The 72,089-nt window shown below is 35.1% G+C and overlaps 1 protein-coding gene and 2 non-coding genes across 3 annotated transcripts; all 3 read right to left on the reverse strand.

The window, feature by feature from the left end:
• Positions 1–4,417: 4,417 nt before the first annotated feature.
• Positions 4,418–4,524, reverse strand: LOC132180154 (small nucleolar RNA R71). Its single transcript, XR_009440048.2, has one exon. It is a non-coding gene; the product is annotated as a small nucleolar RNA R71 (small nucleolar RNA).
• A 19,373-nt stretch (positions 4,525–23,897) lies between these two features.
• LOC148586321 (small nucleolar RNA R71) lies at positions 23,898–24,004 on the reverse strand. Its single transcript, XR_015912024.1, has one exon. It is a non-coding gene; the product is annotated as a small nucleolar RNA R71 (small nucleolar RNA).
• Positions 24,005–25,187: 1,183 nt separating this feature from the next.
• On the reverse strand, positions 25,188–26,189 carry LOC148586322 (uncharacterized). Its single transcript, XM_088515563.1, has one exon. The coding sequence runs from the start codon at positions 26,187–26,189 to the stop codon at positions 25,188–25,190; it is 1,002 nt and encodes a 333-aa protein (XP_088371689.1).
• Positions 26,190–72,089: the final 45,900 nt, after the last annotated feature.

A 72,089-nucleotide genomic window follows, 5' to 3' on the forward strand; every position in this document is an offset into this window, starting at 1 on the left:
CTAATTGGGTCGTGTCTACCCGATTAGACCTGGTTATTTTAAACGGGTAAAACGGGTCGTGTCGGGTTACCCGGCTATTTTTGTGTCATAATCGTGTTAGACCCAATTACCCGTTTAACTAAATGGGTCGTGTCTGTGTATAGGCTAATCGTGTAATGGGTACCCGCGGGTCGTAATCGGGTCGTGTCAGGTACCCATTTTGCCACCCCTAATTTGGCAGTTGTATAACAGTCTACTAAAGAGCAGTTCTCTATGATCATTGTGTATGCTTTTGAACTTCTTTTTCTTCTTGTCACCTTTTTCTTAAACAAATGTTAACGCTCAAAGAACTTCTTCTGGGCATGACATAAATTAATTATCATATTGTAGGGAATTGTATTGAAGGGTGATGTTTTAGGAAAGAATAATTTTCATCCTAGTTCTATACTGATGCTAATTCAATTTTTTTAGGTCACAAATTTTGATGGTCTGAATTGGATGGTAAAAATGAGTAGCAAGCCAAGGCGGTGATACAAATGGACAACCCTATGGTAAAAATAGTAGTCCTACGTCCAGGCTAGGTAGGACTTACAGATTTCTGATGCAATCGTGTATACCTTGTCCTTGATCACAATGACAATATTGTTTCGGTACCTATAGTTGGTCGAGACTACATTTTGTAATTAAGTTTGAAACAAATAAATACTAGGTATTATTATTTTGCTCGTGATCAGCAATTTGGAAGGAGAAGAAAAAAGGAATATGATTTTTCTAATGTTATTTGCCAAAGTATATTTAATATGGATGTTAGATAAATTTGATATATACATATACATCTAAACGCAAACCACAAGGGGACATGGAGTCCATGCCTTTTACCAAGCAGGGACGGAGATAAAAATCTTATGGGTAGAGGCAAAGCATAAATGAAAAATATTTTAGGATATGAGGGTGAAAGTTTGAATGAGAAATATATTAAAATTGAGTGTTAAATTAATACAAAAAAAAAAAAAAAATAGTATCAATTCATTGCTAACAAAAAATTAAACAAAGGAAAAGATACAAGTAATTACTTCATAATATATTTCTAAATTCACTTTAAATACCTATCAAAATTGGACCCGTCATTGTCTTAGATCCTGAAAACCATGTGGCTAAATTTATACTAAATTTTGCAGTAATTTCTATTTTGATGTACAAAATCAAAGAATCAGTCAAAAACTAGTCTTTAATTTTATTATGAAGCTTAGTTTGGACAATATTCACGGCTGGAAATATTTGTTTTATAGTTGCAGTAGAAACAAGAAAAGTAATTACAAGTACAATAAATTAAAAACAAGTTCATATTCTCAACATATTATGGCAATATTTGCAATGGTATTCATTATTGTAAATATGCTGATTTTATGTTATCTTGTAACTATTGTATTTCCTTTCTTTTAGTGCCTTATTTAACTATAAATAGAAATTTTACTGTACAATTGAACATACATCAGAAATAAAAAATTTTTCACGACAACATAGAAAAATATTTTTTATCAAACATACTTTTTCTATTCTCCTCACAAATAATCAGTATTGTTTCAGCATATCTACCTCTTTATCGAAGTTTCACAGCAACTCCAAACCACTTCTAGTTTTTTTCTCTCAAAAATAGCTTTTCAATATAGCGAAATCTATAAACGAGTTGTCAAAATCCTCATAAAAATATCTTTTACACAAGTCCCTTCCTTTCTTTCTCTTCTTACTTGCTCTCTTTGTCACTTGCGGTAACATCTTAAATCTACTTTACATATATTGAAACTTATAAATAATGTGTTATTAGCATGCGAAAGCATGTCAAACATTCATAGTATAAGCTATATTAAATATCGTAAAATATTTGCTTGAAAATTTTATATTTGTTTCTCTAATTTAACATTTGTGAGAGATTTGTAAGTGGTTTTGTGGTACCTAGCGTTACTCATATAATAATATTCAAAGTAATCATCTAAACGTTAGAGAACTCATAAGAGAACAAGCAAACTATATGGCAAGATAGTTAAGGTTTTTCGAAGAATCCTTTACTTTTTGTTAAGTGTGGGAAGCAATTTTATGTGATTCCCGATATTGTCAATATTAGTTGCCTTTTAAAGCCATCCTTTTAAACACTAAATAACATATATTTATATATCGTGGTAGGTTCCTCTACTTCTTAAGAAACCGGGACAAATCCTATTGCAGCTACATGCCTCGATACCCACCTTGTTCCAGTTGTTCTTTCACAGATCAATTATGTTGTGGTCAAGGTACTCTCTCTCTCCTTCTTTCTCTCTCTCTCTCTCTCTCTCTCTCTCTCTCCTGCTCTCTCTGTGTCTCCCTCATATATTTTCCAACTATATTTAACTTATAAACCCCATTCGTGCGAACAAGGAACTACGAAGTGTTCTTTTTTGGCCGGAATTTAATGTTGTATCTAATGGTGCAAATCATATCCTCAGATAAATAAGTTGGTACATTATTCAAAAAATTTAAATGATATGATATCATCTATGTTGTTAGATGCAACAACATTAAATCATGACCTTATACTTAAAATTGGGAGAATTTTATTCCGATACATGGTTGACCATACACCTTTTTGTTCTAGATTTCCACTTTATATTGTCTTAAATAATCAATTTTTTTTTAAGACAAATGAGTGTTTTAAGAATATGTTTCAAGCTAATTTAAGTGAAAAAACGTTTCCTCTTGTGTTTATTTAAATTTGAGTGTACTTTTAAGTGGCATTATTTCAAGAACTAAAAAGGTGAGATAGAGTTGGAATAGATCTTTGGTTTTACATCTTGCAAAGAAAGAGAAAATGGAAAGAAAAGATATGGATGGTCAACAAATTAGTTATCGAAATCGCTACCAATTTGGATAGTTAATGTGAGAGAGTCGATATGAGATTTACTTGTCCAAAAACAATTTGGGACTTCGTCACCAATTCGGGTAGGTGAGTTCTATTTGGGCTCTCTCAATTTAGCTGCTAAAATTGCTGCAATTCGAAAAGTTAATTATTGTGAGTCCCAATTTAGAAGAAAAAAATGTGTTGACATTTGAAAAAGAAAAATGATATATTAAGGAAACATCTAATCATGCGCGTATGTAGATTTCTTAACTTCCATATACCAATTTAATTGTCATAAATACTATTTTTTTTCTTCTCATGTCAATCTCTCATCCAACTCCATCCACCCATACTAAATCCGTTGAGAAAGAAAAGAATTAGAGCAGACACCCATGCCTAATTCGTTGCTTAGGGAGATCAATAGCTTAAGGAGTATACACATGTCCTTAAGTTGGCAAACATTAAATATACTGGTATGATTGGTGCATTGGAATATTGTTATCTTAATTAGTCTGATTTGTGGTGGATATCGAATCCCTAATGCTTTCATTTATCTTTATCCCTTTTCATAATATCAATTTCGTGACAATTTTGGTATTTTAAATTTAGAAAATCAATTATAAGCAAAATCAACAATCCTCGTAAGAATGATCTCGTACTTGCAACCTATACTATTATTTTGATCTTGTGCACTTGCGAGTTAAAACGTTGCAAATATTATCGATTAATTTAGGTGGTATTTATCATTACAAGTTTTTGGCGCCGTTGCCGGGTATCGTTTGATTTTGTTTAGAATTTTTTTCCCTTAGTTAATTCTATTTTGTTTGAATTTTATTTTGTGTTAATTTTAATTTTGCTTTCTGTTTTCGTACGTGCAGTCTCGTTCTGCTGCGGTGCGATCGAGGGCACTACTGTAGGGCGTTGAAACTGCTGTGTTCTTTTCTGTTTTTCTTTATTTAGTTTATGTTTTTCTGTTCTGCACGAGTACGATTGAGCACACCTAGCCGTGTGCTCGATCGCATTCCCGCCAGTGCGCCTTTGTGCGCATGAGCACACCCACACACGTCTGCTTGAGTACGATCGAGTGCACTCAGTCAGTACACTTCGTGCTAGCGATAAGTAGTTCCTTTTATTTTTAGTTTTATTTTTGTTTTGTTATTTATTTTACTTTTTGTTTTAATCATGTTGAGAGACATACACCTCCGTTGTGAAGACCTATAAAAAATTCATTCAGTCCCAGATCCTCGACTAGCCATCATGCATTAATTTCTAGCCCATTGTGCAGAGCAGTTACAATTTATCTCTGCAGCTACTCAATACGGGTCCACACTAGAAAGGCACACCTACAGAGACCCATATCGGCATATTCGAGAATTCTATGATCTCTGCTGGACTCAAAATGTCCAGGGTTTAACTCCAGAAGGAATCAGGTTAATCCTATTTCCTTTTTCTTTAAAAGATAATGCTAAGATATGGTACAATTCTTTGGACACAGGTTCTATTCATAACTAGGATGAGATGGCCACAAAGTTCTTAAAGAAGTTTTTCCCAATCCAAAAGACAAGGCAATTGAGAAGGGAAATTCTGACTTTCCAACAAAAAGATGGAGACCTTTTCTTTGAGGCATGGGAGCACTTTAATGAGCTACTTCTTAGATGCCCACATCATAATTTATCTCAAGACGATTGGGTACTGGCATTCTATGAACGTTTACAAGATCCTAACAAGAGTCTTGTAGATTTAGCTCGTGGTGGCATGCTTATGGAGAAAAGCAACGAGGAAGCCATAGAACTCTTTGAGACCTTAAGTAAGAACTCCCAACAATTCCCATCTAAAGGGAGACAAGGACTCAAAGGAAAGGCATACATGAAGAGAGCACCAATGGTGGAGTTTAGGTTCGAATGGCTGCCATGGAGAAAAAGCTAGACATGCTTGTGAAAGCCATGACTAATCATAACATTGCTCCTGTTCAACAAGTTACACAAGTCGAGGTATGTGCCATATGTTCCCATATTGACCATACCATTGAGACTTGTCCCATGTCTTCAATTGCAGATAAGGAGTCGAAAGAGAATGAGCTTGAAAGTTCCGCGAGCTTGTTCTTAAAGGCACAACAATAGACAAATGCTCAAACTAGTCAAGCCATTCAAAGATTAGAGGCGCAATCGGGGCAAATGGCCAAAGAGTTGAGCGAAGGAGAGAGGGACGAATTTCCAGCACCTATTCCAAGAGTTCATGAACAACTAAAGGCTGTAACAACCCTCAGAAGTGTTCAGAGTGTTGATAGCAAGGTAGAGAATGATGAGACAATAAAAGAATCCCCAGCTCAAATTACAACTTCCAAGGATTATGAAAAAGTTCCTAGTTTCACAAGGCAAGACATTGAGCTAGGCTGTGAGGATGTTACTGAGGACATTGTTGAAACCGTGCACTTCTTTGAGGCGTCTTCAACACCAAGTCCTATTCCTGAATTACCAAGAGGCTAGGAGAATAGTCTGTTAGGGCTATTAAATGAGTAAATTGAGGACATCAAGATAGATAAACGTCCGGATGAGAAACTCTTTGAGAAGACCGAGAGGGCTCACCAGATCTGAAGACATTTTGAATCACCCTGCGGTACGAAAAATTCAGTCTCTTTGGTGCAAGAGAAGAAGAGACTGGTGCTTCAAGTTTAAACGGAGTACAACAGTCTAGATGAAGACATTAAACTTAGTGCTCATGGGAAGCACCCCATAGCATATCCTTTATATTTTTCCTTTTGTGTTTATTTTTAGTTCTTTTTGTTTTCCTTTTTAGTTGTTTTGGTGTTTTATTTTTTAGGCACAAGTGTGCTTGCGTTCAAGTTTAGGGGTTTGCTACGAGCCATAGCATTCCAGCCGATTTTTCCATCTCCCAGGTACAATCTTTTCATGTTATATACACATTTGGGACAATGTGTAATTTAAGTTTGGGGGTATGGAAGACACACATACACACATACACACACTTTGTGCCTATATTTATACTTTTGCTTAAAAAAAAAAAAAATTGCATGTTCATGTTTGTCTTAACAGTTTGGTAGATCTGAAAGAAATTGTGCTTTAATTTTCATTGGTAAGCTTAAAATTTTGAACACATGATCTGATGATAGAATTTTTAAGTTTGGTTACTTACTTTAGGCATCTCAGAATTCACCTGTTTGTATCTGACACAAGCACATTAACACATAATTTGTGGGGTATGACATGAGAGTCTGATGTGTATGTTTCTATGTCTTGGGTGAAACTGGATGACTTGTGGGATGGACACTTTGGCATATTACATATTGATGTGATATTTTTGTGTCCAAAAATATCAATTATAAAAATAACCACTCGTAATAGGAAGAATCTTTGTAGGATACGGCTATAGAGAGGGTGTCGAACCTCAAGGACTGCAGGAGTTTTATTATCAAAATTTGAAAGATTAAAATTAACTTAATTAAAAAGATATTTGATTTGATTTTCTTTAAAAATAAAGTGCATGAAAATAAAAGAGATAAAATAAGAGGGAGTGTAGGGTATTGACTTCACCTCTATCCGCACAACAATGGTTAATCATAATTAATCACAGAAATTCATTCTATGCATGTTATAAATAAACAAGAAACTACCTTATTAAAGAATAAGCATAATCTATCTTCGGTTGGCACGAATCGTCCACCTAACCACTAAGATGCGGTACGACCCGTCTTCCCTAGGTATAAATTATCAAATTCTTTAACAGGATACATATAATCAATGAATAAGTGTAACCCATCTTCGGTAAGCACGAATTGTCTACCTAAATTACACTAAACTAGGGTGTAGTACAATCCGTCTTCCTTAGGCATGGCCTATCAAATCCTATTGATCATATGTCAATTAAACCCATTGTATAACCATCATTCTCATAATCAGAGAAAACACGAATGATTTGAGATCAATAAAAGTAAAATACTTTCTAAGACAAGAGAAGAATTTCACAAATATTGATTTTGGAATTTAAGAACAATTGCATTTAATATGAAGAACAGAAATCAATTGTAGCAATCCTCACAGTTATACAATCAACATGCATAAATTGAAAACCTAGAAATTAAATACAATCAAACCATGTGCTTGGATAGGGTTACATCAACACCCCACGAAGGGGTTTAGCCGCTCATGATCTTCTAAGCTCCAAAGATAATTTTCTGATTTCTAGTTCTAGGAAGCGGTCTGTCTTTTTTTCTCAATACTTAGAGGCCTATTTATAGGGCTTATGAGAGTCCTAGAAGCCCTAGTAATCCTAGAAATTTTGGAAATTTAAGTCCAAGTCCAATTAGGATAAAGAAAACCTAAGTCCAAATCGGAATAGGATTCGCCTAGAATTGCGTTCCTATCTTGCGGGGATATTTTGGCATTGCGGCGCTTCGAATTAGGAAAATTCTATTTCACTATGATTTGTAGAAATTTGAGTTAGCTTTCCAACGCCGCTGGAATCACCTCAATTGGATATTTTAGCTGAAAGTTATGGCCAAAATACCGAGACATATGCAGAATCCAAATTTGAAACCAATCCGATTTTGACTCCAATTTGAGAAATTCCGAATTAATCCCTTCCTTTATTTGATTAAACTTAACCACAACATATAAGTCTTCTGTTATGATTGGCTACGCTTAATCATCTCAAAGTGTGCTTTTAAGCCCAAAATCAATGGAATTAATTGCATCTTTATTTATAACCTGAAAACTCAGAAACAAAACGAAATCAAACAAATAACAACGCTAAGGAATTAACATATGCAAATTAAGGGGCTTGAATGTGCAACATTGGGCGCTTATCACATATGATTAAGAAAATAAAATGCTCATTGATAAACTTTTCACTAAGTAATTGGACCTCTTGCCTCAGTGAGCAATGACTGTTTATGTCAAAAGGTGAAGAATTTTGATTTGATTAATGTCAAGGTTAGTTTGGTTTTGTAATCTTTTTGACTTGAGTTAGTATGTCCTTAGTTGTGTCTTTACACCTAATGCCCTAAAACCATATGGTTTGGGAGTCAATGACTTAACACTCGGTACATGGGTCAATTAGAAAGCTTAAGGGAACCAAACATTGCACAGGTTGACTGAAAAAAAAAAAAAAAAAAAGGAAAAAAAAAAAGTTATGCCATAGTTATTCATTCTGATGGGGATTGCAGTGAACTTTGAGATATTGAGACATTGCACATTGGAAATAATTGGAAACTTCATATTTACATGCTAGTTCACTATACACTATTTTGAACTTGTGATGCCTTAGCCTGTCTTTTCTAAGTGATTAGATTTTAAAATTCTAATTCATTGAGAAGATGGAGTTTAACTTTTTAAGCTTGCTAATGAATGAAAATCTTGATTTTGAGTGATACTTCAATTTTTGGATAGCATGAGCTATGCAATAATGTTTGTGGGTAACATTCCTGGAAACCCTCACGAGATTTCACTCGTCCTTTAGGGAATGCCTAGAGGTTTAAAAGGCTTGTTGCATACGCTAAATGCAATAGTACATCCCACAAAAGATGAATTTTTCTTTTTGTTTTATGTTTTTCATTTTGCTTTTAGTTTTGTATTGCTAAGGACTAGCGATATGTAAGTTTGGGGGTGTGATAAGAGCGATATGTTAGTTTGGGGGTGTGATAAGTGATAAAACATCCATATTTTAGCCCCTTAATTTATATTTGTTAATCCTTTAGTTTTGTTAGTTTGTGCAATTTTACTTCCTTTTTGTTTTTTTTTTGTCTTTTTATAGGATATTCTGAAACACCCCAATTTCTAAAGGTAGAGCGATTGAGAGCAATTGTAACATATTCTTAAAGTAAAAATCCTCCTATTATAAGATCACCATAGAAACATAACGTCACCAGAGTACTATAATCTCTCATCTATGCTTATCCAAAGTCGTCTAGTCTATAGAATAGACTCCCAAACACTGCTACTGCTACAGCTCCTGCTAGTTCATAACGTAGCAATAGGATCTTTAACAATTAAGAGGCCCACCAGTACCCATGTCCTCAGTACTACAATATATAGAGCAATCTGAAAAAGATGTATAGGGAGAAGGGGTGAGTTAGACAACTCAGTAAGTAGCCAAAACACCAAGATGCTATAAAACATGCTATGCAGATTTTTATATCAAAATCTCTGTCATACACAATAACAATTTATGCAGAATAACATAATTAACAAAATAAGCATGATAGTTGCAAAATGAGTAAGCACTTCCTTTTACTTTTCTTTCAAATAATTGTTTTACCATTTGACTCGACACTACAAATTTACCTTGAGCGATGCACGTTGGCTTGTCCCGAAGGACCTATATGCTCATCCTGTCGTCACAGGGGAGAGCTACCAGGTTGGGAGCTTCCTTTGGTGAAGGCCACCTGGCTGGTAGCACACACCTTCTCGTAACTGTCCTTCAGTGTTCTTGCCATGCTACCTTATGTGGTACCGATCGTGACTATAATCGTGCCTCGGGTTAAACATTTATAAACATAAATGCACATATAATATTTCATATGATCTGTAAGCACATTTGTAATTGTATACCATGCCATGAACTTTGAGAGCTATTTTCGTTCATAATTGCAATCATGCATAAATCACGAAATAAGGTAATTGTAACACGTAAAATTCTTAAACAATGACATATGAAAGAATAAAACTTGTGATTAAAATATGAAAGGAAGTGCAATTGAAAATCATGTGAATGATTTATAAAATCTCCAACATTTTTCAAAAGATTTATAATAAAATATGTTGGGGGTTTTTGGTGTTGTGTCCCCTTACCTGGCATTGCATGCCCTTATTTTGAATCCGCATCTAACTCACAATTCCTACAACAGAGGTAAAAAGTCTAACTAGCAATTCTAACTAGCAATTTCCATCATCTTTCACATTAAGTCTAACTCCATGTAAATTTTAATAAAATTGCAAATCCTCCTTATCCTTGATGTTAATATCACCTTTATTCTAAAGTATAAATTTTGGGGTATTACATATTCAATGTTGGAACTGGTGGCTCATATTAATATAAGGGAGATCAATAACTTAAGGAGAAGACACCCATGCTTTTAGGTTGGTAAACATTAAATATACCAGTATGATTGGTGCATTGACATACTGTTATCTTAATTAGTCTGATTAGTGGTGGATATCGAATCTCTAACGATATCATTTATCTTTATCTGTTTTCATAATATCAATTTCTTGACAATTTTGGTATTTCAAATTTAGAAAATCAATTCTAAGCAAAATCAACAATCCTCGTGAGAATGATCTTGTACTTGCACCCTATACTATTATTTCGATCTTGTGTACTTGCATGTTAAAACATAGCAAATATTATGGCAATATTTGTTATGGTATTTATTATTGTAAATATGCTGATTTTATGTGATTTTGTAATTATTGTATTTTTTTTTTCTTTTAGGGTCTTATTCAACTGTAAATAGGTCATTTTAATATACAATTGAACATACATTAGTAATACAAATTTTTTCTCTAAAATTATCTTACTTGTGTCTTTTTCTACAACATAGAAACATCAGTTTTATCTAACATACTTTTTCTATTTTCCACTCAAATAATAAGTATTGTTTCAACATATTTACCTATTTGTTGAAGTTTCACAGCAACTCAAAACCCCTTCTAGTTTTTTCTCTCAAAAATAGCTTTTCAAATATAGCAAAATCATAAATGAGTTGTCAAAATCCTCATATAAATATCGTTTACACAAGTCCTGTTCTTTCTCATTAATTTTCTTTCAAACACTCAAAAAGTACACTCAGTCATGAAGATTTTGTCCATTTTGGCCCTCTTTCTACTTGCTCTCTTTGTCACTTGTGGTAACTTCTTAAATCTACTTTACATATATTTAAATTTATAAATAATGTGTTATTGGCATACGAAACCATGCCCAACATTCAACGTACAAGTTATATTAAAGTTAGTTTCCCCATTTATATCATAAAATATTTGCTTGAAAAGTTTATATTTGTTTCTAAAATTTAACATCTTTAATACCTTGAATTTGTCTTGTTAATCAAACATTTGTAAGTGGTTTTGTGGTACCTAACGTTACTCATATAATTATATTCAAAGTAATCATCTAAACGTTAGAGAAAGCTAAGGAACCCATTGATAATTGATTGTCAATTAAATTGAAAGCAAAGGAGCCCATCTACTTAAGTATAAGAAAACTCATAAGAGAACATGCAAACTATATGGCAAGATAGTTATGGTTTTAGAAGAATCCTTTATTTTTTGTTAAGTGAGGGAAGCAATTTTATATGATTCCTTTTATTTAGAAGGAATAATGTCAATATTTGTTGGGTTTTAAAGTCATCCTTTTAAATGGTCAGTAACATATATTTATATATCATGGTAGGTTCCTCTACTTCTGAAGAAATCGGGACAAACCGTTATGTACCTACATGGCCTCGTTACCCACCTTGTGCCAGTGGTTCTTGCACAGATCGATTATGTTGTGCCCAAGGTACTCTCCCTCTCTCACTCTCTCTCTCCCCCTCTATGTGTCATAAATCATTTATTTTCCAGCTCTATTTAACTTACAAACTCCATCCGTGCAGATAAGGAACTTCCAAGAGTTATTTTTTGGCTGTAATTTAACGAAGTATCTAATGGTGTAAATGATTTCACCTGATAAATAAGTTAGCATGTTATTCAAAAGATTTAAAGGATATGATATCATCTATGTCGTGTTTTAAGAATGAGTATTTTAAGAATAAGTTTCAAGCTAATTTAAGTAAAAAATATTTCCTCTCATGTTTATTTAAATTTGAATGTACTTTTAAGTGTCATTATTTCAAGTACTAAAAAGGTGAGATGGTGTTCGAATAGATCTTTGGGTTTAAATCTTACAAAGAAATCGAAAATGAAAAGGAAAGATATAGATGTGCAATAATTTAGTTATTGAAATAGGTACCAATTTGGACAGTTAATGTGAGAGAGTCGATATGAGATTTACTCGTCCAAAAATAATTTGGGTCTAAGTCACAAACTTGGGTAGTTGAGTTCTATTTGGGCTCTCTCAATTTACCTGCTAAAATTACGGCAATTCGAAAAGTTAATTATTGTGAATCAAAATTTAGAAAAAAGCAAAAATGTGTCGACATTTGAAAAAGAAAAATGAAATCCTAAGAAAAAGATTTAATCATGCTCCTATTTAGATTTCTTACCTTCCAAATACCAATTTAATTGTCATAAATACTAATTTTATCTTCTCTAGTCAATCTCTCATCCAAGTCCATTCACATTTTTTGCAAATATACTATTAAATTTGTAGGACCCACTGTAGGTCCTACAGATCTAATGGTAGGCTAAAAACTAATTTGTACCTGAGATGGATAAGAGTTGGGGAAAATAGCAGCTCTCCTTGATTATTTCTTCATTTATTTTCCCTTCGTATGAGAATCTAAATAATGAAATGCTTGGTTATATTCCTCGTTTCCAATAGCGTAAGTCTAATTTAATTACTGTACTTGTTGTTATGCTTATTACGAGTAATGTCATTTAATTGATTGTTATACGACTGATATATAACTTGAAAACGTGGTAGTAAAAATCTTAACTTAAAAAAATATAAAAATTATCGACTAATTTTCAGTACCACATCATGCCAGATATTTGGTAGTTGTATAACAGTCTACTAAAGCTTATTTCTCTATGATCATTGTGTACGCATTTGAATTTCTTCTTCTTCTTCTTCTTCGTCTTAAAGAAATGTTACTGCTTAGTGAACTTCTTCTAAGAAAGATAGAAATTAATTATCATTTTGTAGGGAATTGTATCGAAGCGTGATGTTTTCGAAAAGAATAATTTTCATCCTAGTTCTATACTGATGCTAATTCAATTTTTGTAGGTCACAAATTTCGATGGCCTGAATTGGTTGGAAAGAATGAGCAGCAAGCCAAGGCGGTGATACAAAAGGATAACCCAATGGTAAAAGCAGTAGTCCTACCTCCAGGTTGGGTTGGACTTGCAGATTTCTGTTGCAATCGTGTATACCTTGTCCTTGATCGCAATCACAATATCGTTTCAGTACCTGTAGTTGGCTGAGACTACATTTTGTAATGAAGTTTGAAACAAATAAATACTAAGTATTATTATTTTGCTTTTATCTGCAATTTGAAAGGAGAAGCAAAAAGGTATATAATTTTTCTAATGTTATTTGCCAAAGTATATTTAATATGGACGTTGGATAAATTAGATATATACATATACTTATAAACGCAAAGCCATAAGGAGACATGGAGCCCATGCCTTTCACGAAGTAGGGACGAAGCCAGAAAGTCTTATGGGTAGAGGCAAATCATAAATGAAAAATATTTTAGGATATGAAGGTGAAAGTATGAATGAGAAATATATAAAATTGAAGGTTAAATTAATACAAAATAAAATTAGTATCAATTCATTGTTTTTTTAAAAATAAACAAAGGAAAAGATACAAATAATTACTTCATAATATATTTGAAAATTCACTTTAAATATCTATCAAAATAGGACCCATTGTTCTCTTAGATCCTGAAAATCATGTGGCAAAATTTATACTAAATTTTGCAGTAATTTCTCTTTTTATGGACGACATCAAAGAATCAGTCAAAAACTAATCTCCAATTTTATTATGAAGCTTAGTTTTGACAATGGTCAAGGCTGAAAATATTTATTATATAGTTGCAGAAGAAATAGTAAAAGTAGTAACAAGTACAATAAATTAAAAACAAGTTCATATTCTCAACATATTATGGCAATACTTGCTATGGTATTCATTATTGTAAATATGCTGATTTGTAATTGTTCGTATTTCCTTTCTTTAAGGGCCTTATTCAACTATAAATAGGTCATTTTATTGTATAATTGAACATGCATTAGTAATACAAATTTCTTCTCTAAAATTATCTTTCGTTTGTCTTTTTCTACAACATAGAAACATCAGTTTTATCTAACATACCTTTTCTATTTTCCACTAAAATAATCGGTATTGTTTCAACATATTTACCGATTTGTTGAAGTTTCACAACAACTCAAAACCCCTTCTAGTTTTTTCTTTCAAAAAAGGCTTTTCAAATATAGCAAAATCAATAAATGAGTTGTCAAAATCCTCATATAAATATCGTTTACACAAGTCGTATTCTTTCTTATTAATTTTCTTTCAAACACTCAAAAAGTACACTTAGTCATGAAGATCTTGTCCATTTTGGCCCTCTTTCTACTTGCTCTTTATGTCACTTGTGGTAACTTCTTAAATCTACTTTATATATATTTAAACTTACTAAAAATGTGTTATTGGCATGCAAACCCATGTCAAACACAAAACATGTAAGTTATATTAAAGTTTGTTTTCCCTTTTATATCATAAAATATTCGCTTGAAAAGTTTATATTTTTTTTTCTAAAATTTAACATCATTGTTACGTTGAATCTGTCTTGTTAATCAAACATTTGTGAGACATTTGTAAGTGCTTTTTGTGGTACCTAACGTTACTCATATAATAATATTTGAAGTAGTCATCTAAACCTTAGAGAAAGCTAAGGAACCCATTGATAATTGATTGTCAATTAAATTGAAAGCAAAGGAGCCTAGCTACTTAAGTATAAGGAAACTCATAAGAGAACATGCAAACTAAATGGTAAGGTAGTTGTGGTTTTAGAAGAATCCTTTATTTTTCGTTAAGTGAGGGAAGCAATTTTATATGATTCCATTTATTTAGAGGGAATGATGTCAATATTTGTTGCCTTTTAAAGTCATCCTGTTAAATGGTCAGTAACATATACTTATATATCATGGTAGGTTCTCTACATCTGAAGAAATCGGGACAAACCGTTAGGTACCAGCATGGCCTTGTTACCCACCTTGTGCCAGTGGTTCTTGCATAGATTGATTATGTTGTGCCCAAGGTACTCTCCCTCACTCTCTCTCTCTCTCCCTCTATGTATCATCCCTGATTTATTTTCCCGCTATATTTAACTTATAAACTCCATCCATGCGGACAAGGAAATACCAAGAATTATTTTTTGGCCGGAATTTAATGTTGCATCTAATGGTGTAAATGGTTTCACCTGATAAATATGTTAGCACGTTATTCAAAAAATTTAAACGATATGATATCATCTATGTCGTGTTTTAAGAATGAGTATTTTAAGAATATGTTCCAAGCTAATTTAAGTGAAAAAACATTTCCTCTTGTGTTTATTTAAACTTGAGTGTACTTTTTAGTGTCATTATTTCAAGTACTAAAAATGTGAGATGGAGTTGGAATCGATCTTTGGGTTTAAACCTTACAAAGAAAGAGAAAATGAAAAGAAAAGATATGGATGTGCAATAAATTAGTTATTGAAATCGCTACCAATTTAAACAGTTAATGTGAGAGAGTCGATATGAGATTTACTCGTCCAAAAAGAATTTCAGCCTTAGTCACAAACACGAGAAGGTGAGTTCTATTTGGGCTCTCTCAATTTAGAAGCTAAAATTGTGGCAAATTGAAAAGTTAATTATTGTGAATCCCAATTTGAAAATAAAAATAAAAATGTGTTGACATTTGAAAAAAAAAAAAATACTAAGAAAAAGATCTAATCATGCTCCTATTTAGATTTCCTAACTTCCAAGTACCAATTTAATTGTCATGAATACTATTTTTTATCTTCTTTTGTCAATCTCTCATTCAAGTCCATTCACTTGTTTTTTCAAATATACCATTAAATTTGTAGGACCCACATGTAGGTCCTACAGATCTAATGGCAAATTTAAAAATAAGTTGGACCCGAGATGGATAAGTGTTAAAAAAATAGCAGGTCTCCTTAATTATTTCCTCATTTATTTTTCCTTCTTATTAGAATCTAAATAACGAAATGCTAGGTCATATTCCTCGTTTCGTATAGCTTAAGTCTAATTTAATTATTGTAGTTATTGTTTTGTTTATTACGAGTAATGTTATTTAGTATATTGTTATACGACTGACATATAACTTGATAACATGGTAGTAAAAATCTTAACTTAAAAAAAAATGTAAAAATTAATGACTGATTTTCACTACCATATCATTCAGTTATTTGGCAGTTGTATAACAGTCTACTAAAGAGCAGTTCTCTATGATCATTATGTACGCTTTTGAACTTCTTTTTCTTCTTCTTCTTCTTGTCACCTTTTTCTTAAACAAATGTTAACACTCAAAGAAGTTCTTCTAGGCAAGACAGAAATTAATTATCATTTTGTAGGGAATTGTATTGAAGGATGATGTTTTAGGAAAGAATAATTTTCATCCTAGTTCTATACTGATGCAAATTCAATTTTTTTAGGTCACAAATTTTGATGGCCTGAATCGGTTGGTAAGATCCATTTCTACTATGTGCCTTTGTTTTCGTTCTACAGACCCATTTTGTTCGTGAGTGTGAGGGCATGCTAAACGATGATGGATGCCATGTGATGCAAAGAGAGGTCGGAGTTTTTGAAATTTGCCACCGCCATCGGTTTGAATGGATTTAATTTTACGGTCAAAAAGCCTTTCGACATAAGCCTGAAACTTAGGAAATATGGTGAAAACATCAGAGTTGCATTGGATGGGATATAACCAAGAAAATTTGCTAAAATGATCAACAAAAATAACATAATAATGAGCACCATTATTTGATAAAATAGGGGAAGGTCCCCAAACATCAGAAAAAATTAATTCTAGAGGAACATGTGATGGGTGATCAGACATAGAAAAAGGAAGCTGGTGACTTTTGCCACGGCGACAGGCTGGGCAAAGTGGTAGCTTCTTATTAGACGTGCTGGGTAGGTGAAATTGAGACACAATTTGACGAAGTATTTGATCAGTGGGATGACCGAGACGCGCGTGCCAATAGTGATGAGAAGCACGTTCATTGGAAAAAACACTAGGTGGTGCGGCTGACGTAGAGGGGGACCATTGATAAAGTCTATTGTGCAAATTTATTTAACTTGCAAGTGCACGAATCAATGTAGTTTAATGGATTGCAAGTGCGAGGTTGAACCCACAGAGAATTGTATTTTTGAAAGAGAAATTTAAATCTAAACTAATTAAATCCTAACCTAGTTCCAAAAGGGTTTTGAATTTTGGTTTTAAAAATTAAAAGATAAACATAAACTAAATAAAACAAAAGATAAAGACTAAGGTTTGGGAATCCACACTCATCGAATCAAAACAAAATACTCCATATCCATCAATATTTATCCGAAGTTCTCACAATTTAAATCTTATGTATGTTTTACTATGCTTCAAAGAATTAATCAAAACCATCCCATGTATCCATTCATTGCCCAAATCACAAAAGGAATCCAAATTCAATTGAAACACCAGATGTATCCGTAGAACAAATCACAAGGGATATCCAATTTTTATGAGTTAAAAACCAAGCAATCAATCATATGAAATTATCTTAAATCATCACATGTATCCTTGAATCACAAGAGATATCCAAGAATCACTCCACACATTGATTAGAAGTAAAACAATTGAAATATAGAATTCAATCAAATCGGATAAATAAAGGCTTACATAAAAGTGATGTCGTTCTTCATCTGTGAGGCTTCATCCCCAACCTTAGTTGGGAATTTAGCTCCACATAAAAATAAAATCTAAACCTAAACCTAAACCTAAAAAAAAACTAAACAAAAGAATTTTGCTCTCTAGGATTGTGTATCTTTTCTTGAATGCAAATAAGTCTATTTATAGGCTTAGGAAAGTCCTAAAAACCTTATTAAACCTAGATAATTCGAAGGTCTGTCTCCCAGTCAAAATAGAAGTCTGAAATCGGAATAGGATTCGTCCAGATTTGTATCCTTTAATTGTGGGGCGATTTTGGCATAGAAACGCTCCAAATTAGGAAAATCATATTTCACAACAAAGTTTAGTATTTTGAGTTAGCTTTCCAATTCCGTTTGAATCACTTCAATCCGATATTTGAACAAAAAGTTACGGTCAAAATACTGAGATGTATACAGAATCTGAATTTGAATCCGATCCGAAATCTTATCCACTCTGATCTTTTATCCAATTTAATCTGATTTAACCTTTCTCTTGGATTTGGTTAGACTTAACCACATCATCTAGGTCTTCTCAAAGTATGCTTTCTTTCAAACTTTGCATTTTTCCCTTTAAAGCTGTAGTTTTTCTTCAACGACCTACAAACACTAAAAACATAAAACTTACACAAAATATTAAATAACGACACAACTAAAGGATTAACTAATGTAAATAAAGGGGTCCAAATATGCAATATTTGGCACTTATCAAAGTCCATTCTTATTCGGGCCTTTGTGTAGAATCTTCCCGGAGATGCGATCCTTAACAAAAAAACAAGAAGGGTGAAATTCCATGAAAGCATTATTATCTAAAGTAAATTTTTGCACAGGTGATAAATTTTTTGTAATTTTTGGAACATGCAAAACATTACGTAAAATAAAATTAGCTTGAGAGAATAGAGAAGTGCCAATGTTTTTGATGGCTAAGCGGGTACCATTGCTCGCTTGAATTTGATCGGGGCCATCGTACTCTTCCGATTGAATATTCAATTGATTTGAATTAGAGGTGACGTGGTGAGAAGCACTAGTGTTGGGATACCAGTTGAGATCCCGAGATGACGTGGCCATTGCATTGTAAGCTGTCCGATTTGGGCCAGGGGCTTGATAAGCTTGATTAAATTTGTTGTAACAGGTGAGGGCCGAATGGCCCAATTTGCCACAGACTTGGCATGTGGGTCTGGACCTTGAGGAGCCCATTTGGTGATGTGGGCTATATTGAAAGGGAGAGGGACCTGAAGGTCCTCCCTGACCTCTGGACGCAGAAGAGTGAAGTTGATGAGGGTGCCCCCGTGATCGTTGTCCTTGGCCGGAGGAGAGCTGGAAGGCTCGATGACTGTCAAGGCCACGGTGGAAGTTGGGGCTCCGAGTTGCAACGTTGGCTGTCGGAAAAGAGGAGTCTTCTTGATGATGTTTTGCAAGCCGAGATTCGTGGGCAAGGAGATGCCCAAACAGCGTGTCAATGGAGAGGAGCTCCACACGAGTGGTTACGCAGGTTACAAATGGGTCGTATTCGGAACCCAAATCGCCGAGGAGATAGGAGGTGAATTCTTCGTCACTGATTGGGTGTCCGGCAGCAGCAAGAGTGGTGGTGGTGTGCTTGATTTGATGATAATAATATGAGATACTCAGATTTCCTTTCTTGGCAGTGGTAAGTTGAAGATGGAGGGTTAATACACGGGCTTGAGATTCTGCAGTGAAAGATTTATCAAGTGTCTTCCATAGCTCCTGGGCAGTTTTGCAACCAAGGACCTGAGGCAGCAATTCATCGGAGATGGAGGACATTAGCATGCTGAGGACCAATTGATCCTGGCGGAGGCATCGAAGGGTGTCAGGGTCTGTGGAGATGGTGGAAGTGCCGCCAGGGGAGTTGGAGATGGGCAGGCTGGGGGTATTTGTGCTGTCGATGTACCCATAGAGATCATGACCTCGGAGGAATGGTTCCACAAGGCCATGCCAGGTCATGTAATTGGTTTTGTTTAGCTTGGTGATGGATTGGGCAAAACTGGAGAGAGGAGCTACGTGAGGGGCTTGTTGGGTATTGATGGGAGTATTGTTTGGGGTGGTTTCGGTGGAGGTAATTTCAGTGGAGGCAGAGGCCATTGGAGAAGAGCAGCAGGTGTTTGAAGAAATGCTTCAGAGACAAAAAAAAAAAATGACAACGTGAGTCGCTCTTTCAAAGCTCTGATACCATATAGAGTTTGATATTTTTGTGTAATTGCTGTCTTGTGTTTTTCATTGTTACATGATGAATTTAAACACATTCTTTAAGAGATTTACAAAGGAAAGTATTGTACAAAATGAATGACAATCTTCTTGGTTTTCCTTTCTTGTACTAGCCGTTGGGTTGATTGGGTTTGCTATAATTGTAGGATTTCGTTTGCCTTATTTTGGATGTAGCCATTGCTTGAGATTCCTTGGGAGGATTGTGGTCTTGCAAGTCACACGCATTCGTTCTAGAGAATATGGACGTTGCTGTGTGAGGATTTGTGGAGTTGATTGTGTTGGTTCCATTAAGAATGAGAAGCAAGCCAAGGCGGTGATACAAATGGACAACCCATTGGTAAAAATAGAAGTCCTACCTCCAAGCTAGGTAGGACTTACAGATTTCTGTTGCAATCGTGTATACCTTGTCCTTGATCACAATGACAATATTGTTTCGGTACCTATAGTTGGCCGAGACTACATTTTGCAATTAAGTTCAAAACAAATAAATACTAGGTATTATTATTTTGCTTGTGATGAGCAATTTGGAAGGAGAAGAAAAAAGGTATATGATTTTTCTAATGTTATTTGCCAAAGTATATTTAATATGGATGTTGGATAAATTAGATATATACATATACATCTAAAGGCAAAGCCACAAGGAGACATGGAGTCCATGCCTTTTACCAAGCAGGGACGGAGATAGAAAATCTTATGGGTAGAGGCAAAGCATAAATGAAAAATATTTTAGGATATGAGGGCGAAAGTATGAATGAGAAATATATTAAAATTGAGTGTTAAATTAATACAAAAAAAAAAAAAAATAGTATCAATTCATTGCTAACAAAAAATTAAACAAAGGAAAAGATACAAGTAATTACTTTATAATATATTTCAAAATTCACTTTAAATACCTATCAAAATTGGACCCGTCATTGTCTTAGATCCTGAAAACCATGTGGCTAAATTTATACTAAATTTTGCAGTAATTTCTCTTTTGATGTACAAAATCAAAGAATCAGTCAAAAACTAGTATTCAATTTTATTATAAAGCTTAGTTTGGACAATATTCACGGCTAGAAATATTTGTTTTATAGTTGCAGTAGAAACAGGAAAAGTAATTACAAGTACAATAAATTAAAAACAAGTTCATATTCTCAACATATTATGGCAATATTTGCAATCGTATTCATTATTGTAAATATACTGATTTTATGTTATCTTGTAATTATTGTATTTCCTTTCTTTTAGTGCTTTATTTAACTATAAATAGAAATTTTATTGTGCAATTGAACATACATCATAAATAAAAATTTCTTCATGACAACATAGAAAAATATTTTTTATCAAACATACTTTTTCTATTCTCCTCACAAATAATCAGTATTGTTTCAGCATATCTACCACTTTATCGAAGTTTCACAACAACTCCAAACCTCTTCTAGTTTTTTCTCTCAAAAATAGCTTTTCAAATATAGCAAAATCTATAAACGAGTTGTCAAAATCCTCATAAAAATATCTTTTACACAAGTCCCTTCCTTTCTTTCTCTTCTTACTTGCTCTCTTTGTCACTTGTGGTAACTTCTTAAATCTACTTTACATATATTGAAACTTATAAATAATGTGTTATTGGCATGCGAAAGCATGTCAAACATTCATAGTATAAGTTATATTAAAGTTAGTTTTCCCATTTATATCATAAAATATTTGCTTGAAAATTTTATATTTGTTTCTCTAATTTAACATTTGTGAGAGATTTGTAAGTGGTTTTGTGGTACCTAGCGTTACTCATATAATAATATTCAAAGTAATCATCTAAACATTAGAGAACTCATAAGAGAACAAGCAAACTATATGGCAAGATAGTTATGGTTTTTAGAAGAATCCTTTACTTTTTGTGAAGTGTGGGAAGCAATTTTATGTGATTCCCGATATTGTCAATATTAGTTGCCTTTTAAAGTCATCCTTTTAAATGGTGAATAACATATATTTATATATCGTGGTAAGTTCCTCTACTTCTTAAGAAACCGGGACAAATCCTAAGGCAGCTACATGCCTCGATACCCACCTTGTCCCAGTTGTTCTTGTACAGATCAATTATGTTGTGGTCAAGGTACTCTCTCTCTCCTTCTCTCTCTCTCTCTCCTGCTCCCTCTGTGTCTCCCTCATATATTTTCCAACTATATTTAACTTATAAACCCCATCCATGCGAACAAGGAACTTCGAAGAGTTCTTTTTTGGCCGGAATTTAATGTTGTATCTAATGGTGCAAATCATATCCTCAGATAAATAAGTTCGTACATTATTCAAAAAATTTAAATGATATGATATCATCTATGTTGTTAGATGCAACAACATTAAATCATGACCTTATACCTAAAATTGGGAGAATCCTATTCTGATACGTGGTTGACCATACACCTTTTTGTTCTAGCTTTCCACTTTATATTGTCTTAAATAATCAATTTTTTTTTTAAGACAAATGAGTGTTTTAAGAATATGTTTCAAGCTAATTTAAGTGAAAAAAACGTTTCCTCTTGTGTTTATTTAAATTTGAGTGTACTTTTAAGTGGCATTATTTCAAGAACTAAAAAGGTGAGATAGAGTTGGAATAGATCTTTGGATTTACATCTTACAAAGAAAGAGAAAATGGAAAGAAAAGATATGGATGGTCAACAAATTAGTTATCGAAATCGCTACCAATTTAGACAGTTAATGTGAGAGAGTCGATATGAGATTTACTTGTCCAAAAACATTTTGGGCCTTAGTCACCAACTCGGGTAGGTTAGTTCTATTTGGGCTCTCTCAATTTAGCTGCTAAAATTGCGGCAATTTGAAAAGTTAATTATTGTGAGTCCCAATTTAGAAGAAAAAAATGTGTTAACATTTGAAAAAGAAAAATGATATATTAAGGAAAACATCTAATCATGCGCGTATTTAGATTTCTTAACTTCCAAATACCAATTTAATTGTCATAAATACTATTTTTTTTCTTCTCATGTCAATCTCTCATCCAACTCCATTCACCCATGCTAAATCCTTTGAGAAAGAAAAGAATTAGAGCAGACACCCATGCCTAATTCGTTGCTTAGGGAGATCAATAGCTTAAGGAGTAGACACCATTGTCCTTAAGTTGGCAAACCTTAAATATACTGGTATGATTGGTGCATTGGAATGTTGTTATCTTAATTAGTCTGATTTGTGGTGGATATCGAATCCTTAATGCTTTCATTTATCTTTATCTCTTTTCATAATATCAATTTTGTGACAATTTTGGTATTTTAAATTTAGAAAATCAATTCTAAGCAAAATCAACAATCCTCGTGAGAATGATCTCGTACTTGCACCCTATACTATTATTTTGATCTTGTGCACTTGCGAGTTAAAACGTTGCAAATATTATCGATTAATTTAGGTGGTATTTATCATAACAAGTTTTTGGCGCCGTTGCCGGGTATTGTTTAATTTTGGTTATAATTTTTTTTCCCCTAGTTAATTCGATTTTGTTTGAATTTTATTTTGTGTTAATTTTAATTTTGCTTTTTGTTTTCGTACGTGCAGTCTCGTTCTGCAGCAGTGCACTCGATCGCACTACTGTAGGGCGTTGAAACTACCGTGTTCTTTTCTGTTTTTCTTTATTTTAGTTTATGTTTTTCTATTCTGCACGAGTACGATCGAGCGCACCAAGCCGTGTGCTCGATCGCATTCCCGCCAGTGCGTCTTTGTGCGCACGAGCGCACCCACACACATCTGTTCGAGTACGATCGAGCGCACTCTGTCAGTACACTTCGTGCTAGCGATAAGTAGTTCCGTTTATTTTTAGTTTTATTTTTGTTTTTAGTTTTTTTAGTTATTTATTTTACTTTTTGTTTTAATCATGTTGAGAGACAATACACCTCCGGTGTGAAGACCTATAAAAAAAATCATTTAGTCCCCAGATCCTCGACCAGCCCTCATGCATTAATTTCTAGCCCATTGTGTAGAGCAGTTACAATTTATCTCTGTAGCGACCCAATACGGGTCCACACTAGAAAGGCACACCTACAGAGGACCCATATCGGCATATTCTAGAATTCTGTGATCTCTGCTGGACTCAAAATGCCTAGGGTTTAACTCCAGAAGGAATCAGGTTAATCCTCTTTGCTTTTTCTTTAAAATAGAATGCTAAGATATGGTACAATTCTTTAGACACAGGTTCTATTCATAACTGGGGTGAGATGGCCACAAAGTTCTTAAAGAAGTTTTTCCCAACCCAAAAGACAAGGCAATTGAGAAGGGAAATTTTGACTTTCCAACAAAAAGATGGAGACCGTTTCTTCGAGGCATGGGAACACTTTAATGAGCTACTTCTTAGATGCCCACATCAAAATTTATCTCAAGACGATCAGGTACTGGCATTCTATGAAGGTTTAAAAGATCCTAACAAGAGTCTTGTATGAAAAACCTTAAAACGACTCCAAACGACACCTATTCAAATGTCTAGGTGTTTCACAAAGATTATGCAGAATAAGATCTAACCTAACAGTTAAAATTCAACCAAATACAGATATGAAATAAACATTCAAGAACACAGATATTTGGTTACGAAGAGGAAACCATTTAGAGAACTTTCTAAATGTAAAACCTCTCCGGGGCAGCCAAACCCAGGAAATCAATCCACTATAAGAAGAATAAGGAATATAAGAAGAATTACAAAACCTTTGACTCTTCATTGCACACGACAAGCGACCCACTTGACTTCTACCTCAGTAGCCCTTTCCAGAACATCTGGCACAATTCTTCTAAAAGATTTCCTTTCACCGGAACTCTGATTGGCTTCACGTATTTAATCTTTTCTCAAATAAAATTAGAACAATATCTCTCTCTCTAAGCTCTCTAATTTTTCTCTCCAAAATACGTACCTATATTAGGCAAAACATTTTGTTTAAATAGAGAATAAAACAATACTTCAGCAGCCATGTTCGGACGGGGATAATTAGGTGTCCGGACATGACTAGGGTTACATATGCATACCCCCGTGGTGTCCGGACACCCAAGTCATGTGTCCGGACATGCCATGAAAAATAGGCTTGCTGGAAATTGGGTCTGGACCCAACTTCTGACGGTCCGGACCTCCCCTTCAAAAACAGCTTGCTGGATGTAGTGTCCGGACCCAGCTTCTAGCGGTCCGGACAAGCCCTTCAAAATGTGTTTTCTGGAAATTGGGTCCGGACCTGGCTTCTGGCGGTTCGGACAGGGCTTTCTAGAATCCTGCTTTCTGGACATGCTGAGGTGCTCATTTTCAACAATTTACATGCAAACCGAATGCGCCAAAACCTAAACTAACAAACTCCCCCTTTGGCCATTCGGGGACAAAAATAATTTGTACATGAAAATGACACATCAAATCAACTCCCCCTTTTTGTCTCTGAAGGACAAAAGGACATGACTAAAAAAAATGAAATTCTAGAGTTTAAACAGAAAGACAACAACCCATTAACTATTAAATAAGTAGACACAAGTCACCAAAAAGAGTATTCTTGCCAAAAAGAAAACAAAGCAAACAGAAAGATAGATTATTCTTGCCAAAAACTGTCCTTGATATACTTCACATCTTTCTCCAACGTCGTCAAGCGGGTGTTGATAGCTTCAATGTTTTGGCCTTGAGCTTGAAGTAAGTCAATTATTTTATTTAATTGACTTGAAATATCTGAGGATCTCGAGGAGGACGCAGCTGGAGGATCTTGAACAATTGGAGGAGCATGGTCAGTTGGAGCGTGAAGCCTATGAAGTTGGGCATTTGACTTCATCACTATTGCTTTGCCAAAATAACCTTCAGGAGATTCCACATGTTCATTTGCAGCAATTTTAGGCAAAGTGGCTTGCAAGATCTTTGTGATGAGGCCTCCATAAGGTAAGGCAATAGAGTGATCTTCATGGAGCTCAATCATTGTCAACACCATATGAGTGCATAAACAGAACTCAACACGGTTAATGATGCCATAAATCATCATTGCTCGTTCAATAGTCACATGACTATTTTGAGATATTGGCCAAATATTCTGCAGCACAATCCGTGGTAGCAGCCTCTCTAGAGCCCGTACATAACCAATCAAAATTTTGTTCTTGTCTTCGTCCCATACAAGCTCCCGACTTGGATTAAGAACCGCCATGATTTTCGCTTTAGTTGGTTGTGGCTCGGTCTCAAAAAATGGAAGCAGCTTCTCATTTGTCAATGGAATCCCAGTAACTTCACTTATCAACTCAGGAGTGATATTGAGAGTTTTCCCGGAGACCTTGGTCTTGAATGACGGGGGACCAACCAAGTTAATATCTTTGATGTTATAGTAGAATTCCTGAACTAATCGAGTGTACGCATTAATAGGAACGAACAAAGAGGTCCATTGATTGGCCTGGAATATTTCATGAATGAACCGAAACGGTTCAACTCTAAGATCATTTTGCTCCACTCCACGCTCAATCACAATGTTGCATGTCAGAATTTTGTCTTGTAAGATAGATTTTTCTTCTCGAGTGCGCTTCCTCCTTGGTGTGGATTCCGAAATTGGATACACCATTTTCTGCATTCACACCCCAAAGAAGGAAAAAAAAATGGCAAAATAAAAGCACATATTATTCTTGGGAGAAAAAATCATTGTAAACAAAATTTTGATATGAAACATGTGATCCCTCAAATGAGATAGATGCACTAGAAACAAATGATAAATGTTGAACACACCAACACAAAAAATACTTATTTCGAGAAGACAAAGGAATATAAATGCAAAAGAAATTTCATTTAGACATTCTATCAAACACGTAATAGGCATTGAGGTATTGATTATAACATTAAAAAGATTGCATGAATACTGAACATACCTCGCCTAGAAACTTCCCAACCAACATCTAAAGACCAAACACAGTGGAATAGAGCAATGTAATTTAAAGAAATTGAGCACAATTGCAAACCGGAGTCTTTGAGGCATTTTATCAAACACATGGTATGCAGAAAAAATGTACGCGTGAAAAACACATGTCAAGATGAGGAACCCATTCCTAAATACATGATAGTGTATGTATTTTGAAACAATCATATGAGATAGAAAGAATGATCAATGTGAATCAAGTAAGCAAGCAATTCGGAATGGTAATATGAAACCCAAACATTCACATCCTAGAATTTGGTTGGAAACCAAATCTGAAAAGAGTAAGGGAAGGAAACATACCTTGGAGGATGGAAGTGTTGAGCCTTTAAGTGGAAGAGATGGAATCACAAAAAAATAACACAGAAAAAAAATATATGAAAGAGTGCTTCGGCTGAGAGAGAGAAGCAGAAAATGGCGAAAAGAAAAAAAATTTCAGGTTAAAAAAAATGCGATGGCCGTGTCCGGACAGGTAAGTGTCGTGTCCGGACATCCTTCCCCTCAATAAAAAATAAAAGAAAACCAAAATAAAGCCCTTTTTTTTTTTTAAAGGAAAACGCAACGTGTATAGATATCCAATAAACCATGCATGTTCTTATGAATATCTTAACAATCCGGAGTGATTAACAATTACACTCAAACCATAAATGTACCATATGCATGACACATCCTTGTCCTGTGAATTCAGTCAAGTAGGCAATAATCAGAAAAACTCATGCGAGGGTGTAGTGTGTGAAATACTCCCATTAAATAAGATTTCATCAGTGAAGGTAAATCGAGACAGACACTTAGTAAATGAAAGACAAACAGTTTGATTCCCACGACAGTCAAACCTTATAACGTTAGGACCTAGAATCCCTCATCCGATACACTCCCCCTGAGACTAATTATTCGCTTTTCACCATGTCCTTTAGTAGCCATCTATTTCCGCAATGATTTGATCACTGATTCTTTCTATAGGGACATATAGAAGCAAAACTAAGTCATTTGAGCATATTTAATGCTCTCCTTTTTTTATTTATTTTTTTTATTGAAGAAAATGTCAGAATTTTTAGGAGTTAGGTTCAACTAACTAGTTGGTCAAGTGGATAGAAATGACATACCTATCTTCCAACAAAAAATGTTTGATCCTAATTCCCAAACACCGAGCAAAAATACAAACTTAATGGAGGCATATAGTGCACAAATTGAACATGAGAAAAACGGACTCTTACTCCTTCAACAGTCTTCAGAAGAACAAGGTAGATCATAAAACATATGGAGCATTAGATGTAAATTGCAGAAGTATTGACCTCACTCAGACGTAAAATATTCATTTGAAACCAACACATGAGAAACTAACTACCAAACAAGAGAAAAAAAAACTATCACAAAAATAACAGAACCAAAGAAAAGAAAAAAATAACCAAAATGCCCTAGAACAGCGACGAAAAATTATCAATATGCTTAATTTCTAGGCATGTTCTATGTATACGATCATGAGAGATCGCATACACCAATAGCATTCCTGAGATACTCAAACCTAGATCCATCTAGGGGTTTTGTAAACAGGTCAGCTAATTGATGTTCAGTAGGCATAAATTCAAGAGATACCACCTGGGTCTCCACCAAGTCACAGATGAAATGATGACGAATGTCAATGTGTTTCATTCGTGAATGTTGGACTGTATTCTTCGAGATGTTTATGGCACTCGTATTGTCACAGTAGACAATCATCTTCCCTTGAGCAAATCCATAGTCCGCAAGAAGTTGCTTCATCCAGATTACCTGTGTACATCAGCTCCCAGCAGCTATATATTCGGCCTCAGCAGTAGAAAGAGAGATGGAGTTTTGTTTCTTACTCATCCAGGTGACCAAGTTTGTACCCACATAAAAGCATCCTTCAGAAGTACTCTTTCGATCATCCGCATTTCCAGCCCAGTCAGCATCAGAATATCCTGCAAGTTCAAGATTTGTGTTAGTAGAAAAATAAATCCCAAAATTGATAGTGCCATTTACATACCTGAGGATTCGTTTAACTGCTGTCAAATAAGATTCCTTTGGATTAGCTTGAAATCGAGCACATACACCCACAATGAAAGATATATCTGGTCGACTAGCTATAAGGTAAAGTAGACAGCCTATCATACTTCTGTACAAGGTTTGGTCAATGGATTTCCCAGCCACATCTGCACTCAGCTTAATACTCGTACTCATGGGTGTGCGAGCATGACTTTTTCCATCAAATTCGAATCTCTTCACAAGATCTTTGACATACTTTGGTTTAGACACAAAGATACCTTTGTTGGATTGTTGAACTTGAAAACCTAGAAAGTAGGTCAATTCACCAATCATACTCATTTCGAACTCTTGTTTCATTTCTGTAGAAAATTGATGAGCCTGTGAATCGATCGTAGAGCCAAATATAATGTCATCTACATAAATTTGGACAATGAGTAGTTGACTGCCTTTCCTTCGGTTGAACAAGGTATGGTCATCTTGTCCTCGGATGAACTTATGCTCAAGAAGATATATTGTTAGACTTTCATACCAAGCTCTTGGAGCTTGTTTCAATCCATAAAGTGCCTTTTTCAGCTTGTAAACATGTTCGGGATATGTTGGATCCTGAAACCCTTTTGGCTGACCTACATATACAATTTGATCTGGAGATGACATGAGATGCTCAACAAAATTCTGATAGATTCCAATCTGGCTACCGGTGAGAACGTCTCATCAAAATCCGCTCCTTCAACTTGAGTGTATCCTTGAGGAACAATTGAGCCTTATTTGTTACCACTATACCATGTTCGTCGGATTTATTCTTGAATATCTGTTTAGTGCCAATGATATTCTGATCTTTTGGTCTTGGAAGCAAATTCCACACATCATTCCGAACAAACTGATTGAGTTCATCATGCATAGCTGCAACCCAACTCTCATCTTCTAATGCCTCATTAACCTTCTTTGGCTCAATCTGAGAAAGATAACAAGAATAAGAGACTTGATTAACCACCCTATTTCGCAGTCGTAAACCTTCATTAACATTTCCTAGCAAATTTTCTCTAGGATGATTAAGTTTGACTCTAGAGGATGGTACATGAGAGACCATGGTTGGAACTGGTGAAGGAGTCATGTCTTCTGCAGCTGAAGATATTGATGTACGAACTGCTGAAACATTCGGACTAGGAGGTGCATGAGTCTTATCAGAAATATCAACTTGCAACCCCTCAACATGAGGTTCTTCTTCTGCAAAATTATCCTTGGTAGTTTCATCATCGATGACAACATTTACTGATTCCATTACTGACTTGGTCCTTGTGTTATACACACGACTAGCTCGACTTGTACTGGAATACCTAAGAAAAATTCCTTTGTCACTCTTTGCATCAAACTTCCCCAAGTTCTCCCTGTCATGAAGAATGTAACACGTACTGCCGAACACCCAAAAATATTTGACGGTGGGTTTCTTGCCTCGCCATAGCTCATACGGTGTCTTGGTAGTTGTTGGTCTGAGAAAAACTCGATTTACAATATGACATGCCGTATGGACTGCTTCTCCCCAAAAATGTTGTGCCAAATTCTTAGCATGTATCATGACTCTAGCCATTTCCTGTATGACTATTTTTCCGTTCGACTACTCCATTTTGTTGAGGAGTTATGGGGGATGAGAATTCTTGTTTGACACCTTGCTGAGCACAATAATCTCCAAAACTTGAGTTCTCGAATTCTTTGCCATGATCACTATGGATTCGCTTGATGAGACAGTCTTGTTCATTTTGTATCTTATTGAACAGTATCTGAGCTTGTTCAAAGGCTTCAGATTTCTCTCTAAACAAAATTACCCCATGTATATCGAGAGAAGTCATCTACGACTACCATAATGTATTTCTTGCCTCCCATACTGGTTGTCCTTGTAGGTCCCATGAGATCCATGTGAAGAAGCTCTAAGTTTTGAGAGGTAATAATACCTGAGATCTTTTTGTGTGGAGTTCTAGTTTGTTTCCCCAATTGACATGGTCTACACTTTCCTTTATCAACCTGATGAATTTTGGGTAAATCAGCTATGGCTTTTGTCTTTGAGATTCTGACCAGATCATGAAAATTTAGATGCCCCAGCCGTTGATGCCACAATTCTCCAGTGTCTAGGGTTGCCTTATTGCATTTTATCTGAGAAGTTGAGGAGAGACAATAACAGTTGTCAACAGTGTGCTCTCCTCCCATCAACCATTTTCCTTAAGAATCAAAGTTGCTGCATTCTTTCTTAGAAAACTAAACCACTAGATCATAATCACAAAACTGACTGATGTTCAATAAATTTGCCCGGAGTCCTTCAACATACAACACTTCTTGTGGAGTAGGAGCACCGAAAATTTCCACAATTCCTTGACCGATCACTTTTGATTTGCTACCATCTCCATAAGTGATGCTTCCACCTCCTTTGCCTTCTTTAAGCTCTTTGAATAGAGACTTATCACCTGTCATATATTTGAAACAACCACTATCCAGAAACCACAAACAAGAGTTAAGCACACTTAAGGCAGTATGAGCAACTAAGCATAGATGACCTTTCTTTTTAACCCAGACCTGTTCCTTTTGATGAGGTGTTTTCACATGATTGTCAATCAAATTAGACATATCTTTTATATCAACAGAATTTGACAAAACTACTAACTTCTCACTAATAAATTTCACTTGAGCAGTTAAAACTTTTAGTTGATTTCCAATTCCAGGTTCATCTAGTCTAGGGATATTCTGTTGAGACCATGGTTGTTTAGCCCTAATTTGAAAACAATAAGGTCGAGTATGACCTTTGACTCCACAAAGAAAGCAAGTAGGGATGAACTTAGAATTGAAGTTAGTCCTTACTAGAACCTTGAATTTCAACTTATTTTTCTTGGTCACATTTTCTGAGCTTTCTTTAGGTAAACACGAGTTCTCAATTTCGACATCTTTCATTTTAGGTTTCACAAACATAATCTTAGAAGTGGTAGCAACATTAGAAGAAGATGAATTAACATGTTTATTAAAACCCAATCCAGTCCTATCATATGAATGTTTCTGATTTCCTAACATTTGATTCAATTTATCACTAGAAAATTTCATTAAATGATCATTTGAATCATTCAAGTCCTTTTCCAGAGATTTGACTTTAGCAATCAGCATGACGTTTTCAGAAGTCAAGGTGTTCCGAATAGCTAAACATTCATCCATAGATTTCATTAATTTCTCTTTCTCAAGTTCAGCTTCTTTCAGATTTTTTTTCAGATTTCTCCTATTCAGCTTGTTCAATTTATCACATTCCACAAACAAGTTATTATAAGCAGTTTGTAAATCCACCTCAACATCAGATTCAATTTCAGATTTGTTTATCATATGAGGTGAGTTAACAGTCTTATAATTATTATCATAAGAAGCAGTAAAAGCTAAATAATTCACTCCTCCAACTTCTTCTTCGAATTTTTCATCATCCGACTCATCACTCTGAGTGACATTAAAAGCTTTACCTTTGGACTTTTTCAGATTAGCACATTCAATTCTAATGACCCCCGACCTCCACATTCATGACATTTGCGTACACTAGTAAACTTATCCTTCTGATCAGTATCTAAGTTCTCTCGTGGATTACTTCTAAATTCACCTCTAGGTTTCACAGGAACTTTTGAGTCTTGATTTTCAAACTTTCCATTCACGGGTCTAAAGAATTTTTTAAATTTTTTAGCAAACAGGGAAAATTCTTCATCATCCCCAGAATCCTCATCAGACGAACCACAAGAAATGACTTTAACATTTTTTGCCTTAAGAGCAATGTTTTTAGTTTTCTTGAGTTTGGGTAGAATTAGCTCAAAAGTCTGAAGGGAACCTACAAGTTCTACTCTCATAGTATCTAAAGTCCTTACTCTGTTGTATAGCAGCAATTTGGGGAATAAATCTCTCAGGTAAAGATCTTAAGATTTTTTTCACCACTTTAGCATCATCCATTTTCTTTCCTAAATTAATGGTAGAATTTCTAATGGCACTAAGCTTTGAATAGAATTCATCAAAAGTTTCATCTTCTTGCATTCTAATCTCCTCAAACTGAGAAACCAACATTTGAATTTTTGAAGTTCTAACAACCTTAGTTCCTTCATGTGTGATTTCTAAAGTTTCCCAAGCTTCCTTAGCTATTTCACATCTAGAAATTCTAGAAAATTCCTCATTTTAAACAGAGATGTAAATAGCATTTATAGCTTTGTCATTCGCAGTAGCATTATTCTTTTCCTCAGTTGTCCATTCAACTATTGCTTTGTCTGGACGTGTCCATCTAGATTCAACAATATGCCAAACATTAATGGATTTAATGTATGCTCTCATACGAATTTTCCAAAGCGTATAATTTGTTCCGTCAAAGAGGGGAAGGGAATTAGGAGCAACAGTAAGAGACATTTGATATGGAGTCTTGGATCACACTCAGGAAAAAAAAATCCTTCACAGAGTGAACCCGCTCTGATACCAATTGAAAAACTTTAAAACGACTCCAAACGTCACCTATTCAAATGTCTAGGTGTTTCACAAAGATTATGCAGAATAAGATCTAACCTAACAGTTAAAATTCAACCAAATACATATATGAAATAAACATTCAAGAACACAGATATTTGGTTACGAAGAGGAAACCATTTAGAGAACTCTCTAAATGTAAAACCTTTCCGGGGCAGCCAAACCCAGGAAATGAATCCACTATAAGAAGAATAAGGAATACAAGAAGAATTACGAAACCTTTGACTCTTCCTTGCACAAGACAAGTGACCCACTTGACTTCTACCTCAGTAGCCATTTCCAGAACATCTGACACAATTCTTCTAAAAGATTTCCTTTCACCGGCACTCTGATTGGCTTCATGTATTTAATCTTTTCTCAAATAAACCTAGAACAATATCTCTCTCTTTAAGCTCTCTAATTTTGCTCTCCAAAATACGTACCTATATTAGGCAAAACATTTTGTTTCAATAGAGAATAAAACAATACTTCTGCAGCCATGTCCGAACAGGGATAATTAGGTGTCTGAACATGACTAGGGTTACATATGCGTACCCCCGTGGTGTCCGGACACCCAAGTCATGTGTCCGGACATGCCAAGAAAAATAGGCTTGCTGGAAATTGGGTCCGGACCCAGCTTCTGACGGTCCGGACCTCCCCTTCAAAAATAGCTTGCTAGATGTAGTGTCCAGACCCAGCTTCTGACGGTCTGGACAGGCCTTTTACATTTGACTTGCTGGATATTATGTCCGGACCCAGCTTCTAACGGTTCAGACAGGCATTTCAAAATGTATTTTCTGGAAATTGGGTCCGGACCTGGCTTCTAGCGGTCCGAACAGGGCTTTCTAGAATCCTGCTTTCTAGACATGCTGAGGTGCCCATTTTCAACAATTTACATGCAAACCGAATGTGCCCAAAACCTAAACTAACATTGTAGATTTAGCTCGTGGTGGCATGTTTATGGAGAAAAGCAATGAGGAAGCCATAGAACTCTTTGAGACCTTAAGTGAGAACTCCCAACAATTCCCATCTAAAGGGAGACAAGGACTCAAAGGAAAAGGCATACATGAAGAGAGCACCAATGGTGGAGTTTAGGCTCGAATGGCTGCCATGGAGAAAAAGCTAGACATGCTTGTGAAAGCCATGACTAATCATAACATTGCTCATGTTCAACAAGTTACACAAGTTGAGGTATGTGCCATATGTTCCCATATTGACCATACCATTATGACTTGTCCCATGTCTTCAATTGCAGATCAGGAGTCGAAAGAGAATGAGCTTGAAAGTTCCGTGAGCTTCTTCTTAAAGGCACAACAGTATACAAATGCTCAAACTAGTCAAGCCATTCAAAGATTGGAGGCGCAATTGGGGCAGATGGCCAAAGAGTTGAGCGAAGGAGAGATGGACGAATTTCCAGCACCTAGTCCAAGAGGTCATGAACAACTAAAGGTTGTAACAACCCTCAGAAGTGTTCAGAGTGTTGATAGCAAGGTAGAGAATGATGAGACAATAAAAGAATCCCCAGCTTAAATTACAACTTCCAAGGAATATGAAAAAGTTCCCAGTTTCACAAGGCAAGACATTGAGCTAGGCTGTGAGGATGTTACTGAGGACATTGTTGAAACCGTGCACTTTGTTGAGGCGTCTTCAACACCAAGTCCTATTCCTGAATTACCAAGAGGCTAGGAGAATAGTTTGTTAGGGCTATTACATGAGTAAATTGAGGACATCAAGATAGATAAACGTTCGGATGAGAAACTGTTTGAGAAGACCGAGAGTGATCCCTAGATCTGAAGACATTTGGAATCACCCTACGGTACGAAAAATTCAGTCTCTTTGGTGCAAGAGAAGAAAAGACTGGTGCTTCAAGTTTAAACGGAGTACAACAGTCTGGCTGGAGACATTAAAGTTAGCACTCATGGGAAGCACCCCATAGCATATCCTTTCTATTTTTCCTTTTGTGTTTATTTTATGTTCTTTTGGTTTTCCTTTTTAGTTGTTTTGGTGTTTGATTTTTTAGGCACAAGTGTGCTTGTGTTCAAGTTTAGGGGTTTGCTACGAGCCATAGCATTCCAGCCGATTTTTCCATCTCCTAGGTACGATCTTTTCTTGTTATATACACATTTACGACAATGTGTAATTTAAGTTTGGGGGTATGGGAGACACACATACACACATACACACACTTTGTGCCTATATTTATATTTTTGCTTTAAAAAAAAAAAAAAAAAATTGCATGTTCATGTTTGTCTTAAAAGTTTGGTAGATCTGAAAGAAATTGTCATTGAATTTTCATTGGTAAGCTTAAAATTTTGAACACATGATCTGATGATAGAATTTTTAAGTTTGGTTACTTACTTTAGGCATCTCAGAATTCATCTGTTTGGATCTGACACAAGCACATTAGCACATAATTTGTGGGGTATGACATGAGAGTCTGACGGGTATGTTTCGATGTCTTGGGTGAAATTGGATGACTTGTGGGATGGACACTTTGGCATATTACATATGATTAAGAAAAAAAAATGCTCATTGATAAACTTTTCACTAAGTAAATGGACCTCTTGCCTCAGTGAGCAATGACTGTTTACGTCAAAAGCTGAAGAATTTTGATTTGATTAATGTCAAGGTTAGTTTGGTTTTGTAGTCTTTTTGACTTGAGTTAGTAAGTCCTTAGGGGTGTCTTTACACCTAATGCCTAAAACCATATGGTTTGGGAGTCATTGACTTAACACTCGGTACATGGGTCAAATAGAGAGGTTAAGGGAACCAAACATTGCACAGGTTGATTGAAAAAAAAAAAGGAGGAAAAAAATAAGTTATGCCATAGTTATTCATTCTGATGGGGATTTTAGTGAACTTTGAGATATTGACACATTGCACATTGGAAATAATTGGAAACTTCATATTTACGTGCTAGTTCACTATACACTATTTTGAACTTGTGATGTCTTAGCCTGTCTTTTCGAAGAGATTAGATTTTAAAATTTTAATTCGTTGAAAAGATGGAGTTCAACATTTTAAGCTTACTAATGAATGAAAATCTTGATTTTGAGTGATACTTCAATTTTTGGATAGCATGAGCTATGCAATAATGTTTGTGGGTAACATTCCTGGAAACCCTCACGAGACTTCACTCGTCCTTTAGGGAATGTCTAGGGTTTTAAAAGGCTTGTTGCATACGCTAAATGAAATAGTACATCCCACGAAAGATTAATTTTTCTTTTTGTTTTCTGTTTTTCATTTTGCTTTTAGTTTCGTACTGCTAAGGACTAGCGATATGTAAGTTTGGGGGTGTGATAAGTGATAAAACATCCATATTTTAGCCCCTTAATTTATATTTGTTAATCCCTTAGTTTTGTTAGTGATGTACAAATTTAATTGTACTTGCAAGCGTATGAGTCATGTGCAATATAGCGTGTGTGCAAGTGCGAGGTCGATCCACAGGGAATTGTGTTCGTGAAATTTAATTTCTATCTAAATCAATTATATTTTAACCTATTTCTAAATGATTTTGATTTTGAAAATAAACAAACATAAACTAAATAAAAAAAAAAATAATCAAAAGATAAACGACTAAGGTTTTAGAATTCACCTCACCAAATCACAGCATACATTCTCATGTTTTGATTCATGCATCCGACAAACAATTAAACCCTATATATGGTCTACTGTTTTTATAAACCAATTGAATCATTCGATGAATCCATCCATTAAAAGAATCATAACGAATATTTAATTGAGATCAAATCATCCACTGTATCTGTAGATCACAGTGGATATTAGTCTCAATCCAATCATTCGATGCACCCCCAGACGAAACACAACGAATATCCAACGTTTTCACGATTTATAAACAACAATCAATCACAATTTTGTCACATAATTGAATTAAAACAAACATACATTACATTAAACGACGGATTTGTACGAACAAAACATAAAAATATAAAACTAATCAATGGCGAGGGTTCATCTTAAACCTTAGTTGAAAATTTAGGCTCTCATGACAAACTAAATCATAAAGAAACTAAATTACTTCATTAAAATTAAAAATTTTCAAAAGAATTCGAGTTCCAAGTTACAAAAACCCAAAAAACACGAAAAACGACCAAGAACAGCGCCCCCGGCGTGTCTCTGTTCGTTTACAGTGAAAAAGAATGATATTTATAAGCTAATTTTAGGGTTTTAGCACTGCCAGGTCGGCCGAGTGCACTCGATCGCACTTGTGCAGCATGTATGTTGCTGCGCAGGGCGCGAGTGCGCTCAATCGAACTAAACGTGCGCTCGAGCGCACTTCCAATCGGAATTAGCCTACTGTTGTGAAACATAACTTTGTAGATCTTTGAGTTATCTTTCCAATGACACCAAGATCACCTCAATCCGAGCTATAAAACTCTAGATATGGCCTTTTTAGTAGGACTCGTCGAGTGCGACTCATCACTCGATCCCAATTTGCTACCAATGCTCCAAGAAGTGTCTTAAGCCCCAGAATGAGTAGCAAATATCATCTTAAAATTGCATTTTTCTCTTAACAGCCTGTAAATCACGAAAACACCAAAACTAACCAAAACATCAGAAAATAATAAAGCTAAAGGCTTAGCAAATGCAAATTAAGGGGTCCAAATATGCAATATTTGGCACTCATCAGTTAATTTGTGCAATTTTACTTCCTTTTTGTTTTTTTGTCTTTTTATAGGATATTTTGAAACACCCCAATTTCTAAAGGTAGAGCGATTGAGAGCAATTATAACATATTCTTAAAGTAAAAATCCTCCTATTATAAGATCACCACAGAAACATAACGTCACCAGAGTACTATAATCTCTCAATATAAAATCACAAACACATAATGTGCTAGTTTTCAATAATCTCATAAGCAATAAAGTTACATCATCTATGCTTATCCAAAGCCGTCTAGTCTATAGAATGGACTCCCAAACACTGCTACTGCTACTACTCCTGCTAGTCCATAAAGCAGCAATAGGATCTTTAACTATTAAGAGGCCCACCGGTACCCATGTCCTCAGTACTACGATATATAGAGCAATCTGAAAAAGATGTATAGGGAGAAGGGGTGAGTTCGACAACTCAGTAAGTAGCCACAACACCAAGATGCTATAAAACATGCTATGCAGATTTTTATATCAAAATCTCTGTCATGCACAATAACAATTTATGCAGAATAACATAATTAACAAAATAAGCATGATAGTTGCAAAATGAGTAAGCACTTCCTTTTACTTTTCTTTCAAGTAATTGTTTTACCCTTTGACTCGACACTACAAATTTACCTTGAGCGGTGCACGTTGGCTTGTCCCGAAAGACCTATATGCTCATCCTATCGTCACAGGGGAGAGCTACAAAGTTGGGAACTTCCCTTGGTGAAGGCCACCTGGCCGGTAGCACACACCTTCTCGTAACTGTGCTTCAGTGTTCTTGCCATGGTGGTACCGATCGTGACTATAATTGTGCCTCGGGTTAAACATTTATAAACATGAATGCACATATAATATTTGATATGATCTGTAAGGACGTCTGTAATTGTATACTATGCCATGAACTTTGAGAGCTCTTTTCATTCATAATTGTAATCATGCATAAATCAAGAAATAAGGTAATTGTAACACGTAAAATTCTTAAACAATGACATATTAAAGAATAAAACTTGTCATTAAAATATGAAAGGAAGTGCAATTGAAAATCATGTGAATGATTTATAAAATCCCCAACATTTTTCAAAAGATTTATAATAAAATCTGTTGGGGTTTTTGGTGTTGTGTCCCCTTAGCTGGCGTTGCATGCCCTTATTTTGAATCCGCATCTAACTCACAATTCCTACAACAGAGGTAAAAAGTCTAACTAGCAATTCTAACTAGCAATTTCCATCATCTTTCACATTAAGTCTAACTCCATGTAAATTTTAATAAAATTGCAAATCCTTCTTATCCTTGATGTTAATATCACCTTTATTCTAAAGTATAAATTTCGGGGTATTACATATTCAATGTTGGAACTGGTGGCTCATATTAATACTAGTGGAAGGCCAAGTAGACTGGAGAAGAGTGAACGTCGCAATAGCGACGTTCACGGAGCGGGAGGGTTTTTCTTATATATATGTATGATGTAACCCTGAAGCATTAAGAGTAAAAAAATACAGCCGCCTCTCTGTGGATGTTGGCAAATTGCTGAACCACATTAAATCTGTGTTTCGACTGTCTCTTAATTTCTCTCTCTTTTCAATGCTATATTGTTCATCAATTACTGTGCACGGTAACAACAATTGGTATCAAAGCCTAATCATATGATGCTTGGGGTTGGTACATCTTCTGCGAAGTTCAACTTGATGAAGTTCAATGGATTTGGTAATTTCAGGTTATGACAGAAACGTATCAAGGATTTGTTGGTGCAACAATGGATGGTAAAGGCATTACATGGGACGAAGCCAGAAAGGATGGCAGACATAGATTGGAAGGAACTTGAGGCTAAAGTGGTGGCTACTATTTGGCTTTGCCTAGGAGATGATGTGATGTATCCTGTCATGGATGAAGAATCTCCGGTGGGAGTTTGGTTGAAATTGGAAAGTCGGTATATGTCAAAGTCATTGATGAACAAGCTTTATCTAAAGCAGCCTCGAATCTGAGCGAACACATCAACGTGTTGCAGATAATCGGAGATCTGAAGAGGGTCGAAGTGAACTTCGAAGACGAAGACAAGGCATTGATCTTGTTGAATTCACTCTCAACTTCTCCTACATATGATAATCTGGTTACAACTCTAAAATGGGGGAAAAAGTCCTTGGAGTTAGAGGACGTTACAGGAGCCCTGTTGGCTTTCCATCAAAGGAAGAAAAGCATTGATGATAATTCTCAAGGGGGAGGGCTAGTTGTAATGGGTAACTATACTATGAGCGTGGTAGAAGCAGTAACAAGGGTGATTCGAAAGGCAACAATTCTCGGTCAAAGTCCAGGAGAAGGAAGGACGTCAACTGTTATAAGTGCAGAAAGAAAGGCACATCAAGTTGGACTATTCGGACTGGAAGAAGAATAAGGAGGATGAGAAAGAATGCTCCTCAAAATCTGCAAACGTAGTGGAAGACAATTCAGACGATGCTAATGGTGATCTGCTTTCTGTTGCATCTAATTCAGAGCATCCTGTGGATTCTTGGATTCTGGACTCAGCATGGGTAATGGTGCACATTGCAAAATTACTGACATAGGTATTATTAGAATTAAGATGTTTGATAGTGTGATTAAAATGTTATGTGATGTTAGACATGTACCAGAAGTGGAAAAGAATTTGATTTCATTAGGCACCTTAGACTCAAACGATTATGGTTATAAATCTAAAGGTGGAGTAATGAAGGTGACTAATGGTGCGATGGTAGCGATGAAGGGACAGAAAAGTGCAAAAGATATCTATAAACAGTTGGGAAGTACAGTTGTGAGTGGAATCACCTCTGTGGAGTCTGAGTCTGATTGTAGTGTTTTGTGGCATATGCGGTTGGGTCATATGAGTGAGCGGGCCATGTTGGAGCTTCATAAGAGAAATCTGTTGAAGGGTGTCAAAACATGCAAACTTAATTTCTGGAAGTTGGGCTGAAAATATGAATATTCTAGCACTTATCACACCCCTAAACTTACATATTGCTAGTCCCTTAGCAATACAAAACTAAAAACAAGAATGGAAAAACAGAAAACAAAAGATAAATCCATCTTTCGTGGGATGTACGATTGCATTTAGCGTATGCAACAAGCCTTTTAAACCCCTAGGCATCCCTAGAGGACGAGTGAAGTCTCGTGAGGGTTTAATAGAAATGATACCCACAAACATTTTTAGCACTATGTCATTGACAAAGACAATTTTCATACAAACATATGGTTCTCATATCATGAGCAGGTTTAACAAAGTAAACACCACAATCAAATGATCAAGCCAACCACAAATCATTCAACTCAAAGGTGGAAATTTGAGACAACACAAGCTCCAAATGTGCAAAGTGAGACTAACACAAAGTTAAGAGGCTTCAATTTTTCTCAAAGTTTGGTGTACCTCAAAATTCATAGGAATTTACACAAATGAAAACATCAAAGGCTTAGATCAAGACATGCATTGTATATATATATATATATATATATATATATATATATATATATATATATATTTTATTTTCATTTTTTTTGTGTAGGCTGTGCAATGTTCGTCTCCCTTAAGCTTTCTAATTGACCTATGTAACGAGTATTGGGCCAGTGACTCCCAAACCAGATGGTTTTAGGGCACTAGATGTAAAACATCCCTAAGGCTTAATTACTCAAGTCAAAAAGGCTACAAAGCCAAACTAGCCATACAGTCAACCAAGTTGAATTTCTCATCTTTTTACGCGAACACTCAATGCTTAGTGAGGCATGAGATCCGGTTACTCAATGAAAAGCTCAAACTGATGATGACAATTTTTTTTTTTTTTTAATTTTTTATCTTCAAGCCAAGGTTTCATCAACACTTCATCCTACAAATTACAAGGCACACCCTAATCAATCCAAATCTCATACCTCACAAACTTTATGCTAGTGTGCTTGTGATAATCAACTCAGACATGTGAAGTCTCTCTAATCCACCAAATGAGTCAAAGGACTTGGATTTCTAATGACATGTAGTGTTCAAAAAGTTAAACACACTAATGACATGCAAACCACAGTTATGATGTAACTCATGACCAATCAACAACATAGCACAATTTTTTTTTTTTTTTTTTAAACAAAACAAACAGATAAAAACAAACAAAAAAACACAAACAAACAAAAAGACAATGTGTTTGTCCACACCCCCAAACTTAAATGACACATTGTCCCCAATGTAGCAAGAGACACAATACCATAGGATGCGGAAACTCGATGTGCAAAGGCCAGGGCGTCCCCCAAACTTGAACACCAAAACACCTCTCAAAATCTAGCAGCAATATTTTCTCATAGAAACAAATATCAAAAGATTAATTGCTGATAGAAATAAAAAGAAAATGACACAAAATGAAATGACAAAAAGGAAAAGAAATTAAAATAAAGTGCTGAAAATAAAAAGAAAGAAAGAATACCACACTTTCCTCTATCATTTGGGTGTCCAACCAATCCCTTCCACCCTTTCTTCTTAAGAATTTGATATCCCTCTAGAAGGATGTTTTGCTGTCTTAGGTAGCCTAGTTGCTTGCTTCGAAGGATCTTCTTATGAACATGGTTCCTAGATTTGTGACCTTGTGTGCATAGATCCTTGAGAATTTCAGCATGAGACGGCTCTTTGAGACATTGAAGAATTGAAGGTTGGGGTTCATGAATTGTCTCAAGAGGGATTTTGATGAAGGAGTGATCTTCAGTACTCACTCCCTTGTCACTGGACAGATTTGGAGTTGATGGGGGCTCAATGTGATCAACCTGCTCCTCTTTTTCTTTCTCCTCATGGTTACCGACAATGAAAGGCTTAGCTGTTAATGAGGGTGAGTTAAGGAATGATATCTCAGTGGTTTCCCCATTTTCAATTCGCATCTTAGGAGTGGAGTCCAATAAGGCATCAGCTTGCTCAAGTAACTTGTCAAGGTCTAGATCACATCCAAATTGAGCAAAGCAGTTTCCCAATGGGTCCTCTAGACTTGTCTCATCAACAGTCTCCTCAACAATTTCCTCTCTCCTAATTGGGGTGGTGGCTTTGACATGCTCATGATAAGGATTGCTAGAATCATCCTCATCAATCATGTAGTGCCTTTCAGCCATCAACTGACTTTGAAGCTCTTCTTCCTCTATTCTAGTGAGTTCAGCAACTAAATAACCAAGCTGTCCTTCCAACTTTTCAATTGCTTGAGTGTTGGCCATGGCTGCATTCTTCACTTCATTTATGGCTTGGGAGTTGACCATGGTGGCATTTTTAAGCTCTTGCAAGGTTTGGCCATTAGATTGTATGAACTCTTTGAGGGTGTTTTCCAATGATAAATCTTGTGGAGGATAATTGCAGGGTGAAGGGGTAGATGATTGGTTGTCGAACTGCGGATATTCATGATGGTGCAGTTCATCAAATTGGGGAGCATAATTTCCCGTAGCATTAGCTTGCCACGAGAAATTAGAATGGTTGCTCCAATTGAGGGTGTAGCAATTGAAATTTGATTCAGACCCCAAACTGGAGAAATTGGTGTTCATCTGCTCATGTGAAAAATTGGAAAATTGTCCCCAAGATGGACAATTACCTGAACTATGATAAGGGTTAGAGCAGTATGAACATGGTTCATGTGGGTGAAAATGATGAGGATGGTTGGAAAAAGCGGGTGTCCTACAACTAAGGGTAGCATTAAAATTACCTAAAGGAAAATTCATGCTTATCCTCACTCTTTAAACAAAGCACACTTCCACATGAAACATTAACCAAATTTTTTTTTTTGGATTTTTTTTTTTTTAAAAAAAATAAAATAAAATAAAATAAACAAAAATACCAAAAATTAAAAACAAAAAATCAAAACAAAAACTCACAAAACGGACCAAACATAAGTTTGGCAAAATTCAAGGTGCTAGCCCGTTTTGGTGCAGTCTGCGAAGGTGCACTCGAACGCAAGTGATGTGCGATCGAGCATAGATGGGAGCAGGGTGTGCGCTCGCGCGCACCTGCGGAAGCGTCGATTGCAGGCACGCGGGATGCTTGCTGCGTTAGGCTCAAATGCGCTCGAGTGTAGGTGATGTGCGATCAAGCGCTTTGGCAGGGACTAGTTCCTTCGGCAAAGCTGCAACAGAAACAACAAAAACAAACAACTTTTTCTCTTTTTTATTTTTTTATTTTTATTAGTAACTATAAACAAAAACAAATAAAAAAAAATAAAAATAAAAGGCAACAAACTGTAAAAAGAAAATAACTAGTAGAAAAATAAAATCAATTTAAACAAAAATCAATTTTCACAAACAAACAAATCCCCGGCAACGGCGCCAAAATTTGATGTACAAATTTAATTGTACTCGCAAGCGCACGAGTCGTGTGCAATATAGTGTGTGTGCAAGTGCGAGGTCGATCCACAGGGAATTGTGTTTGTGAAATTTAATTTCTATTTAAATCAATTATATCTTAACCTAGTTCCGAATGATTTTGACTTTGAAAATAAACTAACATAAACTAAATAAAATAAAAATAATCAAAAGATAAACGACTAAGGTTTTAGAATTCATCTCACTAAATCAAAGTATACATTCTTATGTTTTCATTCATGCATCCGACAAACAATTAAACCCTATATATATGTTCTATTGTTTTTTTATAAACCAATTGAATCATTCGATGAATCCATCTCTATTACAAATCACAACGAATATCCAATTGAGATCAAATCATCCATTGTATCCGTAAATCACAATGGATATAAGTCTCAATCAAATCATTCGATGTATCCGTTGGATGAAACACAACGAATATCCAACATTTTCACGATTTATAAACAACAATCAATCACAATTTTGTCACACAATTGAACTGAAACGAACATACATTACATTAAACGACGGATTTGTACGAACGAAACATAAAAATATAAAACTAATCAATGGTGAGGCTTCATCTTCAACCTTAGTTGAAGAATTAGCCTCTCATGACAAAATAAATCATAAAAAAACTAAATTACTTCATTAAAATTAAAAATTTACAAAAGAATTCGAGTTCCAAGCTACAAAAACCCAGAAAACACGGAAAGCGACCAAGAACGGCGCCCCCGGCGCGTCTTCGTCTGATCCCCCCTCAATTGTGAGGCTTAGAGGTCTATTTATAGGGCTTAAGAGAGTCCTAGAAGCCCTAGTAATCCTAGGAATTTCGGAGATTTAAGTCCAAGCCCAATTAGGTTAAAGAAAACCTAAGCCCAAATCGGAATAGGATTCGCCCAGAATTGCAGTCCTATCTTGCGGCATCATTTTGGCCTTGCGACGCTCCGAATTGGGAAAATTATATTTCACAATGAATTGTATAAGTTTGAGTTATCTTTCCAATGCCGCTTGAATCACCTCAATCGGATATCTGAGCTGAAAGTTATGGCCAAAATACCGAGACATATTTAGAATCCAATTTTGCATCCAATCCGATTTGACTTCAAATTGAGAAATTCCGAATTAATCATTTCCTTTATTTGATTAAACTTTAACCATGATTGGTTAAGCTTAACCATATCTTCTAGATCTTCCCAATTTGCCCTTTAAACTTGGAATTTTTCCAGAAACGCTTTATTTTATTCCAAAAGCCTATAAAACAAAGAAAATACAAAAAGGAAGTAAAATGGCCTAATTAACCAAAACTAAAGGATTAAAACATGCAAGTTAAGGGCTGAAAATATGAATATTCTAGCACTTATCAGTTATAAATCTAAAGGTGGAGTAATGAAGGTGACTAATGGTGCGATGGTAGCGATGAAGGGACAGAAAAGTGCAAAAGATATCTATAAACTGTTGGGAAGTACAGTTGTGAGTGGAATCACCTCTGTGGAGTCTGAGTCTGATTGTAGTATTTTGTGGCATATGCGGTTGGGTCATATGAGTGAGCGGCCAATGTTGGAGCTTCATAAGAGAAATCTGTTGAAGGGTGTCAAAACATGCAAACTTAATTTCTGGAAGTTCTGTGTTCTGGGGGAGAAAAATCGGGTACAATTCAAGACGGCCACACACAAGACAGAGGACATTCTGGACTATGTTCATTCTGATGTTTGGGCACCTGTGAGGATAGTGTCCCGATGAGGACATATGTACTTTGTGATCTTTATTGATGATTTCTCTAGAAAAGTTTGGGTGTACTTCATGCCGCACAAATCAGAGTACACTGACATATGTACTTCGTGATCTTTATTGATGATTTCTCTAGAGTGGTTTAAGTGCCTGAGGATAGATAATGACACTGAGTACACAAATGACATGTTCGAAGATTTCTGTGAGCAGCAGGTATAAAGAGACATTTGACAATATGCAAGACACCACAACAAAAATGTGTGGCGGAAAGGATGAATAGGTGTATTGCAGAGAGTGCACAATGTCTCAGGTTGAATGCTAGACTTGCAAAGGTTTTATGGGCAGATGCAGAAAGTATGGCATTCTACTTGATCAACAGGTCATTGAGGGTAGCACTAGATGGGAAGGTTGCAGAAGAGGTGTGGACAGGTAATGTGGTAGATTACTCCGGATTGAGAGTATTTGGTTGGCCAACCTATGTGCACATACCTAGTGAAAAAAGATCGAAACTTGATCCAAAGCCTAGATATTGTTTCTCGCTCGGATACGGGAAAGGGGTCAAGGGTTACAAGTTTTGGGATTCGAAGGCAAACAAGGCGGTGATCAGTAGAGACGTGGTATTTGAAGAAAATTCCATGTTGAAGAGTACTAGGATGAAAAGCAGTAGGCGCCAGAAAACAGGAGCAGTGATAAGCAGGTGGAGTTAGAGACTTCCGTGCAGAAGAACACTTCCCCGAGTACAGAGACCTCTACTTCAAGAATTGACCAGTATCACAGTATAGCCACAGACAGACCTAGACGCACTATGAGGCCACCAGTCAGGTACGGTTTTGAAGACATGGTTTCCTATGCTCTTGTCATCAGCAGCGGAGATCCTACTATTTTTCAAGAGGTTGTCAATAGCCAAGAGAAGAACAGATGGGTGGGTGCTATGGCGGAGGAGATGGAATCCCAGCATAAGAACCAAACGTTGGATTTGGTGGCGCTTCTAGAATGGAAGAGGGCGATAGGGTGTAAATGGGTGTACAAGAAAAAGGAAGTAGTATCAGAAAAAGGGCTAAAAAACTTCAAGGCTCGCCTACTAGCAAAGAGTTATTCACAGCAAAAAGGGGTTGATTACGAGGAAATATTTTCCCTAGTGGTCAGACATACTTCTATCAGAGCGGTATTGGTGTTGGTAGCTCATTATGACATGGCATTGGAGTAGATGGATGTAAAGACAGCTTTTCTCCTTGGTGATTTGGAGGAGCAGATTTACATGTAGTAACTAGAGGGGTTCAGTCAACCTGAACAGGAGCACCTAGTCAGTAAATTGAAGAAGTCACTTTATAGGCTGAAGCAGTCTACAAGGCAGTGGTATAAGCGGTTTGACTCCTATATAACTAGAATTGGCTATATGAGATGTGAGTATGATTGTTGTGTTTATGTGAGGAGTCTTGATGATGGCTCATTTATTTTTCTGTTACTGTATGTGGATGATATGCTTATTGCAGCAAACAGTATAGTGGAGGTCAACAAACTAAAGTTTTTGTTGAGTAGAGAAATTTAAATGAAAGGATTTGGGCATTGGGATGCAGTTAAATGGATTTTCAGATACTTAAAAGGTTCTACAGACTATGGCATCACTTTTGTCAGACAGAATAGGGATTTGTTAGTTATGGGATATGTGGATGCAGATTATGCAGAGGACTTGGACGCCAGGAGATCGATCACGGGCTATGTGTTCACTCGTGTAGGAAGACCCATATGTTGGAAGTCTATGATCCAGTCCACGGTTGCAATGTCCACGACTGAGGTAGAGTACATGGCGGCGACTGAAGCTGCAAAGGAAGCTTTATGTCTCACAGGATTAGTCAAGGAGCTAGGTATTTAGCAAGGTGTGAAGTTTCATTGTATTGTGATTGCCAGAGTACCATTTATTTGGCAAAGAACCAAGTGTATCATGTGAGAACTAAGCACATTGATGTGAGGTTTCACAAGATCAGGGAATTGGTTGCTACAGGCGAATTGTTACTTGAGAAGATCCACACTTCTTGCACCGATACGGGGTATTTTGGGGATTTCCTTAATACATCTATACAAGCAGGGTTTAGGGTTTTTCCTATATATATGTATAATGTAACCCTGAATCATTAAGAGTAAAAAAATACAGCCGCCTCTCTATGGACGTAGAAAAATTGCCGAACTACGTTAAATCTGTGTGTCGACTCTCTCTCTTAATCTCTCTCTCTCTCTTTTCAATTCTATATTGTTCATCAATTATTGTAGACGGTAACAACATTCAAGAAAATGAAGCATTTATGGAAAGTTTTGGGCTTAAAGGACACTTTGAGAAGACATGATGATATGGTTAAATTTAATCAAATCAAGGATAGGATTAAATCGGAATTTCTCTAATTAGAGTCAAAATCGGATTGGATTCAAATTTAGATTCTGCACACGTCTCAGTATTTTGACTAGAACCTTCTTCTCATGTATTGGATTGAGGTGATTCTAATAGCGTTGGAAAGCTAACTCAAAATACTACAAATCATTGTGAAATAGGATTTTCCTAATTTGGACGTTTGCTATACCAAAATTGTCCCGCAATGTAAGAATGCAAATCTAGGCAAATCCTATTTCGATATGTACTTGGATTGCTTCCTTATTTGACTAAGAGATTGGATTCCAATTTTTATAGGATTCCCAGGGCTTCTAGGGTTTTTCTCAGCCCATAAATAGACCTCTAAGTCTCACAATTTCACACAGAATTCCAAACACAACTTCAGAGAAGGAATTTGGAGGCTACTTCTATAAGCTTTTCGGTTGATTCTTTCCCTTTTATTTTTAGTCTTTATTTTAATTATGTGTAACTAAATTTTAGTTAGGGGCTAGATTGAAGCCCTAATCATGTCTTTTTAGGATCTTAATATTAGCGCCTTTGCTACAATCATATTTTGATATATTTAAATTGATTATTTCCTACTTAATTGAATTCCTCATATGAATGTGCTTAATCAACATATGCATGTGGTGTGCATTACTTATTTAAGTCAATTTGGATGACTGAGTCCTGGGCTTAATAGAGTGACAAAAGATACCTTTGTTGGTTCTTGGGATAATCAACATGGAAAACCAGGAGTAGACACCCATGCCCTAGGCTCCATGTGTTTGTTGATTTCCACATATTTATGCCTTTTCAAAGAACAACTTAGTAGACACCCATGCTAAATCCTTTGAGAAAGAAAAGAATTAGAGTAGACACCCATGCTTAATTCGTTGCTTAGGGAGATCAATAACTTAAGGAGAAGACACCCATGTTTTTAGGTTGGTAAACATTAAATATACCAGTATGGTTGGTGCATTGACATACTGTTATCTTAATTAGTCTGATTAGTGGTGGATATTGAATCCGTAACGCTTTCATTTATCTTTATCTCTTTTTATAATATCAATTTCGTGACAATTTTGGTATTTCAAATTTAGAAAATCAAGTCTAAGCAAAATCAACAATCCTCGTGGGAATGATCTTGTACTTGCACCCTATACTATTATTTCGATCTTGTGCACTTGCAAGTTAAATCATAGCAAATATTATGACAATATTTGTTATGGTATTTATTATTGTAAATATGCTGATTTTATGTGATTTTGTAATTATTGTATTTCCTTTCTTTTAGGGTCTTACTCAACTGTAAATAGGTCATTTTAATGTACAATTGAACATACATTAGTAATACAAATTTCTTCTCTAAAATTATCTTACTTTTGTCTTTTTCTACAACATAGAAACATCAGTTTTATCTAACATACTTTTTCTATTTTCCACTCAAATAGTAAGTATTGTTTCAACATATTTACCTATTTGTTGAAGTTTCACAACAACTCAAAACCACTTCTAGTTTTTTCTCTCAAAAATAGCTTTTCAAATATCGCAAAATCAATAAATGAGTTGTCAAAATCCTCATATAAATATCGTTTACACAAGTCCTGTTCTTTCTCATTAATTTTCTTTCAAACACTCAACAAGTACACTCAGTCATGAAGATCTTGTCCATTTTGGCCCTCTTTCTACTTGCTCTCTTTGTCACTTGTGGTAACTTCTTAAATCTATTTTACATATATTTAAATTTATAAATAATGTGTTATTGGCATACGAAACCATGTCAAACATTCAACGTATAAGTTATATTAAAGTTAGTTTTCCCATTTATATCATAAAATATTTGCTTGAAAAGTTTATATTTGTTTCTAAAATTTAACATCTTTAATACATTGAATTTGTCTTGTTAATCAAACATTTGTAAAACCTAACGTTACTCATATAATAATATTCAAAGTAATCATCTAAACGTTAGAGAAAGCTAAGGAACCCATTGATAATTGATTGTCAATTAAATTGAAAGCAAAGGAGCCCAGCTACTTAAGTATAAGAAAACTCATAAGAGAACATGCAAACTATATGGCAAGATAGTTATGGTTTTAGAAGAATCCTTTATTTTTTGTTAAGTGAGGGAAGCAATTTTATATGATTCCTTTTATTTAGAAGGAATAATGTCAACATTTGTTGCCTTTTAAAGTCATCCTTTTAAATGGTCAGTAACATATATTTATATATCATGGTAGGTTCCTCTACTTCTGAAGAAATCGGGACAAACCGTTATGTACCTACATGGCCTCATTACCCACCTTGTGCCAGTGGTTCTTGCACAGATCGATTATGTTGTGCCCAGGGTACTCTCCCTCTCTCACTCTCTCTCTCTCTCTCTCTCTCTCTCCCCCTCTATGTGTCATAAATCAGTTATTTTCCAGCTCTATTTAACTTATAAACTCCATCCGTGCAGACAAGGAACTTCCAAGAATTATTTTTTGGCCAAGAATTATTTTTTGGCCGGAATTTAACGTAGTATCTAATGGTGTAAATGATTTCACCTGATAAATATGTTAGCACGTTATTAAAAAAATTTAAAGGATATGATATCATCTATGTTGTGTTTTAAGAATGAGTATTTTAAGAATAAGTTTCAAGCTAATTTAAGTAAAAAACATTTCCTCTCGTGTTTATTTAAATTTGAATGTACTTTTAAGTGTCATTATTTCAAGTACTAAAAAGGTGAGATGGTGTTGGAATAGATCTTTGGGTTTAAATCTTATGAAGAAATCGAAAATGAAAAGGAAAGATATGGATGTGCAATAAATTAGTTATTGAAATAGGTACCAATTTGGACAGCTAATGTGAGAGAGTCGATATGAGATTTACTCGTCCAAAAATAATTTGGGTCTTAGTCACAAACATTGGCAGTTGAGTTCTATTTGGGCTCTCTCATTTTAGCAGCTAAAATTGTGGCAATTCGAAAAGTTGATTATTGTGCATCAAAAGAAAAAAAGAAAAATGAAATACTAAGAAAAAGATTTAATCATGCTCCTATTTAGATTTCTTAACTTCCAAATACCAATTGAATTGTCATAAATAATATTTTTTATCTCCTCATGTCTATCCCTCATCCAACTACATTCACATTTTTTTCGAAAATACTATTCAATTTGAAGGACCCACATGTAGGTCCTACAGATCTAACGGTAGATTAAAAAAAAAGTTGGACCCGAGATGGATTAGAGTTGGAGAAATAGCAGGTCTCCTTAATTATTTCCTCGTTTATTTTCCCTTCTTATGAGAATCTAAATAAAGAAATACTAGGTTATATACCTCGTTTCCTATAGCTTAAGTCTAATTTAATTGTTGTAGTTATTGTTATGCGTATTATGAGTAATGTCATTTAATAGATTGTTATACGACTGACATATAACTTTAAAACATGGTAGTAAAAATCTTAACTTAAAAAAATATATAAATTCATGACTAATTTTCAGTACCACATCATGCCAGATATTTGGCAGTTGCATAACAGTCTACTAAAGCTTATTTCTCTATGATCATTGTGTACGCTTTTGAATTTCTTCTTCTTCTTCTTCTTCTTCTTCCCTTTTTCTTAAATAAATGTTAATACTTAGAGAACTTCTTCTAAGAAAGATAGAAATTAATTATCATTTTGTAGGGAATTGTATCGAAGCGTGATGTTTTCGGAAAGAATATTTTTCATCCTAGTTCTATACTGATGCTAATTAAATTTTTGTAGGTCACAAATTTCGATGGCCTGAATTGGTTGGAAAGAATGAGCAGCAAGCCAAGGCGGTGATACAAAAGGATAACCCAATGGTAAAAGTAGTAGTCCTACCTCCTGGCTGGGTAGGACTTGCAGATTTTTGTTGCAATCGTGTATACCTTGTCCTTGATCGCAATCACAATATCGTTTCAGTACCTATAGTTGGCTGAGACTACATTTTGTAATGAAGTTTGAAACAAATAAATACTAAGTATTATTATTTTGCTTTTATCTGCAATTTGAAAGGAGAAGCAAAAAGGTATATGATTTTTCTAATGTTATTTGCCAAAGTATATTTAATATGGACGTTGGATAAATTAGATATAGACATATACTTATAAACGCAAAGCCATAAGGAGACATGGAGCCCATGCCTTTCACAAAGCAGGGACGGAGCCAGAAAGTCTTATGGGTAGAGGCAAATCATAAATGAAAAATATTTTAGAATATGAGGGCGAAAGTATGAATGAGAAATATATAAAAAATGAAGGTTAAATTAATACAAAATAAAATTAGTATCAATTCATTGTTTAAAAAAAATAAATAAACAAAGGAAAAGATACAAATAATTACTTCATAATATATTTCAAAATTCACTTTAATTACCTATCAAAATAGGACCCATTGTTCTCTTAGATCCTGAAAATCATGTGACAAAATTTATACTAAATTTTGCAGTAATTTCTCTTTTTATGGACGGCATCAAAGAATCAGTCAAAAACTGATCTTCAACTTTATTATGAAGCTTAGTTTTGACAATGTTCAAGGCTGAAAATATTTGTTATATAGTTGCGGAAGAAACAGTAAAAGTAGTAACAAGTACAATAAATTAAAAACAAGTTCATATTCTCAACATATTATGGCAATATTTGCTATGGTATTCATTATTGTAAATATGCTGATTTTGTAATTGTTGTATTTCCTTTCTTTAAGGGCCTTATTCAACTATAAATAGGTCATTTGATTGTATAATTGAACATACATTAATAATACAAATTTCTTATCTAAAATTATCTTTCGTTTGTCTTTTTCTACAACACAAAAACGTCAGTTTTATCTAACATACTTTTTCTAGTTTCCACTAAAATAATCGGTATTGTTTCAACATATTTACCGATTTGTTGAAGTTTCACAATAACTCAAAACCCCTTCTAGTTTTTTCTCTCAAAAAAAGCTTTTCAGATATAGCAAAATCAATAAATGAGTTGTCAAAATCCTCATATAAATATCGTTTACACAAGTCCTGTTCTTTCTCATTAATTTTCTTTCAAACACTCAAAAAGTACACTTAGTCATGAAGATCTTGTCCATTTTGGCCCTCTTTCTACTTGCTCTCTATGTCACTTGTGGTAACTTCTTAAATCTACTTTATATATATTTAAACTTAAAAAAAATGTGTTATTGGCATGCGAACCCATGTCAAACGTAAAACATATAAGTTATATTAAAGTTAGTTTTCCCATTTATATCATAAAATATTCGCTTGGAAAGTTTATATTTTTTTTCTAAAATTTAACATCATTGTTACGTTGAATCTGTCTTGTTAATCAAATATTTGTGAGACATTTGTAAGTGCTTTTTGTGGTACCTAATGTTACTCATATAATAATATTTGAAGTAGTCATCTAAACCTTAGAGAAAGCTAAGGAACCCATTGATAATTGATTGTCAATTAAATTGAAAGCAAAGGAGCCTAGCTACTTAAGTATAAGGAAACTCATTAGAGAACATGCAAACTAAATGGTAAGGTAGTTGTGGTTTTAGAAGAATCCTTTATTTTTCGTTAAGTGAGGGAAGCAATTTAATATGATTCCATTTATTTAGAGGGAATGAAGTCAATATTTGTTGGCTTTTAAAGTCATGCTTTTAAATGGTCAGTAACATATACTTATATATCATGGTAGGTTCTCTACATCTGAAGAAATCGGGACAAACCGTTACGTACCGACATGGCCTCGTTACCCACCTTGTGCCAGTGGTTCTTGCACAGATCGATTATGTTGTGCCCAAGGTACTCTCCCCCCCTCTCTCTCTCTCTCTCTCTCCCTCTATGTGTCATCCCTGATTTATTTTCCAGCTATTTAACTTATAAACCCCATCCGTGTGGACAAGGAACTACCAAGAGTTATTTTTTGGCCGGAATTTAATGTTGCATCTAATGGTGTAAATGATTTCACCTCATAAATATGTTAGCACGTGATTCAAAAAATTTAAACGATATGATATCATCTATGTCGTGTTTTAAGAATGAGTATTTTAAGAATATGTTCCAAGTTAATTTAAGTGAAAAAACATCTCCTCTTGTGTTTGTTTAAACTTGAGTGTACTTTTAAGTGTCATTATTTCAAGTACTAGAAAGGTGAGATGGAGTTGGAATAGATCTTTGGGTTTAAACCTCACAAAGAAAGAGAAAATGAAAAGAAAAGATTTGGATGTGCAAGAAATTAGTTATCGAAATCGCTACCAATTTAAACAGTTAATGTGAGAGAAACGATATGAGATTTACTCGTCCAAAAAGAATGTCGGCCTTAGTCACAAACACGGGAAGGTGAGTTCTTTTTGGGCTCTCTCAATTTAGCTGCTAAAATTGCGGCAAATCGAAAAGTTAATTATTGTGAATCCCAATTTGAAAAAATAAAATAAAAATGTGTTGACATTTGAAAAAGAAAAATAAATACTAAGAAAAAGATCTAATCATGCTCGTATTTAGATTTCTTAACTTCCAAGTACCAATTTAATTGTCATAAATACTATTTTTTATCTTCTCTTGTCAATCTCTCATTCAAGTCCATTCACATTTTTTCAAATATACCATTAAATTTGTAGGACCCACATGTAGGTCCTACAGATCTAATGGCAGATTTAAAAGTAAGTTGGACCCGAGATGGATAAGTGTTAAAAAAATAGCAGGTCTCCTTAATTATTTCCTCATTTATTTTCCCTTCTTATTAGAATCTAAATAACGAAATGCTAGGTCATATTCCTCGTTTCCTATAGCTTAAGTCTAATTTAATTTTTGTAGTTATTGTTTTGCTTATTACGAGTAATGTTATTTAGTAGATTGTTATACGACTGACATATAACTTGATAACATGGTAGTAAAAATCTTAACTTAAAAAAAATATAAAAATTAATGACTGATTTTCACTACCATATCATTCCAGTTATTTGTTGTATAACAGTCTACTAAAGAGCAGTTCTCTATGATCATTGTGTACGCTTTTGAACTTCTTTTTCTTCTTCTTCTTCTTCTTCTTGTCACCTTTTTCTTAAACAAATGCTAACGCTCAAAGAACTTCTTCTAGGCAAGACAGAAATTAATTATCATTTTGTAGGGAATTGTATTGAAGGGTGATGTTTTAGGAAGGAATAATTTCCATCCTAGTTCTATACTGATGCTAATTCAGTTTTTTTAGGTCACAAATTTTGATGGCCTGAATTGGTTGGTAAGAATGAGCAGCAAGCTAAGGCGGTGATACAAATGGACAACCCTATGGTAAAAATAGTAGTCCTACCTCCAGGCTAGGTAGGACTTACAGATTTCTGTTGCAATCGTGTATACCTTGTCCTTGATCACAATGACAATATTGTTTCGGTACCTGTAGTTGGTCGAGACTACATTTTGTAATTAGGTTTGAAACAAATAAATACTAGGTATTATTATTTTGGTTGTGATCAGCAATTTGGAAGGAGAAGAAAAAAGTTATATGATTTTTCTAATGTTATTTTCGAAAGTATATTTAATATTGATGTTGGATAAATTAGATATATACATATACATCTAAACGCAAGGCCACAAGGAGACATGGAGTCCATGCCTTTTACCAAGCAGGGACGGAGATAGAAAATCTTATGGGTAGAGGCAAAGCATAAATGAAAAATGTTTTAGGATATGAGGGTAAAAGTATGAATGAGAAATATATTAAAATTGAGTGTTAAATTAATACAAAAAAAAAAAGAAAATTAGTATCAATTCATTGCTAACAAAAAATTAAATGAAGGAAAAGATACAAGTAATTACTTCATAATATATTTCAAAATTCACTTTAAATACCTATCAAAATTGAACCGTCATTGTCTTAGATCCTAAAAACCATGTGGCTAAATTTATACTAAATTTTGCAGTAATTTCTCTTTTGATGTACAAAATCAAAGAATCAGTCAAAAACTAGTCTTCAATTTTATTATGAAGTTTAGTTTGGATAATATTCAAGGCTGGAAATATTTGTTTTATAGTTGCAGTAGAAACAGGAAAAGTAATTACAAGTACAATAAATTAAAAACAAGTTCATATTCTCAATATATTACGGCAATATTTGCAATGGTATTTGATGTGGTATTTTTGTGATAAAAAATATCAATTATAAAAATAACCACTCGCAATAGGACGAATCTTTGTTGGATACGGCTATATTGAGGGTGTCGAACCTCAAGGACTGCAGGGGTTTAATTATCAAAATTACAAAGATTAAAATTAACTTAATTGAAAAGAGAATTGATTTGATTTTCTTTAAAACTAAAGTGCATGAAAATAAAAGAGATATAAAATAAGAAAGAGAGTGTAGGGTATTGACTTCACCTCTATCCGTAATGGTTAATCATAATTAGTCCCAGAAATTCATTCTATGCATGTTATAAATAAACAAGAAACTACCTTATTAAAGAATAAGCATAATCTATCTTCGGTTAGCACGGATCGTCAACCTAACCACTAAGATGTGGTACGACCTGCCTTCCCTAGTTATAAATTATCAAATTCTTTAACAGGATACATATAATCAATGAATAAGTGTAACCCATCTTCGGTTGGCACGGATTGTCTACCTAAATTACACTAAACTAGGGTGTAGTACAATCCGTCTTCCCTAGGCATGGCCTACCAAATCCTATTGATCATATGTCAATTAAACCCATTGTATAACCATCATTCTCATAATCACAGAAAACAAGAATGATCTGAGATCAATAAAAGTAAAATACTTTCTAAGACAAGAGAAGAATTTCACAAATATTGATTTTGGAATTTAAGAACAATTGCATTTAATAATTAAGAACAAAATCAAAAAGTAGCAATTCTCATAGTTATACAATCAACATGCATAAATTGAAAATCTAGAAATTAAATACAATCAAACTATTGTGCTTGGATAGGGTTACATCAACACCCCACAAAGAGGTTTAGTTGCTTATGCTTTTCTAAGCACCAAAGAAAATTTTACTGAATTTTGCTCTAGAAAGCTGTGTGTCTGTTTACAATGTTTAGAGCCCTATTTATAGGGATTTGGAAAACCCTAAAACCCTAGAAATCCTCAGAAAATCGACAGTCAGTCTCCCATCCAATTGGGAGACTGAAATCCAAGTCCATGCTGGAGAAGGACTGCTTGCCGTGCACTGTACGCCCGTGTGCGCTCGATCCAAGATTTGGTGCGCTCGAGCCTAGCTGATATGCGCACGAGCGCAGGCATGCGCTCGATCCTTGACCGCAGACACTCGAGCGCAGGTGCGCTCGATCCCAGGAGTGCTGCGCTCGATCCTAGATCCAGAATGCTCAACTTTTTATCCTTTTAAGCCCAATTTCCCACGGTTTGTCAAATAAGACCTGAAACACAAAAAAAAAACAAAATCAAACAAATAACAATGCTAAGTAGTTAACATATGTAAATTAAGGAGCTTGAATGTGCCACATTCGACGCTTATCAGTATTCATTATTGTAAATATACTGATTTTATGTTATCTGGTAATTATTGTATTTCCTTTCTTTTAGTGCCTTATTTAACTATAAATAGAATTTTTATTGTACAATTGAACATACATCAGAAATAAAAATTTCTTCACGACAACATAGAAAAATATCTTTTTATTAAACATACTTTTTCTATTCTCCTCACAAATAATCAGTATTGTTTCAGCCTATCTACCTCTTTGTCGAAGTTTCACAACAACTCCAAACCTCTTCTAGTTTTTTCTCTCAAAAATAGGTTTTCAAATATAGCAAAATCTATAAACGAGTTGTCAAAATCCTCATAAAAATATCCTTTACACAAGTCCCTTCCTTTCTTTCTCTTCTTACTTGCTCTCTTTGTCACTTGTGGTAACTTCTTAAATCTACTTTACATATATTGAAACTAATAAAGAATGTGTTATTGGCATGCAAAAGCATGTCAAACAATTATAGTATAAGTTATATTAAAGTTAGTTTTCCCATTTATATCATAAAATATTTGATTGAAAATTTTATATTTGTTTCTCTCATTTAACATTTGTGAGAGATTTGTAAGTGGTTTTGTGGTACCTAGCATTACTCATATAATAATATTCAAAGTAATCATCTAAACGTTAGAGAACTCATAAGAGAACAAGCAAACTATATGGCAAGATAGTTATGGTTTTTGGAAGAATCCTTTACTTTTTGTTAAGTGTGAGAAGCAATTTTATGTGATTCCCAATATTGTCAATATTAGTTGCCTTTTAAAGTCGTCCTTTTAAATGCTGAATAACATATATTTATATATCGTGGTAGGTTCCTCTACTTCTTAAGAAATCTGGACAAATCCTAATGCAGCTACATGCCTCGATACCCACCTTGTGCCAGTTGTTCTTGCACAGATCAATTATGTTGTGCTCAAGGTACTCTCTCTCTCCTTCTTTCTCTCTCCCTCTCTCTCTCTTGCTCTCTCTGTGTCTCCCTCATATATTTTCCAACCATATTTAACTTATAAACCCCATCCGTGCGAGCAAGGAACTTCGAAGAGTTCTTTTTTGGCCGGAAATTAATGTTGTATCTAATGGTGCAAATGATATCCTCAAATAAATAAGTTCGTACATTATTCAAAAAATTTAAATGATATGATATCATCTATGTTGTTAGATGCGACAATATTAAATCATGACCTTATACTTAAAATTGTGAGAATCCTATTCCGATACGTGGTTGACCATACACCTTTTTGTTCTAGCTTTCCACTTTATATTGTCTTAAATAATCAATTTTTTTTAAGAGAAATGAGTGTTTTAAGAATATGTTTCAATCTAATTTAAGTGAAAAAACATTTCCCCTTGTGTTTATTTAAATTTGAGTGTACTTTTAAGTGGCATTATTTCAAGAACTAAAAAGGTGAGATAGAGTTGGAATAGATCTTTGGTTTTACATCTTACAAAGAAAGAGAAAATGGAAAGAAAAGATATGGATGGTCAACAAATTAGTTATCGAAATCGCTACTAATTTAGACAGTTAATGTGAGAGAGTCGATAAGAGATTTACTTGTCCAAAAACATTTTGGGCCTTAGTCACCAACTCGGGTAGGTGAGTTCTATTTGGGCTCTCTCAATTTAGTTGCTAAAATTGCGGCAATTCGAAATGTTAATTATTGTGAGTCCCAATTTAGAAGAAAAAAATGTGTTGACATTTGAAAAAGAAAAATGATATATTAAGGAAAACATCTAATCATGCGCGTATTTAGATTTCTTAACTTCCAAATACCAATTTAATTGTCATAAATACTATTTTTTTTCTTCTCATGTCAATCCCCCATCCAACTCCATCCACCCATGCTAAATCCTTTGAGAAAGAAAAGAATTAGAGCAGACACCCATGCCCAATTCACTGCTTAGGGAGATCAATAGCTTAAGGAGTAGACACCCATGTCCTTAAGTTGGCAAACATTAAATATACTGGTATGATTGGTGCATTGGAATATTGTTATCTTAATTAGTCTGATTTGTGGTGGATATCGAATTCCTAATGCTTTCATTTATCTTTATCTCTTTTCATAATACAATTTCATGACAATTTTGGTATTTTAAATTTAGAAAATCATTTCTAAGCAAAATCAACAATGCTCATGAGAATGATCTCGTACTTGCACCCTATACTAGTATTTTGATCTTGTGCACTTGCGAGTTAAAACGTTGCAAATATTATCGATTAATTTAGGTGGTATTTATCATAACAAGTTTTTGGCGCCGTTGCTGGGTATTGTTTGATTTTGTTTAGAATTTTTTTCCCCTAGTCAATTCTATTTTGATTGAATTTTATTTTGTGTTAATTTTAATTTTGCTTTCTGTTTTCGTACGTGCAGTCTCGTTCTGCAGCGGTACGATTGAGCGCATTGCTCCAGGGCGTTGAAACTGCCGTGTTCTTTTCCATTTTTCTTTATTTAGTTTATGTTTTTCTATTCTGCATTGGTACGATCGAGCGTACCTATCCGTGTGCTCGATTGCATTCCCGCCAGTGGGCCTTTGTGCGCACGAGCGCACTCGGTCAGTACACTTCGTGCTAGCGATAAGTAGTTCCTTTTATTTTTGTTTTGTTATTTATTTTACCTTTTGTTTTAATCATGTTGAGAGACAATACACCTCCGTTGTGAAGACCTATAAAAAATTCATTCAGTCCCCAGATCCTCGACCAGCCATCATGCATTATTTTCCAGCCCATTGTGCAGAGCAGTTACAATTTATCTCTGCAGCTACTCAATACGGGTCCACACTAGAAGGGCACACCTACAGAGGACTTATATCGGCATATTTGAGAATTTTGTGATCTCTGCTGGACTCAAAATGTCCAGGGTTTAACTCTAGAAGGAATCAAGTTAATCCTCTTTCCTTTTTCTTTAAAAGATAATGCTAAGATTTGGTACAATTCTTTGGACACAAGTTCTATTCATAACTGGGATGAGATGGCCACAAAGTTCTTAAAGAAGTTTTTCCCAACCCAAAAGACAAGGCAATTGAGAAGGGAAATTCTGACTTTCCAACAAAAACACAAAGACCTTTTCTTCGAGGCATGGGAGCACTTTAATGAGCTACTTCTTAGATGCCCACATTACAATTTATCTCAAGACGATCAGGTATTGGCATTCTATGAAGGTTTAAAAGATCCTAATAAGAGTCTTGTAGATTTAGCTTGTGGTGGAATGTTTATGGAGAAAACCAACGAGGAAGCCATAGAACTCTTTGAGACCTTAAGTGAGAACTCTCAACAATTCCCATCTAAAAGGAGACAAGGACTCAAAGGAAAAGGCATACATGAAGAGAGCACCAATGATGGAGTTTAGGCTCGAATGGCTGCCATGGAGAAAAAGCTAGACATGCTTGTGAAAGCTATGACTAATCATAACATTGCTCCTGTTCAACAAGTTACACAAGTCGAGGTATGTGCCATATGTTCCCATATTGACCATACCATTGAGACTTGTCCCATGTCTTCAATTGCAAATCAGGAGTCAAAAGAGAATGATCTTGAAAGTTCCGTGAGCTTGTTCTTAAAGGTACAACAGTAGACAAATGCTCAAACTAGTCAAGCCATTCAAAGATTGGAGGCGCAATCGGGGCAGATGGCCAAAGAGTTGAGCGAAGGAGAGAGGGACGAATTTCCAGCACCTAGTCCAAGAGGTCGTGAACAACTAAAGGCTGTAACAACCCTCAAAAGTGTTCAGAGTGTTGATAGCAAGGTAGAGAATGATGAGACAATAAAAGAATCCCCAGCTCAAATTACAACTTCCAAGGAATATGAAAAAGTTCCCAGTTTCACAAGGCAAGACATTGAGCTAGGCTATGAGGATGTTACTGGGGACATTGTTAAAACCGTGCACTTCTTTGAGGCATCTTCAACACCAAGTCCTATTCCTGAATTACCAAGAGGCTAGGAGAATAGTCTGTTAGGGCTATTAAATGAGTAAATTGAGGACATCAAGATAGATAAACGTCCAGATGAGAAACTATTTGAGAAGACCGAGAGTGATCCCCAGATCTGAAGACATTTGGAATCACCCTGCGGTACGAAAAATTCAATCTCTTTGGTGTAAGAGAAGAAAAGACTGGTGCTTCAAGTTTAAACGGAGTACAACAGTCTGGCTGAAGACATTAAACTTAGCGCTCATGGGAAGCACCCAATAGCATATCCTTTCTATTTTTCCTTTTGTGTTTATTTTTAGTCCTTTTTGTTTTCCTTTTTAGTTGTTTTGGTGTTTTCTTTTTTAGGCACAAGTGTGCTTGCGTTCAAGTTTAGGGGTTTGCTACGAGCCATAGCATTCCAGCCGATTTTTCCATCTCCCAGGTACGATCTTTTCATGTTATATACACATTTGGGACAATGTGTAATTTAAGTTTGAGGGTATGGGAGACACACATACACACACTTTGTGCCTATATTTATATTTTTGCTTAAAAAAAAAAAAATTGCATGTTCATGTTTGTCTTCAAAGTTTGGTAGATCTGAAAGAAATTGTGATTTATTTTCATTAGTAAGCTTAAAATTTTGAACACATGATCTAATGATAGAATTTTTAAGTTTGGTTACTTACTTTAGGCATCTCAGAATTCACCTGTTTGGATCTGACACAAGCACATTAGCACATAATTTGTAGGGTATGACATGAGAGTCTGATGTGTATGTTTCTATGTCTTGGGTGAAATTGGATGACTTGTGGAATGGACACTTTGGCATATTACATATGATTAAGAAAAAAAAAACGCTCATTGATAAACTTTTCACTAAGTAATTGTACCTCTTGCTTCAATGAGCAATGACTGTTTACGTCAAAAGGTGAAGAATTTTGATTTGCTTAATGTCAAGGTTAGTTTGGTTTTGTAGTCTTTTTGACTTGAGTTAGTAAGTCCTTAGGGGTGTCTTTACACCTAATGCCCTAAAACCATATGGTTTGGGAGTCATTGACTTAACACTCAGTACATGGGTCAATTAGAAAGCTTAAGGGAACCAAACATTGGACAGGTTGATTGACAAAAAAAAGGAAGAAAAAAAAAAAGTTGTGCCATAGTTATTCATTTTGATGGGGATTTCAATGAACTTTGAGATATTGAGACATTGCACATTGGAAATAATTGGAAACTTCATATTTACGTGCTAGTTCATTATACACTATTTTGAACTTGTGATGCCTTAGCCTGTCTTTTCTAAGTGATTAGATTTTAAAATTTTAGTTCATTGAGAAGATGGAATTTAACTTTTTAAGCTTGCTAATGAATGAAAATCTTCATTTTGAGTGATACTTCAATTTTTGGATAGCATGAGCTATGCAATAATGTTTGTGGGTAACATTCTTGGAAACCCTCACGAGACTTCACTCGTCCTTTAGGGAATGTCTAGGGATTTAAAAGGCTTGTTGAATACGCTAAATGCAATAGTACATCCCACGAAAGATGAATTTTTCTTTTTGTTTTATGTTTTTCATTTTGTTTTTAGTTTCGTACTGCTAAGGACTAGCGATATGTAAGTTTGGGGGTGTGATAAGAGCAATATGTAAGTTTGGGGGTGTGATAAGTGATAAAACATCCATATTTTAGCCCCTTAATTTATATTTGTTAATCCCTTAGTTTTGTTAGTTTGTGCAATTTTATTTCCCTTTTGTTTTATTGTCTTTTTATAGGATATTCTGAAACACCCCAATTTCTAAAGGTAGAGTGATTGAGAGCAATTGTAACATATTCTTAAAGTAAAAATCCTCCTATTATAAGATCACCACAAAAACATAATGTCACCAGAGTACTATAATCTCTCAATATAAAATCACAAACACATAATGTGCTAGTATTCAATAATCTCATAAGCAATAAAGTTACATCATCTATGCTTATCCAAAGCCGTCTAGTCTATAGAATGGACTCCCAAGCACTGCTACTGCTACTCCTCCTGCTAGTCCATAAAGCAGCAACAGAATCTTTAACAATTAAGAGGCCCATTGGTACCCATGTCCTCAGTACTACGATATATAGAGCAATCTAAAAAAGATGTATAGGGAGAAGGGGTGAGTTCGACAACTCAATAAGTAGCCACAACACCAAGATGCTATAAAACATGCTATGCAGATTTTTATATCAAAATCTCTATCATGCACAATCACAATTTATACAGAATAACATAATTAACAAAATAAGCATGATAGTTGCAAAATGAGTAAGCATTTCCTTTTACTTTTCTTTCAAATAATTGTTTTACCCTTTGACTCGACACTACAAATTTACCTTGAGCGGTGCACGTTGGCTTGTCCCGAAGGACCTATATGCTCATCCTGTTGTAACAGGGGAGAGCTACCAGGTTGGGAACTTCTCTTGGTGAAGGCCACCTTGCCAGTAGCACACACCTTCTCGTAACTGTCCTTCAGTGTTCTTGCCATGCTACCTTAAGTGGTACCGATCGTGACTATAATTGTGCCTCGGGTTAAACATTTATAAACATGAATGCACATATAATATTTCATATGATCTATAAGGACATCTGTAATTGTATACTATGCCATGAACTAAGGTAATTGTAACACGTAAAATTCTTAAACAATGACATATGAAAGAATAAAACTTGTCATTAAAATATGAAAGGAAGTGCAATTGAAAATCGTGTGAATGATTTATAAAATCCCCAACATTTTTCAAAAGATTTATAATAAAATATGTTGGGGTTTTTGGTGTTGTGTCCCCTTATCGGGCATTGCATGCCCTTATTTTGAATCTGCATCTAACTCACAATTCCTACAACAGAGGTAAAAAGTCTAACTAGCAATTTCCATCATCTTTCACATTAAGTCTAACTCCATGTAAATTTTAATAAAATTGCAAATCCTCCTTATCCTTGATGTTAATATCACCTTTATTCTAAAGTATAAATTTTGGGGTATTACATATTCAATGTTGGAACTGGTGGCTCATATTAATACCAATGGAAGGCCAAGTAGACGGGAGAGGAGTGAACGTCGCTATTGCGACGTTCACGGAGCGGGAGGGTTTTTCTTATATATATGTATGATGTAACCCTGAATCATTAAGAGTAAAAAACATACAGCCGCCTCTCTGTGGATGTTGGTAAATTGGCGAACCTGTTAAATCTGTGTTTCGACTCTTTCTTAATTTCTCTCTCTTTTCAATGCTATATTGTTCATCTATTATTGTGCATGGTAACAACAATTGGTATCAAAGCCTAATCCTATGATGGCTGGGGTTGGTACATCTTCTGCGAAGTTCAACTTGATGAAGTTCAATGGATTCGGTAATTTCGGGTTATGACAGAAACGTATCAAGGACTTGTTGGTTCAACAATGGATGGTGAAGGCGTTATATGGGACGAAACCAGAAATGATGGCAGACATAGATTGGAAGGAACTTGAGGCTAAAGCGGTGGCTACTATTCTGCTTGGCCTAGGAGATGATGTGATGTATCATGTCATGGATGAAGAATCTCCGGCGGCAATTTGGTTGAAATTGGAAAGTTGGTATATGTCAAAGTCATTGATGAACAAGCGTTATCTAAAGCAGCAGTTGTACGGCTTGAAGATGGCTGAGGGCTCGAATCTGAGCCATCACATCAACGTGTTGCAGATAATCGGAGATCTAAAGTGAGTCGAAGTGAAGTTTGAAGACAAAGACAAGGCATTGATCTTGTTGAATTCACTCCCAACTTCTCCTACATTTGATAATCTGGCTTCAACTCTAAAATGGGGGAAAGAGTCCTTGGAGTCAGCGGACGTTACAAGAGCCCTGTTGGCTTTTCAATTAAGGAAGAAAAGCATTGATCATAATTCTCAAGGGGAAGGGCTAGTTGTAAAGGGTAACTATGAGCGTGGTAGAAGCAGTAACAAGGGTGATTCGAAGGGCAACAATTCTCGGTCAAAGTCCAGGAGAAGGAAGGACATCAACTGTTATAAGTGCAGAAAGAAAGGGCACATCAAGTTGGACTATTCGGACTGGAAGAAGAATAAGGAGGATGAGAAAGAAGGCTCGTCAAAATTTGCGAATGTAGTGGAAGACAATTAAGATGATGCTAATGGTGATATGCTTTCTATTGCATCTAATTCAGAGCATCCTATGGATTCTTGGATTCTGGACTCAGCATGTTTGTTTCATGTGATGTTCAATAGAGATTGGTTTGACGCCTACAGGTTAGTTAATTTTGGTATAGTTACTATGGGTAATGGTGCACATTGCAAAATTACTGTATAGGTATTATTAGAATTAAGATGTTTGATGGTTTGATTAGAACGTTATGTGATGTTAGACATGTACCAGAAGTGGAAAAGAATTTGATTTCATTAGGCACCTTAGACTCAAACGGTTATGGTTATAAATATAAAGGTGGAGTAATGAAGGTGACTAATGGTGCGATGGTAGTGATGAAGGGACAGAAAAGTTCAAAAGATATCAATAAACTGCTGGGAAATACAGTTGTAGGTGGAATCGCCTTTGTGGAGTCTGAGTCTAATTGTAGTGTTTTGTGGCATATGTGGTTGGGTCATATGAGTGAGCGGGGCATGTTGGAGCTTCATAAGAAATCTGTTGAAGGGTGTCAAAATATGCAAACTTAATTTTTGGAAGTTCTGTGTTTTGGGGAAGCAAAATCGGGTACAATTCAAGACAGCCACACACAAGATAGAGGACATTCTGGACTATGTTCATTATGATGTTTGGGGACCTGTACTTTGTGATCTTTATTGATGATTTCTCTAGAAAGGTTTGGGTGTACTTCATGCTGCACAAATCAGAGTACACTGACATATGTACTTCGTGATCTCTATTGATGATTTCTATAGAGTGGTTTAAGTGCCTGAGGATAGATATTGACACTGAGTACACAAATGACATGTTCGAAGATTTCTGTGAGTAGCAGGTATAAAGAGACATTTTACAGTACGCAAGACACCACAGCAAAAATGTGTGGCGGAAAGGATGAATAGGTCTATTGCAGAGAGAGCAGAATGTCTCAGGTTGAATGCTAGACTTGCAAAGGTTTTATGGGCAGATGCAGAAAGTATGACATTCTACTTGATCAACAGGTCACCGAGGGTAGCACTAGATGGGAAAGTTGCAGAAGAGTGTGGACACGTTATGTGGTAGATTACTCTGGATTGAGAGTATCTGGTTGGCCAACCTATGTGCACATACCTAGTGAAAAAAGATCGAAGCTTGATCCAAAGCCTAGATATTGTTTCTTTCTCGGATACGAGAAATGGGTCAACGGTTACAAGTTTTGGGATTCAAAGGCAAACAAGGCGGTGATCAGTAGAGATGTGGTATTTGAAGAAAATTCCATGTTGAAGAGTACTAGGATGAAAAGCAGTAGGCGCCAGAAAACAGTAGCAGTGATCAGTAGGTGGAGTTAGAGACTCCCGTGCAGAAGAACACTTCCCCATGTATAGAGACCTCTACTTCAAGAATTGACCAACATCACAGTATAGCCACAGACAGACCTAGAAGCACTATCAGGCCACCAGTCAGGTACGGTTATAAAGACATGGTTTCCTATGCTCTTGTCATCAACAGCGGAGATCCTACTACTTTTCAAGAGGCTGTCAACAGCCAAGAGAAGAACAGATGGGTGGGTGCTATGGCGGAGGAGATGGAATCCCTGCATAAGAACCAAACGTTGGATTTGGTGGAGCTTCTAGAATGGAAGAGGGCAATAGGGTGTAAATGGGTGTACAAGAAAAAGGAAGTAGTATCAGAAAAAAGGGCTAAATAAGTTCAAGGCTCGTCTAGTAGCAAAGAGTTATTCACAGCAAAAAGGCTTTGATTACAAGGAAATTTTTTCCCTAGTGGTCAGACATACTTCTATCATAGCAGTATTGGTGTTGGTAGCTCATTATGACAGGGCATTGGTGTTGATGGATGTGAAGACAGCTTTTCTCCTATGTGATTTGGAGGAGCAGATTTACATGTAGTAACCAAAGGGGTTCAATCAACCTGAACAGGAGCACCTAGTCGGTAAATTGAAGAAGTCACTTTATAGGCTGAAGCAGTCTACAAGGCAATGGCATAAGCGGTTTGACTCCTATATAACCAGAATTGGCTACATGATATGTGAGTATGATTATTGTGTTTATGTGAGAAGCCTTGATGATGGCTCATTTATTTTTCTATTACTGTACGTGGATGATATGCTTATTGCAGCAAAGAGTATAGTGGAGGTCAACAAACTGAAGTTTTTGTTGAGTAGAGAATTTTACGTGAAGGATTTGGGCATTGGGATGCAGTAAAATGGATTTTTAGATACTTTAATGGTACTACAGACTACGGCATCACTTTTGTTAGACAGAATAGGGATTTGTTAGTTGTGGGATATGTGGATGCAGATTATGCAGGGGACTTGGATGCTAGGAGATCGATCACGGGCTATGTGTTCACTCGTGTAGGAAGACCCATATGTTGGAAGTCTATGATCCAGTCCACGGTTGCAATGTCCACGACTGAGGTAGAGTACATGGTGGCGGTTGAAGCTGCAAAGGAAGCTTTGTGTCTCACAGGATTAGTCAAGGAGCTAGGTATTTAGCAAGGTGAAGTTTCATTTTATTGTGACAGCCCAAAGTACCATTTATTTGGCAAAGAACCAAGTGTATCATGCGAGAACTAAGCACATTCATGTGAGGTTTCACAAGATCAAGGAATTGGTTGCTATAGGTGAATTGTTACCTGAGAAGATCCACACTTCGTGCATCGATACGGGGTATTTTGGGGATTTCCTTAATACGTCTGTACAAGTAGGGTTTAGGGTTTTAACTATATATATGTATAATGTAACCCTGAATCATTAAGAGTAAAAAGATACAGCCACCTCTCTTTGGACTTAGAAAAATTGCCGAACTACGTTAAATCTGTGCATCGACTCTCTCTCTTAATCTCTCTCTCTTTTCAATTCTATATTGTTCATCAATTATTGTGGACGGTAACAACATTCAAGAAAATGAAACATTTATGAAAAGTTTTGGGCTTAAAGGACACTTTGAGAAGACATGATGATATGGTTAAATTTAATCAAATCAAGGAAAGGATTAAATCGGAATTTCTCTAATTAGTGTCAAAATCGGATTTGATTCAAATTTGGATTCTGCACACGTCTCAATATTTTGACTAAAACTTTCTTCTCATGTATTGGATTGAGGTGATTCTAATAGCGTTGGAAAACTAACTCAAAATACTACAAATCATTGTGAAATAGGATTTTCCTAATTTGGACGTTTGCTATACCAAAATTGTCTCGCAATGTAAGAACGCAAATCTTGGCAAATCCTATTCCGATATGAACTTGGATTGCTTCCTTATTTGACTAAGAGATTGAAGTCCGATTTTTATAGGATTCCCAGGGCTTCTAAGGTTTTTCTCAGCCCATAAATAGACCTCTAAGCCTCACAATTTCACACAGAATTCCAGACACAACTTCAGAGAAGGAATTTGGAGGCTATTTCTAGAAGCTTTTCGGTTTATTCTTTCCCTTTTATTTTTAGTCTTTATTTTAATTATGTGTAACTAAATTTTAGTTAGGGGCTAGATTGAAGCCCTAATCATGTCTTTTTAGGATCTTAATATTGGCGCCTTTGCTACAATCATATTTTGATATATTTAAATTGATTATTTCCTACTTAATTGAATTCCTCATATGAATGTGCCTAATCAACATATGCATGTGGTATGGATTACTTATTTAAGTCAATTGGATAACTGAGTCCTGGGCTTAATAGAGTGACAAAAGATACCTTTGTTGGTTCTTGGGATAATTAACATGGAAAATCGGGAGTAGACACCCATGCCCTAGGCTCCATGTGTTTGTTGATTTCCACATATTTATGCCTTTTTATAGAACAACTTAGTAGATACCCATGCTAAATCCTTTGAGAAAGAAAAGAATTAGAGTAGACACCCATGCCAAATTCATTGCTTAGGGAGATCAATAACTTAATGAGAAGACACCCATGCCTTTAGGTTGGTAAACATTAAATATACTAGTATGATTGGTGCATTGACATACTGTTATCTTAATTAGTCTAATTAGTGGTGGATATCAAATCCCTAACGCTTTCATTTATCATTATCTTTTTTCATAATATCAATTTCGTGACAATTTTGGTATTTCAAATTTAGAAAATCAATTCTAAGCAAAATCAACAATCCTCGTGGGAATGGTCTTGTAGTTGGACCCTATACTATTATTTCGATCTTGTGCACTTGCAAGTTAAAACATACCAAATATTATGGCAATATTTGTTATGGTATTTATTATTGAAATATGCTGATTTTATGTGATTTTGTAATTATTGTATTTCCTTTCTTTTAGGGTCTTATTCAACTGTAAATAATTCATTTTAATATACAATTGAACATACATTAGTAATACAAATTTTTTCTCTAAAATTATCTTACTTTTGTCTTTTTCTACAACATAGAAACATCAGTTTTATCTAACATACTTTTTATATTTTCCACACAAATAATAAGTATTGTTTCAACATATTTACCTATTTGTTGAAGTTTGACAACAACTCAAAACCCCTTCTAGTTTTTTCTCTCAAAAATAGCTTTTCAAATATAGCAAAATCAATAAATGAGTTGTCAAAATCCACATATAAATATCGTTTACACAAGTCTTGTTCTTTCTCATTAATTTTCTTTCTAACACTCAAAAAGTACACTCAGTCATGAAGATCTTGTCCATTTTGGCCCTCTTTCTACTTGCTCTCTTTGTCACTTGTGGTAACTTCTTAAATCTACTTTACATATATTTAAATTTATAAATAATGTGTTATTGGCATACGAAACCATGTCAAACATTCAACGTATAAGTTATATTAAAGTTAGTTTTCCCATTTATATCATAAAATATTTGCTTGAAAAGTTTATATTTGTTTCTAAAATTTAACATCTTTAATACATTGAATTTGTCTTGTTAATCATACATTTGTAAGTGGTTTTGTCGTACCTAACGTTACTCATATAATAATATTCAAAGTAATCATCTAAACGTTAGAGAAAGCTAAGGAACCCATTGATAATTGATTGTCAATTAAATTTAAAGCAAAGGAGCCCAGCCACTTAAGTATAAAAAAAACTCATAAGAGAACATGCAAACTATATGGCAAGATAGTTATGGTTTTAGAAGAATCCTTTATTTTTAGTTATGTGAGGGAAGCAATTTTATATGATTCCTTTTATTTAGAAGGAATAATGTCAATATTTGTTGCATTTTAAAGTCATCCTTTTAAATGGTCAGTAACATATATTTATATATCATGGTAGGTTCCTCTACTTCTGAAGAAATTGGGACAAACCGTTATGTACCTACATGGCCTCGTTACCCACCTTGTGCCAGTGGTTCTTGCACAGATCGATTATGTTGTGCCCAAGGTACTCTCCCTCTCTCCCTCTCTCTCTTTCTTTCTCTCTCTCTCTCTCTCTCTCTCTCCCCATCTACGTGTCATAAATCATTTATTTTCCAGCTCTATTTAACTTATAAACTCCATCCGTGCGGACAAGGAACTTCCAAGAGTTATTTTTTGGCTGGAATTTAACATAGTATCTAATGGTGTAAATGATTTCACCTGATAAATATGTTAGCACGTTATTCAAAAAATTAAAGCGTATGATATCATCTATGTCGTGTTTTAAGAATGAGTATTTTAAGAATAAGTTTCAAGCTAATTTAAGTAAAAAACATTTCCTCTCATGTTTATTTAAATTTGAATGTACTTTTAAGTGTCATTATTTCAAGTACTAAAAAGGTGAGATGGTGTTCGAATAGATCTTTGGGTTTAAATCTTACAAAGAAATCGAAAATGAAAAGGAAAGATATAGATGTGCAATAAATTAGTTATTGAAATAGGTACCAATTTGGACAGTTAATGTGAGAGAGTCGATATGAGATTTACTCGTCGAAAAATAATTTGGGTCTTAGTCACAAACATGGGCAGTTGAGTTCTTTTTGGGCTCTTTCAATTTAGCTGCTAAAATTGCAGCAATTCGAAAAGTTAATTATTGTGAATCAAAATTTAGAAAAAAAAAAAAATGTGTTGACATTTGAAAAAGAAAAATGAAATACTAAGAAAAAGATTTAATCATGCTCCTATTTAGATTTCTTAACTTCCAAATACCAATTTAATTGTCATAAATACTAATTTTTATCTTCTCTAGTCAATCTCTCATCCAAGTCCATTCACATTTCTTTCAAATATACTATTAAATTTGTAGGACCCACTGTAGGTCCTACAAATCTAAGGGTAGGCTTAAAAATAATTTGTACCCGAGATGGATAAGAGTTAGGAAAAATAGCAGGTCTCCTTGATTATTTCTTCATTTATTTTCCCTTCGTATGAGAATCTAAATAATGAAATGCTAGGTTATATTCCTCGTTTCCAATAGCTTAAGTCTAATTTAACTGTTGTACTTGTTGTTATGCTTATTACAAGTAATGTCATTTAATAGATTG

This window comes from Corylus avellana, chromosome 4 (genome assembly GCF_965113065.1).
Source record: "Corylus avellana chromosome 4, dhCorAvel1.hap1.2, whole genome shotgun sequence".
NCBI classification, from domain to species: Eukaryota; Viridiplantae; Streptophyta; class Magnoliopsida; order Fagales; family Betulaceae; genus Corylus; species Corylus avellana.

Coding starts and splice junctions, on each gene's coding strand:
- LOC148586322 (XM_088515563.1), bottom strand. CDS start 26,189: ATGGTGTATCCAATTTCGGAATCCACACCAAGGAGGAAGCGCACTCGA.